Source organism: Cygnus olor, chromosome 2 (assembly GCF_009769625.2).
Source record: "Cygnus olor isolate bCygOlo1 chromosome 2, bCygOlo1.pri.v2, whole genome shotgun sequence".
NCBI lineage: Eukaryota > Metazoa > Chordata > Aves > Anseriformes > Anatidae > Cygnus > Cygnus olor.
This window is the reverse complement of record NC_049170.1, coordinates 109,886,406-109,958,494: the sequence shown is the minus strand read 5'-3', so window position 1 is coordinate 109,958,494 and position 72,089 is coordinate 109,886,406.

The window sequence follows — 72,089 nt, the reverse complement described above, 5'->3', positions numbered from 1 at the left end:
TTTATTTTATTTTTTATTTTGTACTAAAAAAAAGATTCCTTCAATCAAATCTTTGTTTGTGAGAAATCAAATGACACTTACGGACTTCAGGGGAGCTACACTGCTTTACAAAACCAGATGCTATGATACTTAATATAATATTATAGACTCTTTTACTAAAAAAAATAGTAAATGAAGAAAAAGAAAAGTGTAGAAACATTGTATTGGAAGGAATGGAAGATGATTCTATATTCTGTGTGTTGGTTTGCCAAGCATCACTGCAGTTTTTCTGATCTGTGTGCAGCCTCTTTCTAAAAATCCTTTGGATAACGAGAATTTGCAGCCTGTATAGATTTCACATCCCAGTAGCTCACAGGAGATCCCCTCATGACTGGAAAGTTTTCTACTTGTTCTTTGCCTCTTATTAAACAATTTTCTCTTGTTCTGTGTGCTCAGGGCACAGAACAATTAAGCACTCTCCTTTATAAGACAATCTTTTATTTCCTGGCAAGCTGTTATCATTGTGATGGTTTCACACTGGTGGGCAGCTGAACTCCTCCACAACAGCTCTCTCACTTCCCCTCCTCAAAGGAAAAGGGGAAGAAAATACGATGAAAAGGGACTCAAGAGTTGAGATAAGGACAGAGCAATCATTCACCAATTGCCATCATGGGCAAAACTGACTCAGTGTGGGGAGATGAATATAACTTTTTGCCTATCACTAGCAGACTTTAACAGAGAGAAACTAAAAGCAAACTAAAAACACCTTTCCCCCATCCACCCTCTTCTACATCCTCCCCCTGAGCAGTACAGGAGAACAGGGAATGGGGACTGTGGTCAGTCCCTGATGCTTCATTTCCACCGCTCCTTCATGGTCACTCTCTGCCCCTGCTCCATGTGGGGTCCCTCCCATGGGATGCCGTCCTTCCCAAACTGAGCCTGCGGGGGCTGCCCACAGGCAGCAGCTCTTCAAGAACTGCTCCCACATGGCTCCGTACCACAGGGTCCATCCCCCAGGAGCAAACTGCTCCAGCACGGGTCCCCCACGGGTGGCAGCTCCCCCCAGACCCCCTGCTTCTGCGTGGGCTCCTCTCCACGGGCTGCAGCTCCGGCCCGGGGCCTGCTCCTGCGGGGGCTCTCCATGGGCCACAGCCTCCTCCAGGCCACATCCACCTGCTCCACCAGGGGCTCCTCCACGGGCTGCAGCGTGGAGATCTGCTCCATGTGGGGCCCATGGGCTGCAGGGGGACAGCCTGCTCCACCAGGGGCCTCTCCACAGGCCACAGGGGAACTGCTGCTGCGTGCCTGGAGCACCTCCTGCCCTCCTTCTGCACTGACCTTGGGGTCTGCAGGGCTGCTTCTCACTCCTCACTCCCAGATGCTGTTGTGCAGCAGTTTTTTCCCTTTCTTAAATCCCAGAGGCCCAACCAGCATCGCTCACTGGCTTGGCTCTGGCCAGCAGCAGGTCCCTTTTGGAGCTGACTGGAGCTGGCTCTGATCTGACATGGGGCAGCTGCTGGGCTCTGCTCACAGAGGCCACCCCTGCAGACCTGCTGCTATCAACCGTTGCTGCGTAAACCAATACAAGATGCATGCATTGAAGCACAGGGTTTTTAACTGCATTAAACTGGGATTAGAGCAGTGCAGGAAGGCCACCCCTGCAGCCACACTGCTACCAAAACCTTGCCACATAAACCCAATACAATCATGTTCTCTTCTTCATACCTCTTTTCTTATTCTTTCCCATTTGTTTTCACTACCTGGGCTAAACCAATGCATTTCTTTTAATTTAAGACATTTACACACTTTCCTATTAAATTATGAAGCACTGTCTGCACTCTGAGTACTTTTTGTAATTGCTATGCATTTTGCACTGTGGTGATTTTATCTTGACTATAAATCTTTGCTGTGCTTAGCAGTGTATTACCTGAAACAAATGACAAATCCCCTTCCTAAAGTGGAGTTTTATCACATCACCCTCTAGTCCAGTTGCTGTGTTAAGGCAAGGAGATTGGCTTGATTTGACAAAATCTTTATTAGGTGAATCAGGGAAAAAAAACAAACAAACAAAAAAAGTATTTTCTAGGTCTTTCTAAACTAATAGTTGTATGATCTTTTCATGGCTTATTTGATTATTCTCTATCTCATTACTTAGACTAACTGCTTTGAATGTGCCTGGCTCTTCCTTTTGTACATACACACATAAATATTTATTTTTGCTTTTTGAGAAATTAAGCATAATTTGAAATATCACATTAAAAAAAAATCAAAGTTAAAACTTTTCCCACAAATATCTGACACAGAAGTAAGAAGAATCTTTGGGATTCTAATCTTCACCCTTTAGCATCTTAAATAGGTTAATAATCTAATTATTAGATACATTTGGATTCATACTGGCTTCTAGTTCTAACACGCATGTTAAATTCAACAACTGTTCTGAATCTTTTTTGAGATTTCTTATAGCTGAAAATTGTTTAAATACATTTTGAATTGAATCCTCAAGTTTTTCAGTTGTTTCAAATATGTGTTTTGATTTAAAGTATTTTAACTTTTACAATTTTCCCACTTATTTTGACTACTATATTGAAATTTATTGACATCATCTAATCAGTGTTTGGAATAGACAGTTTATAGTTATCTGTAAACAATTGCAAAAGGAAAAAAAAGAAAAATTACAAATTTTCATTAAAAAAAAAAACAAAAACAAGCAGAAAAGTAGACATTTGAAGTGGAGCTGGTAAGTAAAGATCTCCTCTGCCAAAAAAATTAAAATGATATTCTTGGTTTGCACCACCTATTTTCTTCAGTAACATGAGCATTCCATCTAAATGTGGCTAGCAAACCTTACTTGAGTGCTTTCTACTCTTTAGCTTAGACATAGAAAGGAAAAATGAATTCCAGTGAATGGTTTATTTTAATATACAACCACATAATCTTTCCCATAGAAATCTCTGTCTTGTTCAGTGACATTCTGGTTATTTTCTCCAGAATGACTCAGACTGATTTAATGAATGAGATTCTTGCTGGTAAAGCGCCTAATCCATTTATCCAAAGAGATGGAGAATGTAGTGAATGACTGCTAGGAAGAGAAATGCAACCCTGTATCTAACACTATTGAATAGCACGCCAGCAAAAACTGAGTTGTCTCCTGGCCTCTTCAATAAAGTCAAATTTTTCACAATAATTTCATCCTTTCTAGATGCCTCATTTGGGATGCCTGGGGTCTGAGAAATGGAGATGTTGAAGAAGATTGGAAGAGAGAGATGGAAACCTACTCAAAATCTCTGCCCTCATCCAATGTAACTTTAGGCACATCAGGTTTTCTCTCTCAATTTTTATTTTAATTCCTATTTGGAGTCAAAGCAGATTTGTCACTGTAAAATTTCCTGTAAAGTCAAAAGTTCTGGGACAGTCTTATTTGGACATAGTGTTTTTTTCAGGGAGTCAAATATGTTATCTTCCATATTCGTTTGCCTTTGAATGTATTTTAAACAGATGTCTGTACACAATGCTCTAATTAAATAAATTGCTGTCTCTTCACAGTTTTAAATTTTATCACGTGTGATTTTAGACCAAAGAATAAATAACTTCTGATGATCCTATATAAACGTACATATATATACGATTTCCATCAACAGGTCTTTCCTTGAGAAATGCTCACAGACTGAATTGAAGCTGTAAACCAACATTTCAGCTAGATGTCTTTTACACTTCTTTGAGGCCTGTAGCTTAAGGAGTAGGTCATAACATTATGAAAATGTAAAGAGCTTAACTTGATACGACAAAATAGGTACTGGATTCTTTTTTTTTTTTTTCCCCCCAACAATTCTGAAGTAAAATGTCTTCTAATAGAATGTGTAATTCATTAAAAATCCCCATGCCATTTAAAATCAGTATGCTCTTGGTTTCTAGGGGCAAAATAATTTTTCTTACTATTTTTTTTTTCTAAAACACAATACTTTTCAGACACTCTAAAAATTTCTTATGGGATTTTCTCAGTGGAGGTATAATTCTAGTCTGCTCTCTTCAAGGGATGTATAGAGGGGAAAAGTAAATTTAAAGATATCAAAGTTTCTGCCCAAATGACTGAAAGAACCTTGGTGTTCAACATCATAGCAGGCAGCTGCCTGCCTGTGTCTTGGTAGGTTTTCATTTTTCAGAAGGAATTGGACAAAATTATCAACTATGCTATGGTTTCAGATTTCTTTGCCACCTAACTGTTGCGCCTTCAGTTTTGCTCTAATATGGAGTCTTCTGCCTTTTTCATCTGACTGTGTTCCCTGGAAGAGGGTAATTCATACATTCACTTAAAGGAAATAACCCATGCTAGGGAAAATGCTCCCCCTCAGCCTCATTTTGGGAAAAAAAAAAACAGTGGGAAGCCAGGACATTACCATAAATATATCAACTTATTTACGTATGTCTGTCAAAGAGGCACTGAGAGTAGGAAATATTCACAAATAAAAGGAATTACCATTCATGGTGACCATCACCAATGTTTTAGACATAAGATAGACTGATAACAGAAATTCATATTCCCAGGCTGTCTGTCTCTAGCCCTGAAGTTCACTCAGGAAAGGCAGTAAGCTTTGTGTGTGGAGCAGCTGATTCCTGGGGGCACACAGCTCCTCCTCAGTGACAGTAGCTTTCTGAAATGCACGTGTTGATTACTTTATATTTAATGAGAAAGGCATGTACTTGGAAGGGAAAATCTTACTTTTGAAATACTAAGTGACAGTTTCCTTTCTTTTTAAAGGAGAAAGATCTACTTTCATGGTGAAATATTTTTCTTTATGTATACAAAAATTGATTCTGTCTACTTGGAATGCAACAAAAAATAAAAACTAAATATATCTGTGATTAGTGCATAATTTTTCATATTATATTGCACTCTGCCATGTCACATTTTAATACTCTATGAACATTTCCTTATTTTTTCAACCCTATTCAGATGTACTGCCAAAGAGAGCAGAAAGACTCGGAAAATGAAATGAATGAATGTATAAAAAACAAGAGTATGTTCCATGAGCTAGTGTAAACACAGATAGATCCTTTCAGAGCAGCATGTCTTTTCACTCCTATAAAAAGTTATCACACTAAAGCACTGATGGATGATAATTCAGATTTAGACCAGTACATAATCACTGGTTTTCTTCTCCTTTCCCTGAAGCTCAGATGGCACGTGAATGGGTGGCCTAATGTTTGTGAAGGTTTGTAGAATACTCAGAAAAGAACCCATAACCTTCATATCCCAGCTGGGATTTAAACACAAAAGAGAGGAGCAAGGTCATAAGAACTAGTGCTATTTACAATATTATCACCTGATATCCAGCAGAGAGAAAAACACAGCTGAACATAAAACTGTATTTATCTGTGTCTCTCATGCAGTGAGCTTTGCTTACTAAGAGAATAAGAAGATTTCAGGACACATGAATTGTCAGAAGATAATTTGTGTTTTCTTTGAAAGTTTCTGAAGTCTTCACTTTCTGTGTGTATCTCAGCAATCCACCTTGTTAATTTTAAGTCATATTGCTTATTTCCTTGGAAAATAAAAATGAATTTGGACCTTGAATACTGCTGTCAGTTCTATACCCTCCACTGCATTTACAGTTGTCTTCTCTCTGTTCCTCTTGTATCTTTCCCACATACTTTATTTGGCCTCCTCATTCTTCCAATTTCACCATCACAAAATATTGACTGAGAACAATTGTTCAAGTGCTTAATGTTCATACAACTTTTTTTTTAGTTTTGTTTGTGTGTTTTGTTAGAGAATGAACAGACTCATAAGACCGTCTCTAGGCCAGGGAACAATAAGTGAATATTTTCTTTAATTTCTTAAATAAATAAAAATTAATTTCAGAAGTGTTTATTTCACAATCTACCATTTTTCTGTTTGTTGAAGTTGAACAACAGGATCTCTTCAAACAAACAAACAAACATAAAGAATCTTTTTTTTTTTTTTGCAAGTGTTTCTTTTTCTTTTCATCTCTTTTTGCCTCTGTAATTTTCTTCAAATTGTCCATAGGTTTAATTCATGAACTCAGAAAAGTAGCAAGAGTAGTATTGGTTTTCAGACTCACTGAGGAAGACTGCAACACATATAAGTGGATTGTTGGGGCAGAGGAAGAAGAAAATATATTTGTTTAAAATTTCAATAGATTATGTTCATCTGGTTCTTATTTTGACTAGAAGAATATAATAATCCTTGTCAAAGAGACATTTTTGAAACTAGTAGGAACTGAGCCTTTTTCTCTTCTCTGGGCAGACATGAAATCAAATACCTGAAACAAACTTTGAGTAATTGCAATGGTTTGCCTTATACAAAATTTTCTTTGCACACAGAGAACAGAACTCAGTACTAATAAACTCACTTCAGAGTTTTTAACAGACATAATCAAATGCAGTTTTGGACAAAATGCACTTTCTCATAGTTGTATTGACTTTTTACCATCCATACTGAACTTCAGCCTTTCCATTGACTTGCTTTATGGGAGGTATTAATTATGCTAACAAGCTGCTGTTCCCATAATGTTGAAATGAAGTCAGCATTTGTGAAACAGGAGGAAATGTGTCAATGTTTGTGCCACCATCATTTTTATTTTTTATTTTTTTGTAAATGCCAGGAAAAAGGATTACATCTGGGTGGCTGCTCTCTGCTCATTTAATTTAAGATGACACAGACACCTACTGCATAACATCATCCTTTCATCATTCTAATCCAACATTAGGAATGTAGAAAGGATCAGTGAGAAAAAGGAGAGCATTGTTAATCCATCACATAAATCCATGGATACTTAGTCTTCAAAAGCTGTGCAAAGTTGTGCCTCAGAAAACATTGGGGATAGCTGGGAGAAGTCTAGAAGTTCGGCAGCAAGAATGGTAAAAGTTGTGGGATGGTACTCAGGAAAAGTCAATAAAAAAAACTTTTCCAGTCTGGAAAAAAGGCAAATGAGAAGAAATGTTGTGCATATTTGTAAAACCTGTAGCACAGAGGATGAGATGAGGAACAAAACTGTTCACCGCCTCTCTCGGTAAAGGAACCTGAGACAATCACATTTAGAATCATAGAAAGTCTTGGGTTGAAAGCAACCTTAAAGACCATCTAGTTCCAACCCCCTTGCCATGGGCTGGAACACCTCCCACTAGACCAGGTTGCCCAGAGCCCCATCCAAGCTGAACACTTCCAGAGATGGGGCATCCACAACTTTTCTGGGCAAGTGATACATTTGAGACAAACAGAAGGATGTGACTTGTGGCACAGATCATAGGGAAGCTTGGGACTCTGTGGTGTGATACAGTTGTAAATTGTGTGCAGCTTCAAAAATTGGCCAAAGAAACTGGTGGAAGAAAAGCCCTTTTGGGCTAATACATAGAAATAACCACCTCTGGCTGGCTGACCAACAAGTCACTGAAGGCTTGGAGAGCAAGCTGCCAACAAACTCCATTGCATTTTCTCTCTGCGTATGCCATTCCTTCAACAATTTTAATTTTAATCCAGAGTGATACCAATAATTCCATGAATATCAACATTATTTTGTATTTTCACTGAAGTATTTAAAGCAATAACTAACCTGTTTCCCTCAGCATACAGGATTTTTTTCAAGGGTTATGCAGGGGATGATGGCTGGGACTAGATACATCCATATTTCAAACTGAGAACCCACATTTGGTGTCACACAATATTTGCTTTATAATAAGTTAGTTTACCTCAGTGACTGTAAACAAGATGATATTAAATAACAAGATGATATTAGAAGACACAATGTAAGCCTCATATATTGTTTTGACTGTCTTTTAACATTTATTTCTTAGCAAATTTTACTCAAGACCAGGAAAGAAATAGAATTTATTTTTATTTTTAATTCAGTCATTGAAAAAAATACAAATGCTTCTGAAAGACCTCTAGTTGTTTTTGTTTGTTTGTTTGTTTGTTTGTTTTTAATTCTATGGACTCCAGAGCAGTAAAATAAAATTTTAAAGAGTTTCGCCCTCTTGATTCCTTCTTACAAAAATAGAATTGTTTGTGAAAATAACAGTACGTCTAAAGAAGTTTTCAGGTACCCATAACTTTAGTTATGGGTACCTGAAAAGAAGAATTTACAGTAAAAGGTCATTAAAAAGATAAAATCTGGGGATGATAGTCCAGAAATAGGCTGTAATTGCTGCTAGGGAAGTTGACTTATGGATATTCTCTGATGAGGGCTCTGGTTATTTCTAGCTCAATTTCTGGTTTCAGTCCCAAATGGGCAGGTCTGAAACAAATGTGTCAGTTAGAGGCTTAGACAAAAATGCAGATTTGTCCTTATGCAAACATCTGCACTAGATTTGTAAGTAGAAAAAAAAATACAAGCTATGTCGGACCTCTCCTTGCATTTGGAGAAGACAGAGGTTTCTAAAGGTGCTATGGCTGAGACCTTAGCTGTGGTCCATTGCTTCAGAACTTGTACTGAGCTGTTCAATGAAAAAAGTCGTTCAGTCTCCCAGTCTCCTTATGAATATGAGATTAGGTTTTATATTGTCTTAGTTATAGTATGAAAAACGTAGTATGTCTCAGCATGCATAGTATGAAAACCATGACGTTTTAGCATGTTTCATGGGATCTAAGTTTTGAATCATACATTTTACACAAATTGAAAACTTTCTTTTATTTTCCTTTTAGTCACACTGGTTTTAATAGATCAGTCAAACATATGTGTTGTCTATTTTTGGAAATGGGCAGCTGGATTATCTAGGGGTGTCAATTGCTTAATATTTAAGAAATTATAAACAGCGATTAATCTGCACATACTAAAATACCAAGCATTAAATTTAATGTGGTCTAAATTTTTGTTGTCTAGTTGCAATAGTAAAGAATAGATTCATCATACTTCAACAAAATAGAAGGTAGTTTGGGGAACTTCTGTATGATAGGTTACTGCTCACTTTCATATAGGTAAACAAATGAATAAAAGAAAAAAAATCATCCTACTATGCATAATTCTGTATACATATTTGTGTGTATGCATATTCACATATATGGAAGAACTCCCCTGTTATCATGAGTCTGAAATGGTCTGAATGTGAAGAAATGATCATAACCATAATGAATCAAGAGAGAAGGAATTTTGGAAGAAAAGTCTACCCACCCCTCATGACAAGCAAACGTCTGGGATAGCTGAGGAACCTTACTGCTGATTTGTGCAGCCAGTTCTGGTGCCTGGATCTGATAGGGGAGCTGTCTGTAGCCCTAATGGGTCACTTACACATCACTCATCCTTCACCTCCCCTGGAAGCACTCATTTAGGACTAGCTGTCCACATGAATACCTTGGTTGGTCTACAACTATGCAATCCTGTAAAGATTTAATACCAGTCCTGAGGCTTGCTATCAATGTTTAGTACAACTGCTGTTGGCTGTCATAGATGACCTTTAGATTTAATAACTTTATTAGTAGTACTAGAAGTAGTAGTAGTGTAGTCCCAAAGTAGTAGTAGTAGTACCAGTACTGTGCTTTTTTTTCTGTATTTTATCATGTACTGTGGTGGGGGTGTTTTGGTCAATAATTTTCTTGTAACATCTAGAGGCTGCTTGCTAACAGATTGTAGATTCTTCATGCATTGTGGCAGAACAGTCCCTCAGGTCAGTGCTCAGGTATGGAAGAAAGAATAGGAAATAAGGTCAACCAGCTGCCAGAAGCAGAGGCCAACGCTGCTATTTCCGCAGTACAGGAGGCAGCCTAGAGGCTGGGAGCTATTCCAGGAGGAGGAATTTATTTCTATTTCTACATGCCATGGGTTCATGTGGCTCAGAGATCAAGTTCTGCCTACTCTCTGCCCAAGTGTAGAGCTTGGTGTTATTGCTGTAGTCTTACGCACCTCAGACCCCCTTGTTTCTTATGGCACATGGTAGGCTCCTGTTACGGAGGGATGCACACACTTGCAGGCCCGCCTCTCCTTACAGTGTTTTACAGCTTTCCTAACTTCCACTGAACAAAATATCTGTTCAGCTGTAAAAATTGTATGGATCCTTACATGAAGTATTATTTTTAAATGGAAATACCATGGTATTTATATACTTACTGTCAGTAAAATAATAAATGCAGGCATACACATTTGCTTTCAACTCTAAAAGATATTTGTGAGATGTGTTGATTTTTGTCGATAGACAAGTGAGAAGAAACTTTTTTTTCTCTTTAGATTATCTTATCTTCCTGAATCCCGTGGTCATGTGAGTTATTGTTAAGATAGGTCATGGCAGCAACTGTCTTTATATTAGCTTTTTAAAAAGTACTGTTACCTTGGTAACTGCCATATCACCTCCTTGAAATAACATGCACAATATAGAATATGATCTTTTGCACTGTAAAATATTCTAGGGAAAATGTTCAGTGTTAAGCACATTTATTTTTTTCCAAATTTTAATGAGGTTTGAATGATATTTTTAATAATTTTTCTACCTGCTTTCCCATTTAAAATACTTTTATGGAGAAAACAAATGAGTGCACCAATGTATACTTCCATCCCTACTGACCCCTTCAGTTAGTGACAGAACTTACTGTACATGTCATTTTCCATACAGGTATTACAAAAGTCATATCAATTATTTGCTTCAGTCATTGCATTCCACTCAAATAGCTCAGACAATAGAGTGATTAAGCTAAGGCAGACAGAAAGGTTTTCCCTCAGCTCATATTCATCTGAATTATTTTAGTCAAAAAAATCATGGACTTTAAGACCAGAAGCAACCATTGCAATTATTTAGTTTGGAGTCTTGCATAGTACAAATGACAGAATCTCACTGAGCAATCTCTCAGAAAGATGTGAATGGCTTGCTGAATTTTTAGGAACATATCCTCACTAACCATCTTTGTGCAGCAAATGCAAGCAAACATCCATACTGGGATCAGCTTTTACTGTTGCCAGGTTGAATCCTATATTTTACATGTTCTACCTTATCCTGGACTTTCTCAGGACTGACCTTTGGAACAACTGGTTGTGTTGTGGTTATGTGTTTCAGCTTCATTATGTTTCATCTTTAGCACATCAGCTTTCTGGCTTCTGAGTTTCAGAAAGAGGTTGGTAATGACTCAGACAAGAAAAAAAAAAAGGCAAAAGTTTGCATTCCATTTTTTTAAAATGCACTAAATGCACTAAATAAAAGTGAAATGTCAAGAAAAGCATTTTGTTCCATTTTTTATGACCATCCCATTGCTGTTCCTGGAGTTCCTAGTAGTGCAACACCTTTCTTCTCCATCTTACACTCTCTGTTCTTTGCCCAATTCTGTTTGCTCTTAAATCTTGTCATTGATATCAGTTATTTAGCTGCCAGATACACCTTTCAAAATCTCTGCAGACTGTACAAGCCATCTAGGAATTGACTTACTAAGCGTATGCTGGTGAATTTTAAACTTAGCAAGATTCATCAAGACAGCAAAGAAATATTTCTTTAGTAGTATGTCTTTTTCTCTCAATTTAGTCAGACAGCTGCAATAATATTTGCTGAGCCTTCATAAAATAATGAGTAGTTTAAGGCAAATGATTGTGGTCAGATTTCAAGGGAGAGATTGCTGGCGTATCAAATAGAAAAAAGTATTTCAGTGAAAACTTCTATCCTGATTTTTCTTTGAAAAGTGGAAATCTGCAATTTTTTTCTGTGAACTCTTTTGGAATGTGTTTTTCCTATCTGTGAGAAGTTTCTTTCTTTCCTCTCATTTCTACTGATGAATTTGGAAAAGAAATGGGATTTGGATTAACAAATTTGCATCTTTAGTATTATTTGCATGCTTCACACAAGCAAATTGGTTTCGAATCTTGTCTCTCTGACAAGTAACATAAGTCTGCTGAATTCAGTGAAGCTGCACAGTTGGAGATCCAAGGTAAATGAGAAGAAATCCAGCTGTTTCTATGAAATTTGAGAACACTGTGGGGTTTTTGTACATTTAAAAACATTGCTGCTATGGATTTTAATAGTTTTTATATATTAGACCAGAGAATTAAAGAAAAGTGCCTGTTTGTTGGTTTGAAACTGGGTTTTCTAAACCTGACTAAACCAATTAAGGGTGATCTTAATGCCAGTAAGAAATAGACATCTTTCAGAATTATTTTACTTCATCTATAGTTCTGTCTTTTTTTTTTTTTTTTTAAAAAAAAAAAGGCACTATATGAAAGAAGGCAAAGATGGGACTCAGCTAATTCTTGCTTGGACAAAGTGACTTTTCCACTTTTTTTCAAGCAATAAAACAAGAGCAAGAAAATGCATTGTCCTATGTGTGGGAGGAGACAAACAAATAACCAGTAAATTAAAATATTAAAAGAAGTCAAATCACATTGCTTCTCCTCTCCCCAGTGTTGGAGAAGGTATTGCATGCCTGACATTACAAACTCTCTCAGATTCCCAGAATGTAGGACTAGCTTTGTACTAATTAGTTAATAATACATTCAGAGATTGTCCAGGTTTGTAAAGTTTTTTTCTCAGGAGTCTCTTTTTGGGAGTAGAACCCTACACTGATCCAACTGAAATTCCCCTATTCCCCTATTTTCAAACTCCATAAGAATGAACAGATCTCCAAAAGACTGCTATAATCCCAATGGAAGAGTATACTCATATAGATTTTATTCTCCCAGCCCTCCAAACGTAGAAATTTTAAATTTGATAAATATATAGTAAAGAATATAATATATACTCTTCCCCCTCCACCCCCTTCCATTTTGAAGAAATTGTTTTAATTTAAAAAATTGTTTCTTATTCTTCTGGGGGGAAAGCGTTCTGAAATGGCACTTGCATTTTCAAAATGACGATATATTTTAAATAAAAACTTTTTCTGGAGTTGCCTTTTTAAAACTCATTATCCCATTTGTCTGCTCCATGTGTCTCCACCAGTAAAGGTATAGAAAACATGGCAACAGTCTGCTCATTAGATTTGCTCTGAATCCTCATTTCATGTCATATAATAGGTTCTTGCAAGTATCTCTCAAAAAAAAAAAAAAAAAATAGAATCATGAATAATGTCTGTCTGCAATATACTACTTCTCTCTTTACATATAGATAAAAACAACTTAATATTACTGAGGAAGGGCAGTCGTTATTGCAGTGAAATTTGCCGTCCGTCATACATTTTGCAGTAATCACCAGAGACTGGGGAGATGAATTGTGTTTAACCATGCCATAGATGTCCATAATTTGTGGCACAATGCTGGGAACTTCAGTATGAAATTTAGCCAAGTTGGTAGGCTGCAAGTTTGGTGAAAGTGCAAGGATTTTCTCCAGTAAGCACACATTGCACCATGCCACTTAGATCTATGATTTGTTGATCACGTCACTTACATCCATGATCCTCGCTGACTGTCCCTTCAGTCTGACCAAATGGTAGCTGAATGCCACTTATCTAACTAGAAACTGACAGCACGTGTTTATGCTTATGATAGTTACAAAGCTAAAGAAACCAGCATGACACAGGTGAGCTGGGTGCTTAGAGTGAACCAACACCTGGATTTGATATTTGTCATCTCTCTGCTTCTACCTTAGATTTAGCTAATTTTGCAATCTGTTGTGCCATTTTCTGGAGCGTAGCAAGGAAGTTAATAACAGAGCTGTCAAATTTATTTAGGTGTAAATACTGTAATAAAGGGTAAACATTTTAAATAAGATAAAGTAAATAAATAAATAAATAAATGCATTCATGGAAGACACACAAGAGATACAGTAGCATAAAGAATTACATATAGCGCAAACTGTCAAACCATATTTCCTAACAACCTTATTATTTCATAATAACCTTAACAGCTGCAGTCCTTTTTAATCTACTGTTTAAACAGACTTTATTATAAGTCGAAAAAGATTATTTTTCTCATTAACATTAAAAATCAATAAAATAAGACATTTAGATGTTTCCTGCTCATTTCTTGTATAAGCATCAGAAAGAACAATTTTCACTCAAATCCAGGAAGAGATTAAGGAGCCTAAAATGTCTGTCCTTGCTTCTTTGCCACAGCCACTACTTTTTTTTTTTTTTTTTTTTTTTTTTTTTTTTTGCATCTATTACATCCATTTGGTTTTGGATTAAACCTAATCATTTTTACTTTTTTGAGCTTTCCTAGTTTTGCCAACCCAGAACTCCCAAGGAAGGAGGTGATACAAAGTTTTGCCCAAGTGGAAGCTTTTGAAACTGATCCATCTGAGAAAGACTAATAGGCAGGGAAGATGGATTTGGGTGACACTTGAAAGGGAGAAAAGGGAATTGAAATAACAGAGGAAGGTGAGAAGTCCTTAGACAGATTTTAGGAGATTCCAGATCCCTACCAAAAAATAAATAAATAAATAAATAAAAGTGGAGGAGACAGGTGCTGCTGGCAATGATAACACAGAACTGCAGTGTCAGGATGTTGCTGCTCTTAGGGAGCTTTTGTGAGGTTCCCATGCTGGGGCTTACCCTTGCTGCTGAGGGTGTGATTTTCCAAGTGTTTGGTAGCTGAATAATCTGAATTTCTGTGTCTTGGAAAAGAAGATTGAAAACAGAGCCCAGGAAGATGAGGGCCAGTGTCCTGTGGAAAGGTACGGTGCTGCAGCCCTTTCTCATCCCCCTGGGTTCCCCAGCGAGTGTGTCCTATGGCTCAGCTGTTGTGCTGCTCAGGAAGATTTAAAAACTATGATCCCTGGCATCGAAATAATGAAAATGTGTATGCGTGTGTGTGTGTGTGTGCACGCGTGCGTGCGTGTGTGTGTGTAAGGATGGGCTTGGAATATTTGTTTTAGTTCCAGAGGTTCAAAGAGAAAACCTTATTAATGAATAAGCTCATGGGGTCCAGATCCTTTATAATGTCTCCATTTATGAAGATGGCTCTGATTCAAGCATGGATAAAAAATAAATAATAATAATTAAAAAAAAAGTGTTGAGTTGTTGTATTTGGATATGTAGGAAATGTTAGTGTAGCATAGGCTTCCTGAAACAATCTTGCTTCCTTCATTCAGCACTCCACACAGACCAATTTACATTTCTCCTTAGATAGCAAGAGATTTGAACAATACTCAGATACTTGAAAGAAGCATAAGACATCATTATTAGATCCTCCAGTACAGTAGCCAAACATCTCAAATGTAGATGATGTTTTGTTAAATAGATCTGGACATTTTGGAAATGCAGAATACCAAGGGTGTATAGAAAGCCATTATCAAAACAAATCTATATCAACAAGATGCGTATCAGAGATAATCAGAGGTGGCTCTGTTTGAGCTGAAGGTTCTTCTACCATGGTATTACAGAACAAGTGGAGCTAAATGACACTGAAATCAAGACAAATGGCTGAAACTTGTTTCCTTTTAAAACAATTGCAAAACTTCTCTTGAATGCAGTGGTAAAAGATCAGTTACAAAAGAAAATAAGATGATTTGTCCAGCCAGGGGAGAATATATAGACTTGGATACTGCATTCACAGCAACACCAGCCTCAGCTGACTAATAAAGAAAATATTTGGAACAGGGAATAATAGAAATAGGAGTCTGGATAAGGCCTGAAACCAGAAACCCCATAGTGGACAGAAATATCATATAAAGAATGGTGATGGATAAGAGTGTGGGCTTGTTTGTTTTTTGTTTTTGTTTTTCAGAAACACTTACTCTGTGAAAGGCTCTGAAATGAAAAAGAGAAAGAAAAGATCATTCAATGCAAAACTGGAGGATCAAGACAAAAGGAGGAAAATTAACTTTAAATTGAGACTTCAGGGCCTGGAAGGCTTTTCTATCTCTCTTTAAACTAATCTTACAGAAAAACACTGTAGACAGTATTACAGCTATTATATTCCCACCACCAGTCTGAAAACCACACTAACAGCAAGCCATCAAATATCCTTATCGCAAAAGAAAGGATAAACACTTCCTGCTTATTGCACTGCTGTTCCAAAGGGCTATAAAGACACACACTATTAGATAAAATTACATTTACTGCTATTCCTCAATCTGTACAAGTCCAAAGCCACATGCAGTATCTCCTGCTATGAAGTGAAGGGACAAGAGAAATGCAATGTGAGTCTTTCTGAAATCCCATTGAGAAAATTACTAAAAAAGTTCACTCTTTGCAAAATTTTGCATGCCTTCTTTGTCATAGCAAGGAATTTCTTCTTGTCTGACACCATTTTGCCAACCAGCACTGATTTGTAAGGCCACATCTTTTTCTAAGTTATTACAGGAACTCTGTTATAGGCTCAGGAATGTTTTTCTCTTAGAAAGAGAGTGAATCTATTGAAACCTTAGAAAGCTCCATTACAATCAGATAAATCATGGGAATGTCAAATGATGTAACCAAGTATAACACAGGACGTTACTGACAACTCCTGAACATGCCCTTTGGGACATATACTTGGAAACAGAATGTTTTCCCCTTACCTAAGTGGAAGTATAACAGCTCTTCTGTTTCCAGAAGGGTGGAACAAGCTACAATTAGGAATCACTTAATAAGTACTAACACCGGTCTTAGCTTTTAGAGTATTTTTGAAGGAAAAAAAGAACTCCGAAGGCCAGATTCTGTCCTGACTCCTCACATTCAATAATACCTTACTTACCAACTTTTCAAAGCACAACTATTAGCTCATTATTAAAAAAATAAAACTAGCTTTGTCTGTTCCTGACTAACCTGAAATGTGTATATTAAAAAAAAAAAAAGCATTATTATAATGATAATTTTTCTCCTTTGTATTTTCTTTATGTGTTTATTTTTTATTTTATTTTATTTTATTTTATTTTATTTTATTTTATTTTATTTTTATTTTTGTTTTGTTTTGTTTTGTTTAGGGAGCTGTAAGATTTCATGGTCAGTTTTTAATACAATTCTTAAGAGGTATGCAAACATTATATTTCACTTTTACATAGCAAATTAAGACATGGAGAGTGAAAATAACTATTCAGAATCCTAACAGGCAGCTACTGGCAGCACTGGAATAAAGATTTTAGTAATCCTGCCTCCTCAAGAATCACTAAAAAATCATATTTCTGTACAGCCAATATTCAGTTAAACTGTTATTTTCTGGGTGGCTATGATATATATATATAGAGAGAAAGTAAATGACAAATAAGTGATTTCTCTTTTTTAGTCTGGGAGACTGCAAACTTAGTCTACAACAGACAGCTAAAGGAGTGATGCTATTATACTCATTGCATAATTTGGGAAAAACCTGTAGACTTAGTTTCGGAGTGTTTTTTGTCTGGTTTATGCTGTTGATGTGATATACCCAGCTCCTGATGAGATCTTGTGGCAGGCATTTGAAATTCCCAAGACCATTTCCCATCTACCTAGAGGAATCCCATTTTGGAGTCATGAATATAGCTCGTCTCTGAAGAGGAGCCTTGGTGTGGTTGCTTAGGAACAAGACAAAGGGATTCAAGAGAGAAAGAAGGTGTAATGGTAATGAATGAAAATATAATCTGTGGCAACATCTGACTCATATGGGTAACTGGAAGAAGCTTGGTGCCTGTATAGTTGATAAAATTATATTTTCATTTCTGTCAATTCATTCTTGTCAGAGGAGTCTTAACTTCCTTAATTGTCATTTAGCTGTAAATTGCATCTCTAGTCACAAAATCTGGTCAGAGTATGTATATATTATCCAAGGGGACCAGAAATTGAGAAATACTTTCTGAGAAAAACTGTTTTAACAAGCTAATGAAAATTAAAGCTTTATTTGTAACTTTGTTTATAGAGCAGCATTTGGGCAGCATGTGTCTTGGGATCTCCGATGACAGTCAGGTACAGTAGATTAACACTGATGATGATCTCAAAATCACATAAATAAGCTTCTGTCATAAGTGCTGCACTGAGCTACCAATGGCTGGAGGATGCTTATGATTCAGCTCTCCATTACCTCCTCAGTGAATTCGCATGCAGCAGCTGGGTGGCAAATGTTGGCATATGGTGAGACAATAGCATAATCTGAAGGTACCTCAGACCTTTAGAACCGCATACAAATAGGCTGGCAACACGATGCGGTGTTGATGTAGGGCAGATGTAACCTGCAACAAAAGGTGGGTGCTGGTGGGCTGCTGAGCTGGCCATCTGCCTGCAGCCTCTGGCTATGATGCCAGCATGTCCACCCACCTCTAAACACAGTACTCTGTGCATCACGCTTACGTTGGAGATGTGCTTCTGATGGTGAACTTCTACAAGGCCAAAATGTGAAAAAAAGCGTGGAGCTAAAACTCCCACTATTTTGAGAACAAAGGTTTGTTTCCCTGTTATGTGACACTGACCATATACTCATGCTATATTGGTAACAAAGAACAGGTTGTTTACATGGTGGTAAATAATTTTTTAAATTCATTATTATGGATGATTACATTATACGTTCATTTATATATATTATTATTCCTTTTTAAGGTTGTTAAATGCATTCAGAAGGCAAGAAATGTGCATGCAACCTCAATCCAGAGATGATGACAAAGCTTATAACGGCTAGTTTAAAACAATGATTGCTTCATCATGTTGTCACAGATTATGTGGGAAAATGTTATATTTTCATGAATTAAAAATAAGGAAAGTTGATAATAATAAAACCAATACCCCTACTCACACAGGAGTGTATGATCACAGAATCACAGAATCGTCTAGGTTGGAAGAGACCTCCAAGATCACCTAGACCAACCTCTAACCTAACACTAACAAGTCCTCCACTAAACCATATCACTAAGCTCTAAATCTAAACATCTTTTAAAGACCTCCAGGGATGGTGACTCAACCACTTCCCTGGGCAGCCTATTCCAATGCCTAACAACCCCTTCAGTAGAGAAGTTCTTCCTAATATCCAACCTAAACCTCCCCTGGAGCAACTTTAGCCCATTCCCCCTTGTCCTGTCACCAGGCATGTGGGAGAATAGACCAACTCCCACCTCACTACAGCCTCCTTTAAGGTACCTGTAGAGTGTGGTAAGGTCACTCCTGAGCCTCCTCTTCTCCAGACTGAACAACCCCAGCTCTCTCAGCCGCTCTTCGTAAGACTTGTTCTCCAGACCCCTCACCAGCTTCGTTGCCCTTCTCTGGACTCGCTCGAGCACCTCCATGTCCTTCTTGTAGCAAGGGGCCCAAAACTGAACACAGTACTCGAGGTACGGCCTCACCAGAGCCGAGTACAGGGGAACAATCACTTCCCTAGCCTTGCTGGCCACGCTGTTTCTTATGCAAGCCAGGATGCTCTTGGCCTTCTTGGCCACCTGAGCACACTGCTGGCTCATATTCAGCCGACTATCAACCAATACTCCCAGGTCCTTCTCTGCCAGGCAGCTTTCTAACCACTCATCTCCCAGCCTGTAGCGCTGCTTGGGGTTGTTGCGCCCCAGGTGCAGGACCCGGCACTTGGCCTTGTTGAACCTCATACAGTTGGCCTCAGCCCATCGGTCCAGCCTATCCAGATCCTTCTGCAGAGCCTTCCTACCCTTGAGCAGATTGACACATGCACCTAACTTGGTGTCGTCTGCAAACTCACTGAGGGTGCACTCGATCCCCTCATCCAGATCATCGATAAAGATATTAAAGAGAACTGGTCCTAGTACTGAGCCCTGTGGGACTCCACTAGTGACTGGCCTCCAACTGGATTTGACTCCATTCACCACGACTCTTTGGGCCCGGCTACCCAGCCAGTTTCTAACCCAACGAACCGTACGCCAGTCCAAGACAAGAGCAGCCAGTTTCTCGAGGAGAATGCTGTGGGAAACGGTGTCAAAAGCCTTACTGAAGTCAAGGTAGACCACATCCACAGCCTTTCCCTCATCCACCAAGCGCGTCACTTGGTCATAGAAGGAGATCAGGTTTGTCAAGCAGGACCTGCCTTTCATAAACCCATGCTGACTGGGCCTGATCACCTGATTGCCCTGCAAGTGCGGCATGATGACACTCAAGATAACCTGCTCCATGAGCTTCCCTGGCACTGAGGTGAAACTAACAGGCCTATAGTTTCCTGGGTCTACCTTCCGGCCCTTCTTGTAGATGGGCATCACATTTGCTAGCCGCCAGTCGACTGGGACCTCCCCCAATAGCCAGGACTGCTGATAAATGATGGAAAGTGGCTTGACCAGCTCTTCCGCCAGTTCTCTCAGCACCCTTGGGTGGATCTCATCCGGCCCCATCGACTTGCGTACATCTAAGTACTGTAGCAGGTCACCAACCATTTCCTTGTGGATTGTGAGGGCCACATCCTGCTCCCCATGATGTTACACACAGAGTCAAATTGAGTCTTGAGCCTAAAGACACAAGCATCCAAATACGTAGCAAAATAAGTTCAGAAAATTGTGGCAGTTTCAGTAGGATGCCAGTCATGAGGGCTCAGAAAGCCTCAGGTTAGAGTTGAAAACCTATTCAGGGCAGAGTGGATGTGAGTTTCAAATTAAAATAGTAGTAAATAGAGATATTGTGTTGTCTCCTTAACTCAGCCTTTCCCTTTTCCAGAGGTTGTTTTTCATGCAAACAGCTTTGTTTTAGCAAATCTACAGAAGCAGCCAAGAAAGCAGAATCAATTTGGTGAGGTGTTCTTTGCTGGTAATTCTCTTTAATTGTCTCTTGTGCCTTAATTGTGCCATTCCTTCCTATGCTTCAAGTTTGAATGTGATTTTCACAATAATTTGCTGTTTGCTATTTTGGCATTGGGGTGCAACCATTGGGTTTATTTCTGATTTGTCATTTGCAATTTTGACAAAAATGCCTATTGTTAATGCCTGGCCATTTGATATGAGAGGAAAGAAGGAAGGAACAGTTCTTCGTTGAACAATCATCAAATGTGAAGGGCTTGCGGGCAGAGTCAAGTGGGGAAAAAAGACAATATGGTGTGGAGGAAAAAAGAGGACTGGGATGAGGGCATAGGATCTTGGTCATGCTGCTGTGAGGGACTGGTGTGGATGTAAGGGCTTTTGCTGTGGGAGGGGTGGCAGGAGGGCAGCAGAGCTCCACTAGGCAGGGAAGGGCTGATCTGCCCAGTCCAGGGCAGCTGAACTGATCCCTGGAGGTCAGCAGACCAGTCAGTCTTTGAAAATTCTTTAATAGGTAAATCCTATGTCAATTCTTCCATTACTTTATTTGGTGGTACCTACTGTGAGACAGATGATCTTAAAGCTATTTTCACAGTCCAGCTCACCTTTTTTTAAGAACATGGGGCAATGTTAATTTGTTTGGTTGTTTGGTTGTTTTTTTTTCCAATCTACTGTAATGTCTGCTGAGCCCTAGGACCTGCTAAAATCATATTCTAGTGGTCCAGAGGCAGCTCTGGTAACATTTATAGAAACAAACTGCATTGACATAATTTCAAAATGTCTAAATTATATTTAACATCTTCCCTAGTTACTGTTGGAAGGGAGACCACTCCATAATTTGTATCATCTGGCTTTTTCATGAAATACTCAAAACAAATAATTATAGGAGAATTTGAGTTTACCACACTATTATGGATGGCAGTTAATTTCCATTTAGTATTGGGAAAATTTCCTTGAAAAGACTCCTTGAATGTGTATTACACATATGTCTCTTGCTTTTTCAAAATGAAGTTGTTATTTATTCACTCAAATGTATATATCTCCACAAATCTAAACTTATCCATATAATAATTTTTTATTCACTCAAATATATTTCACATACAGAAAGTGATAGAGAAGGTTGCATATTAATATCTTTTTTAACTCTTGGTCTGTATTTGCAGGTTTTGGCCCATTCTCATCAGCCAGGTTTGCTGTCATTTCTGGGCTTGCAGACAAAGCTATTGTCTTTTGTATTTTCTGTCTTCAACTCCCTTCTGAGTTCCTTTCTGTTTTCATCTGCTGACAGTCGCTTCATCTCACCTCCTTTTCTGAGGCTCCCATATTCATTGACATGTAGCATTGCCTTTGATCTTAGGGTCTCCTGTCAGCTTGAATAAAGATAGGCAAAAAAGAACCATGAATTTATGCTCCCTCCCTGTGTTCTCTTATGGAGTCCTGACTCTATTCTATTTCCTTTCTCTTAACTTCATCCTCTCATTTAATTCTGAGAAGCAAACAGGTAATTTCAAACACATAAAGTGAGAAGCACAGAAAAGTCATAAAATGATAGTATCTTTCATTCAAAAAGCCAGGTAATTGTAGAAAAGATCTGTGCATTACTGAAAAGTACCTTTAAGCATTTAAGTGTTCTCGTATGCCATTGTTGCTAATCATGCAGATAAACCTATTCATCTACACAAGGACACTTAATGACACCCAAGTTTCGTGTCTTAGTATAAAATACAACAATTTCAGTTAGCAATTCATGAATATGGAGACAAATCCATAAACACGAATTCTGAGATTTGCTGAGGTTAGAATTTTGCACAGGGTTGAAGGGTGCCATGTACAATCCCATTGATTTAATTGAGGCACTAAGCAGCTGTTAAAGCCTCAAGTTACATCCTCTGAGAAGACCCAGGTCCTAAGAAATAAAATCATCAGGTAAAAGATACACTTTTTTTTTTTTTCCTTTTTAGTGTGTGATTTCTTAAATCAATTTATTTTGTAAGAAATAAGTATTGATGCATGGATTTTCTCTGAGAACTTTGAAATCTGTATCATCCCAGGAGATAAAAGTTTATAGCATTATTTGTCACATTATGTGTTTACTATACACAGTTTAAGATTAAAGGCATATTTATTGTAAGAACCGAAGCAATGAATTAGATGTTGCATGTTTCATCTATACTTGTCACGATTCTATAGAGCTTGTTAGCAGTCTAGGATATACAATGATTTAATGCTGGGTTCACATTCAGCTTTCTATTTCAGGCTTAGGATTTACAATTATCTTGCCACTGTATTTCAAAAGAGCAGAAGCTTGAATGCTTACAAAAAAAAAAAATCCACTTAATGACTTAATAAGTAAGTCTGTAAGAAGCAGTGATGGTTTCATAAAGCAAAAGCATTTTCCTTCATTGTTGTCCTGCTCAGATGACTTCCTTATAAAACAAGCATCATGTTCATTACCTGAACAAATAACTGAATCACGAGATAAAAATTTGGTCCATTAATTGTATACCTATGATACACAAAGTTTATGTAATTGCAAGTAAAATATTCTGACCTATTTTGGTGAGTAGTTCCACCACCTATGCACTGTAGGGAAAATAGAAGCTAAGGGCTATTAATTTTTTGCACTTGCAAGTTGGTTTACTTGTTCTATTCTCATACATTTTATAGCACAGATGGGAACGTGCAAATCATTCTTCTGCTGTAAATTAAAACTATACATTTCTATGACTGTAGATTCATAACACAGCCACTGGTAGCTGGCATTATCATTTTAGCAATTATGATCCATAAAAATAAATTATCCCAACACTGAGCAGCAAAACTCCTCCAAACATGCAAATTATCACTGGATATGAGTGATTCCTGCAGTGATTGTCTTTGAATAATTGCAAAAATTTTTAAATAACTTTTCTAGCAGGTCATAATACTGACATCTAATAAAGTTTACTTTGGGCATGTGAATTTCATTACTGATCAATATGTGAACATATTAATAATGATTGAAAGGAAGAAACAAAAACAAAAACAAAAACAAAACATCAAAAACAAACAAACAAAAAAAACACCACCAACAACAAAAAACAAACAAACAAACAAACAAAAACCTTTTACCATGCATTCATGGAGAGCAGGTTTTAAATTTCCGCCAGAACAACAACTGTCCTGAAACCTTTGTGTAAGTGGTGAAGTGATGTGAGCTCATGAAGGAAGGAAGAAGCAAAAGGCATGGCTAGAAAATTCACTCAGGATGTGTTATTAGAACCTGGAAATTATGCTAGTTGTACAAAGGGCTGTCCAGCATGGTGCCATTTGTACCAGACATGTACAACTGAGATTGATAGCAGTCTGTCAGGCTCCAGCTTCCACAGTTCAACCCTGACCCTAGTTTTCAGAAATACAAATGACCACAGGAAGAAAGAGAGAGGGAAAGAACCATGTCTGGGGTGGAAAAGAAGGATGTGGAGCTAATAGCAGGAATAGCAATAGGAAACTGTAGCTAAAAATATCTATGTACAGTCTTTTTGATTCCAAAGCAGACAGCAATCCCACTGCCTTTGTGTGGGACTTGGTGAAAAACAGTGGCTTGCCTGGGCTGGACACAAAATTACTTATGTGGGACCAATGCAAGGAGTGTGAGAGGAAGAAAAGACACTGAAAAAGGACCTGTGGCCTTTGTACTAATGTCTGTGCTGTAATTTACAAGTATGTTTGAACCTCAAGAAATCACCCTTCATTGTACTCAGGTTTTCACCTGTATTCATACATCGTATAATTTGCCACAATATATACTGGTGCCATATGTGAGGGGAAGATGAAAGGATGATTTATTAAGCACAGGATAACTCTGATGTAATCAGCTGTTATAGAGTGGTTCTATCTGCCGTTTTTTACTAGGAGATAATGATAGGTTTTTTTCTTCAATGGATCTTCTTTCAATTAATTTTACATGAAGAAAGCTTCAGGCACTTTCTTTCTCACACATCTTATATCCTCCATGACACACTGTAGGGGAAAGAGGAGAACATTATGTAAGCTCTGGTGCCATTTTTTAATATTGCAAAAGCTATCCCAGTTCCCCTTTGACACTCAAAATTAGGACAACAATGATGACAGCATTGGTAGTAAACGTCAAAACACAGACAAGGGTTGCAGTGGAAAGGCTGGCTTTCGGTTACAGTTGCCAATCAATTCCTCTATTTTTTAACACAACTTACTCTATGAGAGCCTCTTCATCTGCCCCAGTGTTTGTGCTTTTTGCATGGTAAATATGAAAACCCACACACAAATATGAAAGAGGCTGGAATTTCTTTCTGTTTGTAAAGATGCCATCAAAAATATCAAATTAATTTTGTCCTTAAAGTATATCGTCTGTATTTGCTCCATACCATTAAGATAAGGTATTAATGAAACTATCTGAAAAACAAACAAACAAACAGACAAAAAACCTCTTTAAATGTAATTATAGTCCAAATACCTTATATCATTTATCATAGAAGATAAAATTGTCAGATGTCAACACATATCAATAGGTTTAGATATTCACAATATGTTCAAGCAATGAAATGCACTTTCTTAATATTAAATACCTAAAAATGAAAAAAAAAAAAAAGGAGAAACACTTGGAATACTTAAATTTGAAATACACCTTTAACTTGAACATATTTCTCAGTTTTCTTAAACAGTGTTTAGATGAAATATCTAGTGCAAAGTCTCATTAAATTGTTTTACTGTTGGAGCAATACAGCCAAACCCTGGCTCAGGTTTTTGAAGAGGTATGAAATGTAAATGTGATCTTTTTATCCCCCATGATGTGGCTGTGTGAAATGCACTGGGAAGTGTATGCTCCTTCAATGACTACTGGAAGTGTTTGTGCACATAGTCTCATCCCTCAGGGTCTGATTTGCAAACACATACATGTATATGTGAGGAAGAGAAAGATGGGATACTTTCACCTTGGAGGACTTCTGGACTCCTAGGAATGGTATGTGTACTGGCCACCATCCCACTCTTTGTTGGAGCAGAACCTGAGCAGAATCAACCTACCCTTCCCTGTTCTAAGTTTGCCCAAGGAAAGGATGAGAGAAGTGAGTCTGTCCAACGCCCTCACTGGCTAAACCCCAGGTCTGTTAGCCTGTGCCAGATAAGGCAGCAACATCCTTCAGCCCTCTGCAAGATCCTCATACAGCTCTGCTGGCACAGGACATCTTCGCCTCCAAGGAACTGACGTTGCTGCAGTGATGAGCATCAGTGGTGATGCAGACCACAGGTTGCAGTGGTTGAGTTGGTTGCTATGAAGAACTATGGTTTTTACAGGCTAAGTCTTCCTGAGTGAACAGGAACACCACCAACAAAAAAAGACTTAAGAACACAGTGGGAAAGAAAACAAGTAGAGAAATCTTCTGCACTCTTGGAAAACACTGGGAAAATACATTCTTTAATCTTCTTCATAATCTTAGATTTACTTTTAATTCTAGTGCAGAAGACCAGGATGATTTTTCAAGTTAAATCTCTTTGGGTTGCATGGTTCTGAATCAGCATTATATTGAGTTACACCACTGTCAGACTGGTTACTCTACCTGTACAGTAGCAATACAGTATGACTGCAGAAAATACTACAGAAATATATGTTCAACTGGAGTCAAGGTTGGTGTCCCCATACCAAAACACTGATGGAAGTAATAAACAGGATTGAATTGCAAATGACCACATTAGCTGTCTAAATTAATATTGAGCTATAGATAGTCTATTTCCAGGCAGGACTCTCCAAACTCAAGTTTCATTAATTTTTTTTTTTTTTTTTTTTAAGGAAAACTCAGGCAGATTGTACTGGGCAATTAGCCTGGAGACTGAGGGAAAGGAAGAATGATGAGAATTAATCTAATGGTTACAGTAGGGCCAGATGGGTGAGAGTCAGCTCCCTTTAATTTATACATATGTGGAATTAAGGTTACTTCTGGGTTGCAGTGGGTAAAGGGAATAATTGGGTAGGGCTGCAGGAAAAAGCAGAAGAGTATGGTATTTTCTCTGTGTTGCACTTTTTACTCTGATTATATTTGTAAAACATATTTGCAGGTAATCTCTCCCTGTTCTGGATGTGATAAAAAGAGCAGTCATCATGTCTCAAAGTGGAGGTCTTGGTCTCAAAGGGACTTTTCTGTGTTATGGGAATATACTTAATTTTCAAATCTGTTTTATCTTTAACATACTTTTTAAGATCTTAAACTGATGGCTTTTTTTTTCTTTTTTTTTTTAAATTATGGATACAATTAAGTGTATTGGGACATGGGGGGAATCTTTTAGCAAGTCTACATAGAAACTTCAAAAGTAGATGACTGAGTATACGTAAAATAAACATAAAGATGTAAACAGGACATATAGTTACTGTGTAAAATACAAATATGGTGTTTGGATTCAAACATCTGGAGTACATGGACAAACTTTAATTTGAACCACTTTGGGGATGTGCTTCAATTAACAAAAAAAAATAAAAATCTGTTCAGTATTGAGTTTAGAGAAAATACATTTGATTCATCCAGCTCTGCTAACAATTCAGTTCCTGTCAAATATGAAATATGAATATTGGCCCTGGGTCAGATATGACTAACTCATATTTATAATATTATGTAACTGGAGATATATTTAATATTCTGAATATATTCAGCTGCTTGAGTAAAAATTGCAACAAGTCAGGATCAGTAAAAGGAAAATTCCTGAACTGTCCTTGACTGTGATAGCAAACATCAGCAAGCTTTACTTTCTGCTACTTATGATCAGACATTACAGAAGCACATAAATTACTTTCTTGAAGGTTTAATCCTCTTGGATCTTGGATTAAATAATTTAATACAGAGCAATTATTTTAAAATTTTAATTGGGAAGGGATAGATTTCTATTATTGTCCTAATTAAAACCTTTTAACGAAAAATAAAATTATTGTTCTCACACAAATTAATCTTGAAATAGCAATCTGTGGCCTGATTGTAAAATGTCTGTTCTAATTGTGGATTATCTGGCAATGAAGAAGCTAAATTGGAATCAGTTTTTAAATAAATGCATAATGTTTCTTTGATCAATTTTCAGCAGTGGTATAATTTAGACTAGATTCTGATTTTGTTTCCAAGAGCTCAAAATCACTTCAGAATGGGACATTCTGAAATACAATGTCAAAAAACAAACAAACAAATAAGGAAACCTCTTTTATGTCACTGATTCTGTGATTCACATAAATATAGAGGTGCTTTTATGAGTGTGAGAAAGACCAGAATCTTGAGTGGCCTACATCAATTTAACTCTGTGTGAAACAATGCATTCAGTCTGTTTAACAATAGCAAAAATGTCAGGCGGGGTTAGTTCGGACTAGGAGCTTACGTTTCCTTCCCCAAGAAAGAAGAATGTCAATTCTTCCTTAAGCAAGTGCTTAACTCTTAACTTATAACTCTGGAAGAGTTTCATACACTGTAAAAACTCTAAATATGATTAGGGTAGATGGGAAATATTACAGACAGTTGCTGTGAGGACCATCCTTTGAGAAAGTGAGGAAGCAGGAAAAAAATGTACAAAAATGAATGATTTTATTCTAATTTAATGAAAACTATTAGTACACAAAGAACAGAAGATCATTCAGGGTTTTACTTTCATGAAATATGTTCACCTGGAGATAGTAGACTATTGAAACTTAAAAATTTTCCTGAGGACACATTACTTTTGCTGCTTTATTCCAAAAAGTTATTGATTCCAGATTTTGAGTATAACAATAGGGAGTACTTGGATGTTTAAAGAGATGTGTTTTTGTTTGTTTGTTTGTTTTTTCTTTAAACCAGCTCTTAGTTTTGAAGCTCATGTTCAAGTGAGGCTAAAATTTGAGATTTTAACTTCTAAAATTCTCTATTATCTTTCAGAGATAGTACTGGAACTCTGAAGAATTGGAACCGTAGATCAGCTTTAGAATTATCACTGACATAAAGCTATATTTTATTTATGCCTCTGTAATAAAAAAAATAATACAGTTTGAAATATGCCAATGAGACAAAAAAGAATGGGTGAAATGAGAAATCATCCCTCATTGGATGTCAAATATTCAATTCCAGTCTCCTTAACTCATATATTTAGTATGCTGTGAAAGCCTTAAATAGTAATTAATAACATACAGTTATTTCTGGATTTGACAAGAGGTTTGAAAGTTTGAACCTTAAATGTTGAGGACCTGATTCTCTACTCTACTGCTTAGCATTCAACTTATTAGAGTTGCAAGATGCTAATTAGACATGATAGCCTTTTCATATACATGGAAAGGATACACGAGACAAGGGATATTGGAAGATTTCCATGTTCTGTTTTTGCTGCTTAAAGCTGACCTTGGAAAGTTAGACAATCATTTCTGAGGGTGTTTAGGAAGTAAATTCTCCTCTTTTAATTCTTTTTGGAGTTATAATTTTGGCCCTGCTTCATGTGCATTGTTGTAATGTTACATCATTTTCACTACATCCTTATTCTGAAGTGAAGCTGGAAAATTTCCCTGAGATATTACTTTTAAAAGTGAAATGGATTCTTATTAATTCTCCTTGTTATTGATAAAAGTGGGCTTTTTCTTTGGCCTTCACTTTTTGATAATAAAAGACAAGATCTTGAAGATGTCTTCTGTCCCTGTACAATATTTAAATGTCTCTAAAATTATTAAAACTATGACTGCCATTGATTCTTTGGTTTAAATTGGCTGCTTTCACTTCTCTGGGGTTCTCATTATTTGAATGTTGCATTATCCTTTATTTTCTTAATTTGCCATTTGTGGCAGGCTGAGCATTTGAGTCTAATTTGGAGGATTCAGAAGTTCTCTTTGCAGAGGATTTTTTCAGACCTGCACAGCATCATACTAGCACAGTCCATCTGTGTAGAACAATGATCCCATGGCAAAACTGAATCATTTCTAAACTAAAAGTGTATTTCTTAGGAATTCATAGCTTTACTTTTCCTTCCCTAATGTTTCCGGCATACTTATTGCAGAAATAAAAGGATATGAGATAACTGAGCGAACAGAACAAAAGGAGAAAACACTTCCCAGCTGCAAGAAAATATAAGGGAATATCCTCAGGGCAACCCTGTTGAAGTGCCTCTGGATTTTTACTGGTGTGACCAAAATCAGAACTGCATCCTATTCAATGCATGCTCCTCACTTGCCAACCCACAGCCCTTTGTGTATTTGAAACAGTCTCAAGCTACAGATGAATTCTTTAGAACAATTGGAGACCAGTTCAGATGATTTCATAAGCATGAGCAGCCCACAGGTATGATGGGAGGAAACCAGTTCTTTATCTAATTTTCTAAAGAGAGAAAAGCCTTCATACCTGTGTTACATCTGCTACATACATCTCATACATCTGTTGTATTAGACAGGGAAGCAAGGACTCTTTGACGTACAGGACAATTAGAGCCATTTTATGTAAAAATCGGTATTGTCCATCATTGTGCTGTTGGCATTCCGATGAGGTAGCTTGAAAAAATTAAGCATCCCACCTGAAGGTAAAGGTGGGATAAAGAACACACTATCTTGCTGTTTGGGTACAGGTAGTGCTGCTAGAACATATTTGGCCCAACAGGCATACAATTTGTGAAAAAAATCTGAGATGAAGGTGAAAAGGAGAGGGAGGTGAGACCAGAGCGCAAGCAAAAACTATGTTCACTTGGTGTTACTGCCTCAGTAAAGCACATCCAGTGAGACTTCATATTGTACGGTATTAAGTTAGCCATAGTAAATTTATCTGCAATAAAGCCCTTTTAGATTTTAACATAACTGTGCTGTTTTCCATGTCTTTCTGCAAGTAAACTGACCTTGGAGGAGGCGATTCCAGTTCTGGTTGCCTTCTTGCATTCATGAGCATGAACATGTCTACTGACTTAGGACCTGTCGTCTGCAGCAGTGAACACTCAAATTGATCTACTTGTGAATCAAAAGGGTTGATTCACAAGTAGAATGGTTGGTGACAGTAGGTACATAGACACTGAAGCTGGCTTTGTGTGTCCCATATCAGAGGAGCTATATTTGAGGAGCATTATGTCTGAGGCAGTAAGCACTGAAAGACAGGGTTTGCAATACGCAGCACTGTTCTGCTTGGAGGCAGGTGTTCTGGTTCAAGATTTGACATATTATGTCCCTGTAGCACTGTAACGTAATGTAATTCTAAAATTATATTAGCTTCCTGATGGAGGAAAATGAAGCATAAAGATCATGTAATTTTCCCAAGGTAAGCCAGTGCCAGAGCTAGGAACAGAATAATAATAGGCAACAGTATTGTTGGAACTGTAGGAATATCACAATTTGAATTGCCCACTGTATTGCAGGATGACAAAACCATTAGATGCCAACACTGTGCACTGTAACACACAACAATGTTAGCCCCACACCTGTCATCCTGTTGTCCTAAAGCTCCCAGGGCTGAGCAGTGCCCTGCCCAAGCAGCAGTAAGGAAGGACGTCTGAAACTGTAGCTCTCCGTGCAATTGGTGGTGTTTCCCCCTCACCTGCTCTGCTAAGCAGAACCCAGGCATTGGCATTTGTAGGTGCTAATAGATCACACAAGTAGATGAGAGAAGGAGCTGAACTGGGCAGTGGATGGTAACATTGCAGGAGATCCCAGCCCTGTTTTGCATTCTGTTTTCACCCAAAAGCCAGTCCCTCAGGGGTTGATCCCAGTGCTCAACAAGATCAGAGCATCTGTGGAGCAGGAGATGAATAACAGACTGAGCTAATACAACTTTGCCCATTGCCAGTCCTCTTCTGCCCACTGATCCCTTGTAAAGGGGACTGCGAGCCCTCAGCTGGTACCTCTGTACTTCCTGAGGGGAACTGGTCTGGTGAAAGGTTCAGTCGTCGTTTCTCATTTGAACCAAGCTCAGGCAGGCCAGCTCTGTCACCCTTGTGGGCACTGTCTTTTGATAAAGTAATGAAAAAGAGTAAGAAAGCTATGATCTGTACAGGACTAAGGTGCCTGCTAGAGATATGTTTCCCTTAACATGCAAGCTTTGACCCGCTAGTCTTCTAGTCAATAGGACAGGACTGAAAAAAATACTCAGAGAGTAGGAAAGGGGGGAAAAAAAGGTGGGGATTTTTAAGAGCATTTGGGGGATTTCCTGTCTCAGTTTCAGTCTCGGATTAACTCTTCATATATCCTTGAGATTGTTTGAGCCAGAATGCCCAGTATCCCCAGCACACCTCAATGCCTCTTCCACTTCCCACCTTCCTCAGTGATGGTAATAAAAGTGCTATGCTGTTACTACAAGGCTTCATGTACTGAAAAGATCCTTGAAGTTGTGGTTGCCAGACGACCATGTTCAGTCAGATCAAGGGAAATGTGTTTCTAAATGAAAAGCATTTCTGAAGAAATTCTCTGTCCCTCATTTTTTGCTGTCTTTCTGTATGAAAAGCAGAAAAAAATACTGTTTGAGACATCAGTAAAACACTTTTTCTCCTTGGACAGTAATTACAGCAAGAAGTAAAATAAAGAACCTGTGTATCTGATGCCATCTTATACTATTCTTGTGTCATGGTACAAGCCTGGTTTAGAAAACAAAACATGATTGTCAACTGACCATTGCAGTTTTGATGGTCATTGCTTCAGATATGTGTTAACTGGCATCCTGTAATCTTCCCCAGATGAAAGGTCAGGGGATAGCACCCTATACACATGGCTAAGCAGTTGGCTTTCATTATTCCCCCACACGAAGCTAGGTACCAAACTCAGACGGTGATTTAACAATACATTTTGAAAAGAGAACTCTTTGTCATGTGTAATAACGAATGTGTCTGCTGCCTGCACAAAGTCAGAGGTTTTAAAGTACTTTACCAGAAAGGAAGGAATAATCATTCCCTAGCCCTGAGGTCTACAATGCTAGATGTTGCCTCGTTGTCTGTTAGAAATACCGTTATAAAACTTCATGTTCTCTTTAGCAATTGAAGAGTTTAATTACCATTGTAGTATTGTCTCTTTTTCTTACATCATCTTAAAATTACATTAATTTTAAATGAATATTCTAGCTAAACTAAGGCCTCATTCCATCATCTTTTCTTGTGCTGAATAATCTCGTAAGCTATAACTGATTTCATGTAAATCAAAAGCCCAATTCTTGTAATAAAGATGCAAAAGGGGGAAAAGATAAAGAAATCTGTTGTTTGGAACTTAATCCTGTCAGTCCAGGCTTTACAATGAAAAATTCCTTAAAGTGATTTGCTTTTGCTGGATGTGCCCTACATGTCATGGTAAGTCACTTTCAAACAGGAAGGAAGACTCTGGCTTGCAAAATTTGGGATAGAAATGTGATGACATACCCATGGACTTGTGGTAGAAGATCTGATTTTCCTATGTAAAAATGTAATCACCAAAGTGAGAGAATAGTCTGAGGCCATCCTTCACCATGTCCAGGGAATTTCAGTTACAGACAGATTTGCCAAACCTGCATCCAAAAAAAATATCAAAATAATGTTGCCCAAATGATCTTATAAAGCAAAGATTTTGAAATGAGGGGTAAATGGAGAAACTGTTGAACAAGTAATTACTGGCATCTGGAACAAGAGACTATAAGACTGAAGTGATGAAAAAGAATTCAAGGACAGAACAATCTCATGAAAATAAAAGGAGCTCTGTAATTTAAAATACATTTATCTATTTGTAGGACACAACTTTGCAGATTAATCTGCATTCCCCAACTATTCCTGCAGGTGAGATTTTCAGCAGTGCAGAGCAATTGAAAGAACAAAATTGAAGCTGTGTATATTATGCATCCTTTTGTGATTGTATAACATTAACAGTGATTAGTTTCATCATAGACATTCAGCATATTATCGGTCCTGATCAAAATTACAGTGCACAGTTATTTTGATTTTTACATATGTTGCTTCAGCATCTAGAATACATTAGCCTCAATTTTTATTTAGCTTTGTGTTCAACAATGGCACAATAACAATGAATGCAGTCGGTTCCTCACTAATTACCAAATATTTATATTACTCAATTAATCTAACCGTTTACCTTTTGTTTAGCACCAGCTGTTGCTGTTTTCTCAGAGCTTGTCTTTAAGCTAAATGCACAAGCCATGAGCAGGAGTACTGCAGGAAACATTTGAGAGACAAGCTTGTTGAGAAGCTGCTGATTCCAAAACATGCTGTAAGTGAATTTGCATAGACGAATTAAATGACCCATATCAACTTCTAGTGCTAACAAATACTATCGTGGAAGTGACAAGAAGCATATTTCTACCCCTTAACCATTAATGAAGCTACACGAGTAAATTAGGTTATGCCACTCTATCTTCATAAATTGCTGATTCAATATATCACACTTGAGAAACAGCTGAGTAATTACAGGATGATGCTTGAAGCAATAGAGGCTTCATTTGCATATTAACAGACACTTGTTGTAATAATTTCTGTCATGGACTGGTAAATCCTAGACATGATTAATTCTGTGAGTGCTGCAGTTTGACTTCTTCTTGCACAGGAAGAACCAACACACTGCAAACATGATGCGTGTGTGCTCCTCTGCAGCACTGAGGCAACCTGTTCTAATTAACACCAGAATCTTGCCCAGGTACAGTCTCCTTGGAGATATTTTTCCTCAGTATCTTATGCAAAAGGTCTTATACAGCAGTCTCAAAAGGGTGGAAGAAAGGGAAAAGCAAAACCATGACATATTCTAAACACCAACTGAAGCAGAGTTCCTTCCTTTCAAATGTCTAAATAGATCTGGAGAGAGGATGAAACAGCTTTCCATACAGGGTTTTGGCTGGTTTTATTTTATTTGCAAACTTCTTCACCTGGAAGGCATAACAGGATATATCATGTAAAATTTCTAATGAGCTTTTTACCTGAGGGTCTCTTTGTTCACATTGGTGGTGGCAGAGAACTTGGTGGCATTTATATCACTCTGCTAGGTTAATCTGTGACTGTAACACAGGCATTTAGTTCACATTAGTGAAAGTCAGTTTGCTCTCTAACAATTACCTGTTCTTCCTGCGTACTTTGAATTGCTTAGGAGGAAAATTCAATAGTTCCCTAACCAATGTAGCATTGTACTCTTTTGTGCCAATAAATAGTTACTTAGGGGACTGTAAGATACAAGAGATAGAAATGTGTATCAATTTAAAGTGGAGGATGACTTGCCTCACAAGCCAAAATGATGAAATGTTACCCAACTTCACCATAAAAGTGTTGCAGCTGAACCGAAATATATGTTTCCGAGAAGTGTTTGCAAAGCCACATTCTCTTTCAGTTCCGGTGTATGAATGGTCTCCTGCATTGGTCAAAACCAACCTAATAGGATTATCTGTGCAACATGACCTGGTGGGAAAAGCTGCTTACAGGATAATGTTAGCCTATCAATTTTCTTACACCAACTTTTTGATGGTCAGAAAATTTCCATGTGATATTCACCTTTCATTCTGGGACTTTGTAGGTTTGTTTATTTATTTATTCCTCCTCCTTTCCATCTTACAATGCCACGAGTTTTGGGAGTGTCCTCTCTAAGGGCACTAAGCCTCTCTATGGCTCTGTTGTGAGTGGGAAGGGTGGGAAATCCAGAAACCCCCAGGATGACATCTCTTCCCCTCCTTTCATACAAAGGGAGCCTACCGACATTAGTCACTACAGTGAATTTTCTAAAGACCTATTATGTGAATCCACACCAGAACCATACTTTGCTTCCTGGTCGTAAAACTCTTTGGGGTAAGGCAGAGCAAAGGAATCCCATTTTCATTGGGTCACCTGCTCTCCTTTCTGTTAATCAACAGGGTATGTACTTGGCAAGTCCAGCCTGGGAAATCAAGGTGAGTCAGAGCATCTGCAAGAGGTCCTCAGCCTCCTCCTCTCATCAGCAGGGAGAGTTTGATGCCACTGAAGTGCAATGTACAAACTGGTTAAGGGCTGCCTTGAGCTAGGCAATAGGAATGGAATTAACAAGGGCACGTCTAATCTCCCTCACTTCTCTGAAGCATGCATCATAGTCACAGGTAAGAGGCCTCTGCCCCTCTGAGATAAAAACTATCGCACTGCTTGTACTGAATTTCGTTGTGAAGAGCAATCCCTGTCTAAAGAGTGTCTGGAGACTCCTTCTTGAATAAGTCTCTTGTGTTGTTTCTGTGTTGTTCAGTGCTTCCTTGTTCTGATGGAAAGACATTGCTTCACTAGTTAAAAATAAGGCTTTAGAATCAGAGATCCTCTTAACGAAGGTAAAATGTTTTGTCCTATCAATCCCTAAGCAATAAGGTGCTCTGTGGTACCGTCAGAGAAAGCTCTGTTCAGCGGCTCCATCCAGAAAAATGCAAGCATTTCCATTTGTTTAGAGAACTCTGTCCATAGTGTAGGGCTTTTCTGTCTTCCAAGTGGTAATAATGCAATATATTCCGCAAAACAGAAGGGTGTGAATCATTTTGGGACCTAATTACTGAAAAAAAGGGGCAATTCCCTTTAAAACCAAAGAATCTTACTAGGACACCAAACACAAACATATCAAAAATTAACTGTGCCTGATTTGGGGGGTTGGGGGTGTATTTTACATCTTGGCTTTGATAAGCAAAACCAAGTCAAGGTCTAAATGACTCAGGACCTCTGTGTTTTATGGAACGTTATCACAGTTACGTTCATCAGAGGCAGATGGGTTGAGAATGTCTTGAAGAGAGGGAAAACAAAACAAAACAAAAAACAGAAGAGCAGAAGAATTAAAGAGCATTGCATTTTGAGACACCCTTCACATTTCTCCAAGGGTCTGACTCTGCTCACAGGGATGTTCTTCTGAAAATACCAGAGATATTAGCAGCAGGAGGATCAGAAGTCAAGCTTTTTCCACTATGGATAGTAACAAAGATGTTCTTTTCCTAATGGCTAAAGTGACTCCTGTGATTCTCAATATTTATATTTCATTTTAATCTATTTGTTGGCTTATGGACTCAGAGTCACAAATCACAGAGTCCCTGAGCATTGAGATTCATATTTAGTTTTTGGAATTAGCTGAAAGATGGATAAAGCTCATTTGGTGAGACAGCTTCATTTTCACTCAAATCATTCATTTTACATTAGAAGAGTCTAGACAAATGATAGGAACCTTTTTGTTTTGTTTTTTCTTTTTTTCTTTTTTTTTTCTCTTCACTAAGACATAAGTACAAATACAAAAGTAGGCACTTAATAGCACTGGGAAGATTTCTGATGGCTCTTAAAGGATGAGTAAAGCCTGATGAGTAAAATACAGTGAACCAGAAATATTGTATAAATACCAAGAATCCATTATTAATCGAACTGTTACGGACTACTGTTGTTACTGGATTACCACTCCTAACAGAACTGACTCTACAGATGATGTCAAGAGGAAAAAACATGTATTCTGTTAATCTTCCTACATTTGAGAGATCCAGGTTCCCAAACCCATGGATACACAAAGATAATCAGGTATAAAGACAATTCCCTTCTGGAAATAAGCAGAAGTTAATAGTCTTGTTAGTCTAACTTACATTTGTGTTTGTTTTACAAAGTATCTATTTTATTCATGATTTTTAATATAAGCAATGAAGCTCCGTTTCGGGAACTTGGTTCTATGAAAAAAAAAAAAAGAGGGGGGATCCTAAACATGAACAGGGTTCTTTTTTGTTCCTCTCATTGCCAAGACTTCAAAAATACAGTGAAGAGGGGAGACTAGCCTTTGAAATTTTTCAAGGTCCATTTTCTTTGCTTCTTATTTTTTTTGCTATTGTCCAGGATAATTAGGTAGAAATGAACCTATCGAAGAAGTAAACAAAGCAGCAGATTAATTGTTTGAAACAATTGCATGGAGCTGAAGTCATGATAAATGTATGAACCATACAGCATAACTTCTTGTAATACTATAAATTGGTTTTGATGTATACAACTTTTTAATTGGTCAAATTATATTTTACTCAACAGATAACTATTTATTACACAGCAATAAATTGGTATTTCAGTGCAGGTACACTCATATTTTTCAGGATTTTGAACTGGATTTTGCTGTTACATGGATTTCATAACAGAGTTTAACACTATGTTTCTTTTATCAAAGATGTATCCTGTGAGATACATATTTGAACCTTTGTCAGGGTTGAGATTAACTAAAAACTTCTGTAAAAAAATAACTCCCTCAAAATACAAACAAGGAAAATGTTTACTTCATACATTCCTAAGCTAAAAAAAATAATAAAGTCATGTTGCTGCCATCTGCATCAATTCTTTTTTATAGCAGGAACTTTATACAAAAAAAAAAAAAATCCAAAGACAAACGTATATGCATGTATAAGAAACAAACCTAAGCAAGAAAAGGGGGGAGGATAATATAGCAGGATAGGTGTAAAACAGATCAGTTACAATTTTTTAGCTTTTGGTCAGAGCAGTTTCTGTGTCATCATAATGAACAAAATGTGCGATTCCCGTGTATCAGACGAGAGCACGTCTCTGCCCATTAACATTTCTGCTGTGAGCTGCCAGCAGCCTTGCAGGGTGCTGGAGGGGTGTACAGCAGCATGGACCAGCTGCCACCAGTTGTCCTCCAAGCCTGTGTTGAGCAGCTGGGGCTTTGGTGCAACTGTGTGCAAATCTGAGCAAAAATGTAAGGATACCATAAGAAAATCAGTAGGAAAGTTCCTCACAGGCTCTTTACTGCTATGTTATCTTTCACAGTTTGATCTTGTTTAGGTTAGGCAGAAAGGACAGCAGTACTGCTCTTCTGGGATTATTTATTCTGGGAATGCAAAGCAAATTGTTCTGGACTACAGCAACTTTAGTCATTGTAGAGTTACCATCACCTGATTCCCATTGCCTCCACATTCTATCATTTAGCAATATTCTTGAGTTTCCATGCAGGTGCTGGAGCAGAGGACATTAGTGATTCTCACAGATATTAATTTCCTTTTTGAACCTAAATTTCATTTGTGTATCTACTGGGACTGAAACCTTCAGTTCTTCTGTCTTTATTCTCATCCTAGTTCTGATTAACTTAAAGAATGTCAAGTCAATGGCAAATTGTGCCATCTTGCAGTCCTCTTACTTTCTCCCAACATTCACAAAAGTGCAGTCAGCACCATTAATCACAGGATTTTGGACACTCCCACCTTACTGACTACTGCTGCACCACTATCAGCCTAACAGATGGGCTCTCACCATGTCAGAGAGGTCCATTTGCCAGATACTTCCTGGGGGGAAGTCCTCTTTACAGCAGTATTTCATCTCTACTTCTGTCTCTGAAAAAAAAAAAAAAAAAGGACACTATCAAGTCCTCCAGAAGACTGATTTCATTTTTATCAGTTTAACAGCATCAGAAGTATTTTGATGAAGACATTTAAGACGGAATATCACCCTGAGATCTTTGGATCAGTTCCTATTTTAGACTCCCAGCTTTTGGCAAGCAGACTCTAGAGTTCGGACGGAGACATTAGTATGATTAAAATCTATACCCACATACATTTACCTGAATTTATCTTCTTACATTTTATGTCTGGTAATGCATAAATTAATTGCCAAGCATGTAGCTCTTAAATTTTTAATAAGATATTAAACTAGATAAATTATCATTTAAAGCCATCATTAAACAACAAATGAACATTTTAATAAGTGCTGCCAGTAATTTATGTTAGTGTGAATTGGTCCAGAGTCTTTATTGAGCAGATAACTCCAGCTATTAACAATAACAAACTACTTCATACAGCCTGAATTTTTTTGATGGTAGAGGCCTAATGCTAGAAATTTTATGTTTCATTCTGCATACATTAAAAGTTTGAAATAATTTAAACAAAACAAGATTATGTGCTTAACAATGTAGATGGGAAGTTTTGTGATGTTTGTTGTTGTTGTTGTTTGTTTGTTTTCTTGGTTTTTAAAATGTATATCAAATTTAACAAGAAAAGTCATGAAGACAAGCACTTCAGAAGTGTGAAGTGGTGAGAGGGAAGCATTCACTTTTTTTTTTTTTAACTGGACTTCAAAATATTAGCTCTTAAGTGCAATACCTAACTCACTAAACAAATTATTTCATATGATGTTGTGAAAATTAAAATCATCTAAGTTTATAGGTATGTTCTGGTTGTTTTGTGGTATTCCAGCCGTAAGTCTACCTTAATGTTTAGAAATTGCTAATGAATATGGCCCAGTTACTCTCCTTACAATGGAACTGTTTTACTACATAGTTCATTTAAAGATATGTCACAAAAATTAAGTAACTTGAACATGATTTAGCAGAAATCAGTTCCCTACCTCCCCCAATTTGTGTGCAGAAAACTTAAAGAGAAAAATGGGTCTTCACAGCAGAGAAACCAGCCGGTCTTAGTAGGTATCTTTTCTGAGTTGGAGCTCACTCTGTGAGATTAGATGATAAAAAGTTCTGGAGACCTTTAAACAACAGACTGAAAGTGCGTCTAGTTGTAAGCAGTAGTAATAAAGCTTGTGCTGTTAAAGATGACCACAATACTGCAAATTTAATCTTGGTAGTGAAGAACATTGCTTCCTACCTTACAAGGCAGAAATTAAAGGTTTTCATGAAATCTCTCTCCAAGCAAAAGGAAATATAGTGATCCTGTAAGTCCCAAGGGTTCTCTACCAATCTCTATTTGAATGGAGAAGAACAAAAGACAAATACATGATATTTCTTAAAACTGAAGTGATAAATGTGAAAATGAATTTTGAGTGGCTTGAAAATGATGGAAAGAAAGCCTTGATTTGAGAAGAGTTAGAGGCCTTGGGGAGGCATATAAACAGGTTGAAATTTCCTGGCCCATGCAAGTCAGTCTTTCAAGCAAGAAGGATTTTAAAGAGTTTCAGGTGTAAATATAATAAAGTTTATGCAGAACTAATGATCTCCTGAAGAAATTAGCTCTGTATGGAGTAAGGTACACACAACAGCAAATCATATAACTTTACTCCACTGGGAAATCAAAAACCGTAATTGTATAATGTGAATAGTTTATCAGCATACCAAAATGCTTTCATGCTGATATCAGGTAGAATATATGCAATGTTAAGCTTTTTATTTTATCCTTGGATTCATTTACTTCCAATGCTGGTGAATTTTTTCGCAACTTTTTCTCCCCCTTCTTTATACCAGTGAGATGTCAGGGTACTGGAAACTGGTTGTAGTTCTCAAATTTTGTGAGCTTATAGGTGCTTTATGTAACGGAACTCAGTTTGCTCATGTTTTAGGCACTATCAATATATAAATGTAATACATTAATAACAATCTGGTGCTGTTTCTTTCCCTCACATACACTAGTATATTTCTGTTCATTCTGCTTGGCACCACTCATAAATTTTAATAGAAGATGTGATGGCAAGAAGTAGAGATTTATATGAAATAACTAAGTGCTTTCAGTCCATTTTCAGTGAACAGTGTGTCTGGCATAATCCTTGTTATATATACACTAAATTTTGACAGATTTAAAAGGGAAGAAGAAGAGCAAGGGGGTCATTATGCCCATTCCTGAGGGTGGTGTTCTTTTTTAAAACTTAGGCACACTTTTGAGGGACAAGAAGAAAATGTGTGTTTTTCAGTGCTCTTCCTTGAGAAGACAGTGGCCTGCCAAGTAGAAGCAGCTGGTGAACGTAGTATGGAGAGGGCAAGAAAAACCACACAGCAACAACATAACGAACCAAATTAACCTTTGCTAGCTTATTGAAAAAACTTTTTTTTTTTTTTATTGAAAAAGTTGGAGGTAACTCTAGAGTTATTCACAATGGACCCAGTTCTGCATTTTATTGGTGAGCTAGGAATAAAATAGATTAGAATAGTTTCAGTTGGAAGGGACCTATAAAGATCATCAAGTCCAACTGTCAGACTATTTTGGGACTGATCCAAAGTTAAAACATATAATTAAGAGCATTATTCAAATGCCTCTTAAACATAGATACAGGGCATCAACCACCTCTCTAGGAAGCCTGTTCCAGTGTCTAACTACACTCTCGGTAAAGAGGTTTTTCTTAGTGACTGGTCTGAACCTTCCCTGCTGTAATTTTGATCCATTCCCACACATCTTGTCACTAGATGCCAGGGAGGGAAGATGAGCACCTCCATCTCCACTTCCCCTCCTCAGGAAGTTGTAGCATTTAGGTCACCCCTCAACCTGCTTTACTCCAATCCTAACTAACATAGTGTCCTAAGCCAATCCTCAGAGGACAAATTGAATACATGACCCATGTAAAAACCTGTAATTTGGTTTACAAGCCTGACTATATTTTCAGTCAGTGGAGAATGAGAGCTCCAGTGCTGTAAAAAGCCTAGATTAATTTTTTTCTGCCCAGCCAGATTCTTTACTGCTTGAATCATTCCTTTTTTTTTTTTTTTTTTTTTTTTTTTTCCCTGAGGAATAAATAAAAAGTTTCTGTCTCACCTTTTAGGGTTCCAGAAGTCTTCTTTTAAACTATTTATGTGTTCTTTTTACTCTGCAGTCTGCCAAGCAACAGACCAGACACATATAAATTTTAAAGAATATTTCACAAATATCTCACAACATTTTAAAACTATATTGTAAAAACTTGACATTTTTAACTCTTGACTTTAACCATTGTTCTTCATGATGGTGGCAAATATCCTAATTAAGAAGTTCATTCCAAGAACAGATAAGAGAATTGCTTGCTAGTATTTGCACATTTGCTTCCAAAGGGTTTTCAAAGAAAAGGGTGGAGTATTAGAATATGATAAGCATATCCCACCTTTACTCACTCTACAAGATATTCTGGCTTCCTGCATGATAACTTATCTTTGCAGAAAAGGACAGTATGGTAGTCATGGTAGATGTTACTGGTATGACATTCAGTACTTTGGAAATTTAGTGTTACCATTTGTATGCAAAAATTCATTACTTATTTTGTCTATCTTCAAATAACAACATCATAATAATAAATATTTAAAGTAACTTTTGAAAAGAAGGTATAAGATGATCTCTCAAGGTCCCTTCCAATCCCTAACATTCTGTGATTCTTTGGGATGATAACAGCCTGTTGTTATAGACAAGACCCGTTAATCCCTTAGTCCCTTTCAGCTAAATGACCAGACCCAGAGGGTGTTGAAGTGATGCAAAGTCTAGTTGGAGCCAGTAAGTAATGGACCACAGGAGTATGATCCTGGAAAGTAGCTTTGCAGAAAGGGGCCTGGGGGTCCTGGTGGACACCAAGTTGAACATGAGTCAACAGTGTGCCTTTGCTGCTAAGAAGGCTAATTCTTGGCTGCTTTAGGCAAAGTATTGACAGCAGGTTGAGGGAGATGATCTTTCCCCTCTGCTTAGCATTGGTGAGGCCACACCTGGAGTGCTGGGTCCAGTTCTGTGTCCCCCAGTACACGAGTGACCTGGATACACTAGAAAGAATCCAGAGGAGGGCCACAAAGATGATGAAGGGGCTGGAGCGCCGGTTCTCTGAGAAACATTTGAGGGAGCTAGAACTTCAGCCTGGAGACGAGGAGACTCAGGAGGGAGTTTATCAATGTGCATAAATATCAGAAGGGAAGGTGCAAAGAGGATGGACCCAGGATTTTTTCAGTGGTGCCCAGTGCCAGGACAAGAGGCAATAGGCACAAACTGGACCACAAGGGATTCCTTCTGAATGTCGGTAAAAAACTTCTGTACAGTGCAGGTGACAGAGCACTGGCACAGGTTGCCCGGAAAGGCTGTGGAATCTCCCTCCTTGTAAATCTTCAAAAGCAACCTGGACATGATCCTGGGCATCCTTCTTTCACTGCTTAAGCAAGGATGACCTCCCAAGGTCCCTTCCAATGGCAACCATTCTGTGATTCTAGGATGGCACTGGATCAAGTACTTATTCCTGAGCCCATTTCATGTTTGCGGAGGCCACCCCTCTAGAATTAGAAAGCGGAACACTTTTCCCATCTGTCCCCAGCATTACATGTCCCATCTCTGAGATATTTCTGGTGCAATGTGGCAAATTTGAGGAATCTGAATCCATTCATAGTCAATTTACCATTATAAGCTTCTGCAGAACAGGGAAGTCCAAGACTGCAGGGAAAATTGCATCTTTTTCTTGATGCCCATTTATCCTGATTTGCAAAAAAAATTTGCAGTGTTGTTCCCTGAGACTGAGGAATTATCAGCATGCTTGATTCTCAGTCTGTGCAAAAAGTTCTTAAACACAAGTTATGGCAGATGTCTTTACTGTTTTTCTGTAACAGCTTTTGCAAGCCTAAGGAAGCTGAACAAGACAGACTTACATTTAGCAGGAATTTGTCAATGTGGGTATGCCACCTAACCTAGACTGCTGAGTGTAAGTGTGCTGAAAAATAATGGTACAGCAGTTTGCAATAATACATCTCTCTCCCTCTAACATTTTATGCAATGCCTGCACATACTTTGAACAGAGAGACATTAAAGGTGTAAATACTTTAGGGCCCACTTCAGGAACACTGCAATGTCAGAATCTCAATTTGGTTTTAAAATAAAAAATATACAGCTGTTTTATATTGCTAAAAGCTCTTATTTGTGCAAACTAGTGGAGGGCCTGAGGATGAAGAACTTCCAGTCATTGAGATGAGGAGGTTACTATCTTGCAGGTGCTTTCCATCACCCTGCTCCCAGATGCCTCCCAGGGCACCAGGAGCCAAAATGGTCCTGTCACTGGGACTGGACATGTAGGAGATGACAGCACAGATGCGTCAGCAGGTGATCTGTTTGAAACCGGCAACCCCAGCCATGTGGTGCAATGCTGTGTGCAGAGAGCCCCACACAGTGCTGCAGTACATGCTGCATGCACATCCTGTACAGTGCATCATAGGGAAAGGGCCAATGGCAGCCCCACTTCAGTAATCTGGCCTGCTCCAGGTCTGCCTATCTCGTACTGAAATATTAAAAAGGCCATGCTGTGTTTAGGTTATCAGTTCTGGAAAAATCAGATCTCAAGGCTGTGTCATAGTTTTCCCAGATACTGAGAGCTTTGACAGGATTAAAGTAGGACTTGTTTTATGGATCTGAGTGTTTTTTGGTTTTGTTTTTGCTCCTTTTTTTTTTTTTTTTTTTTTTTTTTTGTCAATACAGAACTGGAAAATTTGGAAATGTCTTTATAAATTAATCGTTTTGATTTGGCCTTTTATAGTACTATTATAAAAAATAAGGACCCATAAGTGAGTCAGTAAATCACTAATGAAATTGAATAAGTTAGTGCATGATGAATTAGTAAAATAGCTTCACCAATTAATTTATCCTTGGCTTTGCCTTTAACATCAGCCAACACAGTAAATGTCAGCTGAGTTAAAGCTTAGAATAATATTGGTCTTTAGTGCAAAATGAAGTTGCCAGCAGTGTTAAGTGATTTTTATATAAGGCAGATGTGGAAGCTACAAACAAGTAAATGGCTTCTTCACCACACTGCTGGTATGTTTGCATCATGTATTATTATTTTCTGATTGCAGAAAGAAAAAGGAAAAGAAGAGCTACTCTGAGGAAATGAGGTTCTTGAAGGGATAGCATTTGAAGAATATAACAGTAGCCTGCTAACCAAAACATGCAATTACTCAATTAAAGGACAAAATCAAAGGACTCCTTCTCCACTTGATTGCAGGTGAGGAGATGCTGTGTTATTCACAGGGTTACAAGTCTGGTCCTGTTGCTAGGATGGTAATTCCCACATACAAATCATTCATGAAAATGAGTCCTGAGCATGATAACTGATTTCTAACCTCAACTTAACTTCGTGTGAATATATTTCATTCAGCACCTTGGCACTAAGTGCAGGCCAAATCTGCCTTTTAGAGGAAAAGGTGTCACTGGATTGCAAAGGGAAAGCTTGTGTAACAGCAGGGCGCTCTCACCTGATAACACTGAAAGCTGTCACACAGCTTGTTATGGTCTTTTCATTTAAGGAAAAAATATTACCCTGATCAACCAAGGTACATTCTTTGTTTTGTACTTTGTACTGAATTTTACTACTTCCAGACTAAAATTCATAGCCAATTTGCAGTCGTATATTTTTTGTCAACAATGACTTATCCTCTCTCCTTAATGTTTGCCTACTGATATATTTATAGATGGCAATAGTATCTCCTCTCAGCTTTCATTTTATTAGGTGAAAAAAGCTAAGCACTTCTATTCTCTTGTGTAAGACAAGCTTTTTATTCCCCTTTCTATCTTCGCGGTCACTCCATGCACCTGTTCCAGCTGTAGAAAGTGTTTCTTGAATGTGAATGACGTCTGCCATGAATGAGTTTTTTCCAAAAACTTGCACAAAAACATTAATACTTCTCTATTGCTCTGGAAAATACTTTACCTCACAGTCTAGGTCTCCAATGTTTTGCTTGTTTTCTTCTTTCCAGAGCCACAGAGCACTGCTCAAAGTTATTCTATCATCCAAAATTTTGCTTAAGTTCCTTTTTTTTATTCCTCTTTTACTTCCAATAGGTGTTTGCCCAACTTACAGCAAAACTTCCCAGTTTGCAAATGCAAATATCTACACCTAAAACAGAACTTTGAAGTAGCACTAAAGGAAGTTGAGATGCTTATGGTTCATCGCTATGAATAATTTGCTCAGCTTCTTTCTAATGTTGGTCACATCCAGTCCAGTTGGGTATCTTCTCCCTCAGTGCGCTTTAATGACCTTCAAAATCAGATTCACCATCTGTCCCGCTAGGGAACTGGCCAGTGAACTCTCAAGCACAACATGCAGAAACTTTCCAGAGCTGGCAGGTTGCACCACAGGAGTTGCTGGCTGCTGCTAGTACCGTAATAGTTAATTCTGACTCAGAGAGGAGTTCCTGTCTGGGTTTCCGTGGGCTTTCCTGAAGATATTTTGGCACTTATATTACACTGCTGGTAAATCCCAGGAAGGAGGTAAATCTGAGAGTACACTGTCCCTAAGACCATCCTTCAGAAGTGATTTATATGTAACTGTTAGAGGCCTGTTTGTGATTGCCACTGAGAGTGGGTTTTGGAGGAGGTGTGAGCACTGTGAGCAGCCACTTTCCATCCTCATGTCAATGGAACAGCTCTCAAGATGCTGTTGACTGCAGTGATTAAGCCTGTAATTTACCTCACTCATTTTTACACTGGGGACATCTGAAGTTCTTGATGTTCCATACTTCATCCCTCAAATGTCAGAATCAGAAAATCCATCTCCTGATTAAGCCTCCCAAAAGTCAAAAATCAAGTCTTCCTCTGGTCCCCAAACTGATCAAAACCCCAAAAGTCTTGATACGGTTGTATATCGAACAGTAACAGGACCAAAATACTAGATACAGTGATCTTCAAAACAAAGATGATGATAATGTTCATTCTGGGAATTTAAATCTAAATATTGTCCTCAGATGTTCAATAGGTAGGAAACCATCCATGTTTCCTATCAATTCAAATAGAATTAAGAAACACCACAGGAATTTTCAGTTTCAGATAATGAACCTTTTTCTGTGAAATGCAAATGAAAAATTTCCATTATTTTTCCCCTTTATTTTTTATATCATGTCTGTATTTGGCCATTTCCTACCATCACTTGCCACGGTTTATCGTTTTGTACTATAGCACCTATGCTATGCGTTACAGTGAGCACATTATTCACAGTGAATCATTCTTTCAATTCTGATAACCCTATCTTTGCGCATAACTCCAAATTAACTCATTTGGTATGGTTCTTTGAAATATCACACATTTTTGATGTAATTTTCTTTTGCTGCTGTTCATGCAACTTAATATTAATGTCATCCTATTTTGCAAGTTTTGAAAATGCTGGGTATCATTACAAGCCTGATATAATCAAAAATCTGGTATTAGTATGGCTCTTAAAGTAGCAGTGTATTGAGAAAAGGATAGAAGGATTTTATTTTTTTTTTCCATGTGGAGCCTAGAAACAGCCAGGGTGTGTTGCAGGTGTCATTTTGCCTCCTGTGCCTATATCCAGACTCCTGCTTGTAAAAGACTTTTATGACTGTTGCATTGACATGGAGCAACTCAGTGACCACTTATTGGCACCACAGAATGAAGAACAAGAGCAAAGTTTGCAATCACTATGGAAACTGCCTCTCCTGTTGCTGTGCTGTGCTGGCACATCTGTTAGGGACAGCAGCTGTTTGGGAGGATTCCTTCCAATGAAGCTCTTCCTGAGACTTATTTCTGGCCAGGGCTACAGGGTTTGTTTCAGCAACAATCCAACAGTCTACAACAAGCACAATTTTATTTTTCACTCTGTGTGTATAAGACAATGCCAGGTTTTCTTCTCAGTGTTTGAAGAACTGCTGAGTAAAACACCTGGAGAGGTAACATGCAAATCTATCCTATGTGGTCCATAGCCTAGCCATTACAGTAAAGGAAGAAAGGGTCCAGCAAGTAGAAAGTGGAGAGCTTTGTACTTCTTCAGCCTGGCATGTGGTCTGTTAAAAGTTTATTACTACTGATAGATTTTTAGAGAAAGTTATTTGTCCAGTAGTTTCCCTTCCCTTCCCTTCCCTTCCCTTCCCTTCCCTTCCCTTCCCTTCCCTTCCCTTCCCTTCCCTTCCCTTCCCTTCCCTTCCCTTCCCTTCCCTTCCCTTCCCTTCCCTTCCCTTCCCTTCCCTTCCCTTCCCTTTTTTACTTGTTTGTTTGGATGTGGTTTTGTTTGTTTGCTTTAAAAGCTGCTTAATGCATGAAATGCAACTTTGTTTTCTTCATAGAATCATAGAGTGGTTTGGTTTGGAAGGACCTTAAAGATCACATAGTTACAACCTCCCTCCATGAACAGGGACACCTCCCACCAGACCAGGTTGCTTAAAGCCCCATCCAGCCTGGCCTTGAACACCTCCAGGGATGGGGCATCCACAGCTTCTCTGGGCAACATGTGCCAGGGCCTCACCACCCTCAGAGTGAAGAATTTCTTCCTAATGTCTAATCTAAATCTACCCTTTTTTAGTTTAAATCAATTCCTCCTTGTCCTATCACTGCACTCCCTGACAAAGAGTCCCTCCCCATCTTTCCTGTTGGCCCCCTTTAGGTATTGGAAAGTTATTGTAAAGTCTCCCTGGAGCCTTCTCTTCTCCAGGCTGAACAACCCCAACTCCCTCAGCCTGTCTTCATAGGAGAGGTGCTCCAGCCACTTGATCATCCTCATGGCCCTCATCTCGACTTGTTCTAATACACCCACGTCCTTCTTGTGTTAGTTGCCTCAGAGCTGAACACAGTGCTCCAGGTGGGGTCTCACAAGGGCAGAGTAGAGGGGGGAAAATCACCTCCCTCAACCTGCTGGCCATGCTGCTTTTGATGTAGTGAATCAGCGCTCCAACTGAGATCCACCACTGTAGTATACCTAAAACAGCATTTCAGATTACTTCCTGGCATCAACTGCAGCTGCACTGTTCTGCGTGAAGGTGGAGGCAAGGTGTCTGAGGACAGCTCAGAAAAAGATCCACCAACAAAGACATAGATACTTCTATGGCTTGCACATGAAGGTGTTTTTATGAACCAGGGACTCATGTTAAGGTAGTATTTATCTTTCAATATGCAGATCAAATTGAGGTTTGTTTTGTTTAATTTGAAATATGTTTCCTTATATAAATTTAAAAGACTTCACTGTGAAACATTAGGTCACGTTCCTCCCCCCACCCCCCATCCCCCCGCCCCCAAAAGTAGTCTTTAGTGTATTACACAGACACATTGAGAGGAAAGCACATTCTCAGGTATAATTTTCCAGTGCCATCAGTATCCTTGGGGCTGTTGAAATAGAACAGTGAAGTCTCGAATCCCTGCTTACTCTGCAGGTAGTAGCTCAATCTTTTTTTCTGTGAAGCCTTTCAAAATCTGTCCATGATCTTTGCTTCCTGTGATAATGGGCCATGGTATGTTTTGTATTGTACAAACTCTTCAATGTTTGTATTACCTTTTAAAAGAAGACTTTTTAAAAGAGGATCTTTGGGGTGAAGGGAGAGTGCATAACATTCTGGTTACAAATGCAGCAATGCTTGTGAAAGCCTGTCATACTACCAGTTTATATTTAATTGTTGCAAGTCAAACCAGGGTGACTGTCATGACTAGCACACTTAGAATTTAACGTAATTAAACAGGTGAAAGCAAGAGGAAAGAAGAGTCACACAACCAGCTTATTCATCAGAACTCCACAAAATGATCTGTAGTTCCCTTTTTAAGAGCTGGTGTTATACTACAATCTCTTCCGATTAGTATTCTATTATTATCTATCAGAAATGTCTATTTTCTTTCCTTGTGAAAGTTTGAGCCCACATTTCAGAAAAAAAAAAAAAAAAAAAAAGCAGATGACTGTTTGAATTTTCTGATCTTGATATACTTTCCTAATTGTACTCTGATATAATAATATAGCAATATCTGACTGGAAAAAAAAGCTTCTAATGATTTGCTTTTATAATTTATATTGCATTTGAATCCCTCCTGTGCTATAGTAAACAGTTACTTGTTACTTTTGTTTATATATAATTGACCTCAGAGATAAGGTATTATTAATTTTTCAGCTAACAGTTTATATAATTAATGGTGCATTTATATCAATGTACATACAAACAGTAGTGTTCTCATATTTAATGCTTGAAAGCTACTAGGGTGGTACATTTTGCAGTGGTTAGAAGAATTCAGCCATGAATTATTGCTTGACAGCTAAATCTTTTTAAATGCTTTATTACATTTATTAGTGCTGGGAATGCAAATGGAAAGCCTCTTTCTTTGGCTTTCAGAATCACTGTGAAGAAAAACTGGATGGAAAGAGATATCTTCCTGTCTGCCACAATATTACTTTTGTTGTGGAAGGCAGGGAAAAGTAAGAAAGCATGTTGTGTTTTGCTGAAGGTTTTAATTGTATATAGGTTTGTTGAACAGAGTAAGTCATTTTTGATGGTATTTTGCCATTACTATTGTGGGCTATTCAGATGACAAACTTCATGGAGGAAGACAGAATCTGTTAAATGGAGTTAGACTGAAAAGGTGTTACCAAGTTTAATAACCATGCTCTCTATCTGCAGGGGTTGCCCTAGCATAAGTGGAATCACTAGGTCACCAAGACCTTCATGTTTAAATTTTTTTTCTTGGTAATTCTGGACCTGCTTTTATTTTCCAAATACAAAGGGATACATTGAGACACTTGGCAAATACAGTGCTGGGGGTGGATAACGGACACACATGCAGGTAGTTTTGATGAGTTTATTTAGTGGTGAATGACATCAGGATCCAAACCGCTGCAGGGCATGGTCGCGCTTCACTCTCAGGAGAGAACACTGCCAAAGGTTCAAAGAGCCATGTTTACAACCATGAAATAAGCTCCCTACTGATTTCAATACCTGACATTACACAGATATACAGAATCAGTGCAAATTGTCCCATCTGTCCCTTCTTCTTGCTACCAGTAATGGCAACACAGCAAGGATCGTGCTCCCTTCTCTTAATGTACTAGCAGTCCTACTGCATGGTGGAAGTGAAGATGATGCAGGCAATAGGGGAGGACAGAATAAAAGCCATGTTTTAAACTTCTCTACTTACTACAGTACGTTGTAGCAGTCAATACTCCAATATGTAATCGTTCCTGGATGTAAATTGCCTCAGGTAGATTCAGAGGTGAGACAGAGAGTAGTTTGTCTTGCCAAAGCTGCATAAACAAGTCAGTGTCACAGGTATGAGCTTAACTCAGGAGATCCTGGACCTCTCATGTCTTGCAGACAGTCTCGTACTCTGATGTATGCTGGCAGGTACAAAAGTTTCGCTTATTATTTTATTATTCTGCAAAGAATTTGTTTTACTGTTGTGCAGTATTGCAAACAGTCAAAATATTTGGAATGGATTTCCAGCTCAGTAGGCTTTTTTTCAGAAGGTGAAATTAGCCACTGGAGTTAGGTCTCCATAAACACTCGCTGCTGGAGAACTGAAGCGTCATAAAGGGTGTTTCATCCTTTCTGAAAGCAGCATTTTCTGGAAGTGTTACTCACAGGAATGAAAATGTCCCAAAGCACAGAGGTACATTTCTTCAGAAAGAGTGGAAGTGATTTTGTTGCAGAATTTCAGAGATGCTGCAGGAATTAGGCCCACAGAAGGAACTGATTTATCAAATTTTGCATACCCTTGGGAAAACAACTTTCACCCAATTGAATTACTATGTTATACCGTCCTGTTTCTTTTATTCAGTTTACCTTTAGGACTGCTCAGAATTGCTATAATACTCATTTTCTGATTGTTTTGATTATAGTCTAAAACAGATCATTATTACAGAAATACAAAAAGAAATCTTTTTGTTTAGACTTTTCATAATTTTTCCATTTCTGAACCCATGCGAAACTATAGCAAATCTTTCCAACATATTATTACACCCTGCACCACCTTTACATCTATATCCTTCAACATGCTGTATTTCACATTTGGCATTCTGGTTTAACTCCATGAATAGACATCTTTTCCCAAAAGTAGCTTGGTTTTATGGCTTCATTTTATGACGTTTTTGTTACACACATGTTGCTTATCAGGCTATCTGCTTTTGTTATTAACATATGAACAGGAAGCTGCATTTCCCTCTCCATCTTTTTCCCTCACCATTAAACACACTGGTGTTTCCTGTTTTCTGGTTGGTAAGATTGTTCCTGATAGGTAGGTCTATGCTCTTATTTTCTCCCTGTTCTTTCCCTTCAAGTTTACTATTTCTCCACACTACATCTCTTTGAGCAGTGATGTAGAGTGGATAATGAACTGTGCTTTCTCCCTGCTGAAAGTTATATTAACTTTCCCCCTCATGGCATCTGCCAGTCAGGAAATGTTTAATGGAAGTTTCCTTTCAAAAGCATCTAGACTGTAAACTACCAGCAAAGACATTAGCTTACAGCTACTGATAACAGTGAAAACACTAAAAGGATAATGTCCCCACTTTGGTGTTAACAATTCAAGAAGTTTGTCAGAAACTTTTATTTGAAAGCTTCTTATCTTCGTAGCTTCTTTTTTGAAGGCCGAAACCATGAATTATACAGAGTTGTGTGAGATGAGAAGTTCAACTTGCATCGATCAGGAAGAAAGTGTGAGGTATACACTGAATTTGGGGCCAGAGGGAACAATTAACTCATGATATTTGATGTATCAAAATATATTCAAAACATTGTTCTGTTTCCACAAATCAAGCCCAAAGACTTTTCCTAGGTAAGCCAGAAATTTCAGTCTTCAAAAGATGTGTGTTATGGACAATGGATAGAAGAGTTCAGCTTGTGACCAGTGCCTCTGCAATGGTAAGGAAATTATCAGATCAGGTGAACCTAAATAATTCCAGTATCTTGGAAGCCATATCTTCTGGTTTATCAGAAGGCCAAGAAATATACCAAATAAACCTCAAGATCCATCACCATGAAAAGGAGACAAAGTGCTGTCCAACTGATTAGACTCAAGTTTGTGAGTAGACATACCAATGACACAAACTTCCGTCAGAGTATTGGCCTAAATGCTCTGTATCTTGATCTAGATGTTGCAAGCCACTGATGACATGCAAGAACTAGATGAGAAAACAAATAAACAAAAGCAGCAGGAAATTTCTCCTCACCCCCTGGAAGTAACTAATTGAAAACCTTAAGCTCTGATTAACAAAATCAAGTTAAAGTGTAAGCATTATGAGAGTGTTGAGATAATGGAAGGTATCCTAAAGCCAAGTCAGAAAAAAGAAGATGGATCAAGATGCTGAAATAGGATGAGTTTCTTGATTCATAACAAAGAGAATGACATTTGGATTTACTGACAGTTATAAAGCTATACAGACAGATTGTCATGAAGCCAAGAATAAAATAAACAATTTCAGCATCACTGTGATTGTTGTTGCCTTCGTAGGCTACAAGATTGATTTTCAAATTCTCTGATTATATTCATGGTTTCTCCTTTTAATCATCTCTTTATCTGTCTACTGCTTTCAAGCAGTAGATAGCATAGCTGGAAGTAATAAACTGAAAGTTGTGGTGTAATGGAAGGCTGCATTTGCCCACATAGAGATGAGAAAGTTTTTATCAGCTACTGCCAGTCTACTATGTGAGAGTAGAATGAGGATCAGATGGCTATACAATTAGGAAAAGTCAGACTAGAAGTTTGCATAGAATAAAGGAATTTAAGCACTGCAACAATTTAGCTGGTGTTATAGTAAATTCTCCATCAGCAGAAATATTGCAGTCAAGATTGAATGTCTTTCTCAATACTGTACTCTAGTTCGGAATGTACTATGGAGGTTGTCAACCTAGAGCAGTTAGCAGTGGACCTTTTTTGGCTTTATAATCTGTGAGGCAAAAGCTACAGGACCCTGTACTACTGTATGCAGATGACAGCCCTGTAGCACAGAAGCAGAATCAACTTCTCTGCCTGTGGCTAATGAAGGAGGCTGAAGCGTTCTGTTGATGAAGTGCCATTCCCCTCTTCTTCTGCTTTTTGTAGACACATTTGCAGCATTAGTATCTGTGGGTCTGTCAAATTCTGTAAAAGTGGGTCATACTTGTGATGTGAGTTATCAGTGGGTCATACCCTGTGCAAGTGAGACAAAGACCTCTCTTTTTTTTATGAAGGTGTCCTGACTGATTTATCATCACTGTGAACACTGCAGATGAAGAATCAAATGAGAGGATATTAAGAAATTAAAAGGAAACTAGAAGACAGACTAATGTTTCACAGAAAGTTTGTTGTAATGAATACAAATGAAAGCTATTAGCTTTAGAGCAAATTATATTCCAGCTGCAATCTGTATACTGTGTTTGTTTTCACATCACTGCAGCCAGAGCAGTCAGCTGATCTAACTGGCAGATAGGATGATTTTGAAATGTTTTTATTTCAATAAGAATCTAATCCATGCAGGGGGGGACAAAGAGATGACTTGTTAAAAAATGCAGTGGTGAGACGTTCATTTCCCATGGACAACAAGGGCTTGTAAAGCTTGAGAAGTTACATACTTCAGAGAGGCCCAGAAATTTGGACTTTTTTTTTTTTTTTTAATCTTGAAGACATACAGTAGGCATACTTCCCTCTCTAACAGCTCTCTTCTATTTCCAAAACAAAAAATATTATTCTTTTTCCTGTGCGATTGTTCCACATACTCCTTTCTCCCTCAAGAACAAAGCAAATGAGACTCCCTTTCTCGCTCGTGTTAGATCTTTTTTTTTTTTTTTTTTGGCCAACCTTTACCCTATGGCATCCTCCTTTTGCTTCTCGTTGCTTGGCACACACCTTCTTCTCTGTTCTGCACAGAATAAAACTCCTTAGGCAACCACTTTCTTACAAATAGCCTTCCTTGAAACTCAGTTACAAGCAGTGTTGCAGTCCTTCTTTCCTTCTCTGTGCCTTTTAAGCATTGACTCTGCTGACACACCAGTTGACCCCAGGGCTACAAGCTGGATCATACCAAATAGCCTCCTTGCAAGGGAACAGGCAATCAAGAGAGGGTCTTTCACTGCTGAGGACTTGTCTTGCAGGCAAGACAAGCATTTGTGTCCTTCACTCAGGAGAATCCTTTACTGATTTCTGATTTGTTTGGCAAAATCAATATCCTTTGTTTGTTTGTTTGTTCTGTATTATTATTATTTTTATTCTTGTTGTTGTTGTTATTTTGATCCAAGGCCTGGTTATGCCCCCACTTAGCAGATTTTCTTTAGAGTATCATAATAGGACTTCTAAAGCTTATTTCTTCTTCATCCCTCATAGGACACAGAGACAGAAAAGGGGTCTGTGAAATGATCAAAAGACAGTAAAAATCATTCTATTTTGAAATTAATACTTATACAAAAGTTGCTTTACTCTCTTCTGTCAATGTAAAGGGGACTACAATTTTCATTTACTTCCCTTTTCACCGCCAAAATGGAGCTGTGGAGGCCTGGTGTAACTAAGAGTTGAGCTTTCCAAGTACGTTAATTCAGTAAGTTGAGAAGATTTGCAATTGTAGGAAAGGAGACAGAGATGTGTGGGGGTTATTGTTACAAAGTTGAATATTACATATTTTGACTTATTCAAATTTAATGAACCCCAGAAATCACTTTGAGTGTTTACTTTTTCCTCGTTTGATTCTAATTAACCTTTCCCATGATTCAGATGTCTAACAAATGTGGAGGGCTGCAGGGCTAAGTGCTTTTTTCCCATGATTGACTTTAATTAAGCTTGCTCTAGGCTTGAAACCCTTGTAAACTTAGAGAACTTTATTTTAATTGCCTTCTGCCAGATTTACTTATGCTAGACAAATATTATAAATCAAATAGTAACGCTGTTAGAAGAACTACACACTGACTTACAAAGTAGTAATCTGGAATGGTGAAACACATTACACTCTAAATCTGAATAGAAAGTACTATGGTAGAAGAAAGATGACGGATTTCATGAAGGCAACTTCTGGAACATTAACAGCTTTTCCTTTTCTGCACAGCAGGTACATTAAGAAACCAAGACTCATGCTACTGTTATTCATCTCCAGTTTCAGTGGTAATAAGTCTTATTCATTGAAACTCAAAATTATTAAGTGGATACTTCAAGAACTTACTTCACGCTTTGGACTGCTCACCAGCTCTCTGTTGCAGCTGTTGGTACGAGTCAGTTCAATCTTAATTAGGTGACTTTGTCACCTAAATCACGTCTTTTCTGCTCCCTGAATCTGTCCTAGGAGAACCAGACAAAGAGTTAGGCACCAATACTTGTACAAATAAATACCAATATTATTATTCAAAACAATGCAAACAGAAATGCACTCCAGAAGATATTTGGAGAAATAAATGAAAGATCACCCATAATTTTTAAATCAATATGAAAATTTTATCCAAATAACTGTTTTGGTTGTTTGTTTTAGTGCTTCTATTGAATTATAGAGTTTTAATATAAAATTCCATCTGGCTTACAGGCAGGGAACATCCCCACTACGAAAATAAGTGACAAATCTTATTTTCATTCCATTGCTACAAAATGAACTGTGACTCTCAGAGAGGCATGCTGAGTTGCACACTTTTGCTCCTTTACCATCATACCATAAGTTCTGAAGGACTGACTGAGCTATATTTACCGATTCAGGTTTCTCCTATGAAATCTCTTTAGTCCTGACAGGACTGGTGTGGCTGTCATGCTAGGATGCCACCTTGAGAAAACCTCTTGCATTTGTTGTGGCTGAAAGTGCTTACCCTTAGTAGAAAAAGGTCATAGGAGCTTTTGCTGGAAAGAAGCCTAACAAAACTGCCTCTGTGCTTAATTACACTGTAGAAGTGGTCTTGAAATAAGAGCTAACCTTTTGCTTCAGTAACCAAAATCCTGAAATAGTTGACAACAGGGATTAACCACAGTGTCTCAATCTTGATGGCTCCATTTCCCTCCATTTTTTTCTCCCTTTTCTAACACAGTACAGAATACTCTAAATTATAATCAAGATTATTACAAACACAGTTTAGATCAAGTTAATTCCAAAAACAGACTCTTTGCTTGTGCTTCCACAAACAGTGCAAATAAATGCCTAAATATTTAATCAGCGAAAGCATTATAGCATACTTAAATGTGCATATGCATCAATGTATTTATATATGCAACTATTTAAGAAAATCATTTCCTCTGAAAACAGATCCTGCACAAGGCAGCAGACTGACAGCTCTGTGAGCTCTATTTATCCAGCTAATGTGTACAGCTGAAGCCATTGCAACAAAAGGATTTCCATGGGGACCACCTTTGGCTTAGAAAGAATAATTACGTTCCTGTACCCTGTTGATACTTAGCTTCCAAGAGTGCTAATAAAAACACTGTACCAAGGTGGCAGCTTTCAGACCCCAGCCCAGGACTACAGGATACCCCAAGCCAACCTAAGAACTGGTGCCAGAGACTGCACAAAGCTGGAAGAGAACCGTTAGCCTTCCTGGAGCCTGCAATGATGGTGGTTTAATTCCTGAGTTTGACATGTTTAGGAGTCCTGTTGGAGGACTCCAGAGTGTTTTCAAGGTAAGTTAGGCTATGTAGTGGGAAATGCACAATGTGGAAATCCAGTTGGTACACAAAAATGGTTATTTTAGAAGTACTCTGAGACCTCTGTATAGAAGAGCATTATAAAAAAAAAAGGAGATATAAACTATTTGATGTACTGTGGCTTTTTTATGCTTGTGTGTCTTTGCTTAATCAGAGTCACAGTTATTCATAGGAAAAAAATCTACAGCCATTTCCTGGTTTTAATTAATTCTATTTTACACCCTGACACTTTTACTTGCTCTTGATCAGCTTCTAAGTGATCTGTTTGACATGTCTATCTTTAATTCAGAGTAATTGCCAAATCGGTCTGCAATTTATCAGAAATGTGAAGAATAACTCTAGCCAGAAAGGGCTATTTTTCTTTGAGAGTGAAAGCAAGCTATTATAAAGGGCCTGGGAGATTTAAGAAAAATGGTAATGTCATCTGAAATTTCTGAGTGGGAGACCCCCTTCAGATTTCTAGCAAGAATATTAAGTCATTTCTGCATTCCATAAACATTACAATGATCTAACTTGAATGAAAAATAGTGCCCACATTCTATTGCCTTATTTAGACTAAGTTGAAAGCGCTGCAATCTTTTACAATCCATTGTACGAGCTCAAATAGTGGAGATGTTTTCAATGCCTGTTTTTAATGTGTGAGAGTATTGACAATTGGAATCAGTCTTCAACAGCACTTGTAATTACAAGCTAAACTGTAAAGTTTCTGCCAGAAAAATGTCCTTGATATATATTTTTAGAACTCTGCATAGCAATTACAATAACCGAAAAAAAGAGCTTCTTTTTTTTCAGCTTGTTCACTGCATACAAAATCCCAGGTATAGACAGTCACATTTGCTCCCTATTGAGTCATTGTTATTTGGGGAAAGTTCTTTTGCCAGCTGCCAGCAGTGGGAACAAGGACCTTACACAGAAAGGTCCTTTTCTAAAACTGATTAGACTATCACCTATGCACATTTATGTTTCTTCCTCTGGCTCTGAGAAATTAAACCACAGCTACAGCTGGACCAAACGTTTTTAATGAATTTTAAGTTTAACAAAAAAAAAAAAAGGCAGATCTAGGACAATTTTGCAACTCAGTGAATTTGGGAAAACTGGCATGATGTTTTGATCCAGAAGAAGGAATGGAGAAAAAAATTTCTAAAAGCCATTTTTTCTAAAATGAACACCATGTAGTGTTGTGATTTTCACAGAAAATAAATGTTTCAATTTGAAATTCACTAATTTGTTTAATGTTATATAAAAAATAACCCATGAGATCAAAACAAAACCTCAGTGGCATGAAAATGAAATACTTTCTATTTCTCTAAAATATGTTTTCTTTCAAATTTTGGTTGTGAGACTGAGCAGAAAATTGATTATTCACACAGAAGCTCTCTTGTGGGCAGGATTTGGTTATTCTCAGGTCATGAGCATTGCTCAAACCATGCAACAATAAATTCTGCCCACTGAGAGCACAGAAGGTATGAAGCTATGTGTATTGATATTTTTAAAGACAGAGCAGAGCAAACCGTGTAGCGACTATGACCAATGGCACAGCTGCAATGTATTTATTTTGCAACTGGTAGAAAATAAGAATATGGACAGAGATTCCCTGTGGCACTCACAGTTTGACTAACTGATAAATAGAGGTGATGGGGACAGGTGGCATTCCCTCCACTCCAGCGAAGAAAACACTTCTGCCTCTAATCTGAAGCTATCCTTTCCCATTTTCTATAATGTCAGCACAATCCCATTTTCATCCTTACTGCAAGTTAGCTATACCCCTGCTATACCTTCTGCCAACTCCCCATTGCTCATCAGAGCACAACACATTTCAGCCTACATCATGTGCTCTGAGACTGTTGCAAAACTACTCAGGGCAGCTTGAGTGAAAGCAGCTCTGCATGGTCACCCACTCAACACAGCCCCAGCTGGTGGTTAAATGCTTTGGGGTGATTGTTAAATGTCTCCTCAATGGGAGTGCTTACTTCCAAAATGTCCTGCTTTCAATCTTGGATCCACTGTCTGAATAATCCAGGGAGCTCAGCAGGTTTTATCCCTGTGGGATTTCTAGATCTGGCATTTACACAAGATCATGGCAGCATCAGGGCCTCTTTGTGGTAGCATGCCATTAATAGGACATGTCTATTTAATTTTTTTTCATATATATATGGTATGTATACACGCACACACACACACATATATGTTTAGCAATTTGTTAGTTGTTCTCATAGTCTAAATACTGACACAACAAGACCACTGTCCTCCTGCCAGAGAACTGGTACTTGAAAAAACCACACTAGCTAAAGAAATGAATATGGTGGAGAGGTGCACAAAAGCGTTACTGTCGATAAAAGAGATGGGAATGGTTCCCCCATGTTCTGGGACCACATGATTGCCTTTCATCTATGTTACTTACTCACAGCTAGATTATTTAATTCTTTCCAGTGAAAAACAAACAAACAAACAAAAACAACAAAGATACAAAAAGAAAAACAGACACACACAAAACAGAAAGTAAAAAGCATACTTAAAATAATGAAGAAATATACAAAAAATCCTACTGAAGGGGAACACAATGGGCACGTTGTTTTCAGTTAGGTGTAGTAGTACTTTGTGAATTTCTTCCTGAAAGCAGTGATTATCTGGCTAAACACAAAAAGATGATTTTATTTTATTTTTTAAAGCTAATTCCTTCTCCCCATATTTGTGGGTTAAAAGAATACTTGTTTAATTGCTATGATTTGTCCCACATCAAACTTACCTTCATAAAATATCTTGCCATATTGCTGCAGCTGGCTTGATAATATCTGCTACTGTGATTGTAATCGCCAAGCAAAGAGACCTGCCAAATTATTCAAAAGTGTATTGCAGTACCAGCTCCTCTTATTATTCCTTGTTCTCCTTGCTCCCGTTCCTTTCATGTTGTTCTGGTATGCAGGGATGTAATGAAGAAGTTACATAACTAATTAAAGCAGCCATATTTTTAATAAAGACTTTAGGATTGACTTTTTTTGAGAACTGACAAAATAAATTCTCAAGTGTATCTCAATATGTTTTTTTTAATGTTAGATTTATTTGTTTTGGCTTTCAGGAGTGCTGTTTTCATAAGGAATTTCCCAAAGAGGTACTTTCTTGGCTTGCTGGCATACAATGTACACAACCCATGACTATTTAAATATGTTGTCAGTTCAGAAACAAAGGTATAACTAACATAAAAATTAAAATATCTCTAAAACTATAAGACTGCCTTTGCAGGATTTTAATACGTTTCATTCACATCATTATTAAGATGTAAGTATAGTTTCATTTTTATCACAAAGTCTACAAATGAGGCAGTTGTTAGCAAAATGTGAGGTGCTAAAGGAAGACTCACTGAAATCATTGAAAATTCACGCTGGTTGCATTAATCATGGGGAAATATTAAGGACCACATGGACACTCTTATTGTGATTAGTTGTTTTAATTAAGAAATTCCCCATTTGAAATTAGCATCCAAAGATTATAATGCATACAGAGAAAAAGAGTAACAAAGCTATGAAAAATATTTGTGATATCAATCAGAGGTTTTGTAAGTCTGGGACAGGAAGAGCAAGAAGGAAAGATTTGAAAATTTCCATCTTTTTATCACAGACCCTGAACAAGCAAACACTCAATTTCTTATGATTTTATTTTTCAGATTGGATGGCTGGTGGTTTCTTTTCCTACTTTTATACTTTTAGGTTTTCCTTCCTTTCTTAACAATTTTTTTTCTCTGTTTCCTTTGTCAGAAGAGGTTTGGAGGGGACAAATAAAGAGGAGAGACAGAAAAGGAGTTACATTTTAGTACCTGATTTCAAAACCAAAGAGAAAGATCAATGTATTTTTCTTCCCCATGGAAATGTTTGTGAAAAGAGAATTTGAAAAGAAACGAGAAGAGACGAGAAGAGACGAGAAAAAGGAAAAAGGAAAAAGGAAAAAGGAAAAAGGAAAAAGGAAAAAGGGAAGGGAAGGGAAGGGAAGGGAAGGGAAAGGAAAGGAAAGGAAGGAAAGGAAGGAAAGGAAACGGAAGGAAAGAACGGAAAGGAGCGTAACGGAAAGGAAAGGAAAGGAAAGGAAAGGAAAGGAAAGGAAAGGAAAGGAAAGGACAGGAAAGGCAAGGAAAGGAAAGGAAGGAAAGGAAGGAAAGGAAAGGAAAGGAAAGGAAAGGAAAGAAAGGAAGGGAACGGAAAGGGAAAGGAAGGAAGGAACGAAGGAAGGAACCAAGAAAGAAAGATTACCACAATCATTACCTACATGCACACCAAAAAACATAATTATTAATATATGTGGAAACATTGATAGTTGAAGAAAAATCTCTCTCTCAGATATAAATCTCTATAAAGTATCAAAGCCAAATTCAGAGACATACAGAGACATTTTGGAGCTACCATGTTCACTTTCTCTTTATATGTGAAAATGTTCATCTGCCTTGGAAGCATGGTCTCAAATAGCTACTTTGCTATAAAATGTACATTTTGTATTGCATATTTTCAGGTTTGGCAGGACTGAATCTGGGATCAATTTTTTCCTCTGTCTTTTAAGTTCATAATACTGCTCTGCATCCATACCTCTGCTCTGTCCTGTTTGTCTGAAGCATTGAATCTCTTGCTCAGAAATGACCGTCATGGGGAAAAGATGGGATGAGACTAAACCTTGTAGGGATCTGCCTCATAACCTTGGGGCTTCGATAGTCACTGGTGGTGTATTTTTTCGTCTATGAATGGTGGTGACTGTACAGAGCAAAGATTTCCATATTTTGATCATGGAATTGCCTTTCCTGTGATCTGTGGTTTTCTAAATTTGGAAATACCAACTAACCAAGTGATAAGCAATGGGGGGTGCTGCAATCTCTGTGTACACGTTTATGTGGGTAGCTCCCACACACAGACATAGTAGAACACCAAAGTTTCAGGTTCCTTTTTTTCTGAAATAGCTGTAGGGTGAATGAGAAGAATCAAATGGTTTGAAAGAACAAAAGTTCAGGGAAATAGGTACAGCAATAAGCCCAGTGATTTATGAGCAATGTGAAGAATTTACCACACTTGCATCAGTTCACATGATAAATTTGCTTTGGTCACTGCCTTCGGACCTCACCATAAGAATTAATTTGCAATCCTGATATATCTGAGTGGTAAGTTATTATATTTATTATTCATGATGAATAGCAAATCATTGTAGTAACATTCCCAATTATTTCATTTAATATTTGAGGTTGATACAAAATAAAAAGTCATCAAGGTAAAGTTGTGCAAAATTTGACATATACTATTTTCTTCTATTCACTATTTCTGACACTGTCTTTCACCCTTCCCTCATCTGAACTTTTGCAACACTTCAAATATACAGCAACTTGATTTCCCACACAAAATAACATTTTCAATTCTTATTAAGTCTGTTATTTTTTTTTTTTTCTACCTGGCTGCAACTGCAATTTCTTCATGGTCAACGTTACTTTGTTCTTTGTTGTTCCCATGTTTCCTTGGTTTTCTGCCATTCTTTGCACAGTGAAAAGTGTGTTGATTAGCACCAAGACAGGAAAAATTTTCAGGGAAATGACTCAAAAAGACCATTCAAATTTCTCTGAAATGTTTTGGGAAGTCTGTAACAGTAACACATATGTCGCCTCCTGCCATACATATAAATTGCTTTGCCTCATTTCCTAGTTGCAATCTGAGTTGTATTTCTAAGGAGTGGATTTTAATTTCTAGTTATTATTTTAAAGGCCAGCCAGCCTAGACAACCAGCATACCAATGACATAAGTTAATCATTTAGCTACCAGAAGATAACAGTGTTAACTCACATGAAATACAGTGGCAGCATCTCATTCACAATTGTTTTCTTCAGGAAAACGATATTAAATTTTCATATGAGTCTAACTATGATAATCACGAAGTTGAGTGGAATGTGAACTTATAAGCATGTAAGATACTCCCTGATAATTATACATGTATTCTGTGATAATTTCACACACTTCTGGTAAATGGAAGGCACTTAGCACATTCACTGAGAATGAATGAAAGCAGCTTTCATTTACCAGTACTTATTGGAGAACCATGGCAGTAACTTCACAACTCAGCTTTCCCAGTGATAACTTGCTATTCTACCAGTATTCTAATAAGACTGGAAGAAATATCTCAATAATCCTTACTCCCTGAGAGGACAAGATCATGTTGAGACCTTCTTGTTGTGGATGTCTGGATGAAAGTGAATAAAACCTCCTACATTCCACAACTCTTGCAAAATTAATTATGACTAACTTATTTTCATGTTCTTTCTCCTTCAAGAGTAGGTCTGAAAAAGTGGAATTACACATCTTCATGTATTAATAGCATACTGCCTTTTTGATCAATACAACTATTTTTGGTCAAGATTTTCAGAATGGACTAAACAACATTGTTTTTAGAAAGTTGCAAATTCTGACTTCAAAAAGTAGATGCAATATATGTGAATTAGCAAATGCCCAGAATTAGACACAGAACGTTGCTGGCCACCTCTGAAGATCTTGTTTATTCTTCTGAAGCCACCTCAAAAACCTATGCAAAAACCTAGCAAACAGGAGATTTGATTTTTGTAAAACAGAACATCACACAGTTGTCATTTGTCTGTCCATTGTCCACTGCTCTAATAGCAAAACTCACTCCTCGTATAGATCAGGCAGCAATATTGACATTGCTCCCTACTAAAATAACATCTTTTAAATCTAGCTGAGGTTTCACAGGAGTCCTGTGAGCTTCCTGACATTTACATTCCCAGCCAGCCTTAGCAATATTAAGGCCACTTCTCTTCTGCAGTAATAATGATTACTTTGTTTGCAATTCAGATGAATTAATGCTCAACAACTGAGATGCCCAAAGGAAGGGGATAAAGATCATGACAGAAAGCTTTCTAAAACACACATAAACCCTTGCAGATGTTATGACATTAAGATATCGATGGAAATGAAGTTGGCAGGGGAGCTGAGACTACACTGAGAGGAAATCACAGTCTTAAGAAAGTGAAAAAGAAATCTAGAACATTTCATGACAACCCAGATCTGTGCAAAAGGCACCAAGGAATAGTTACAAATGAAGACTACTAAGTGAGCACAAACTGGAAGACAAGAGCTTTGCCTTTGATACTGTGTTTTCAGGTATGACTGGAAAGGCTTTGCTTCATGTTTTTCCCCATAGCAGCATATTGTTGTTCCTCAAAAAACTGAGACAAAATTCCTTTCCTCATCTGGACTAAAACAGATGTTCAAGCACATGCAACAACACATGCAATGAATGCCACAATAAGCAGTGCTCCTCATATTTCCTACCAAAGACCACTCTACTGATTCACACTGAAGTTCTCCCAGGGGTCTCTGGGAAGAGCTTTCTGTGATCACTTCTAAATTAATCTAAAGTAATCACTTTAACATACTGTGCACTTCCTCACTAGCACTGGTACCAGGAAAGAGAATTATCTACAATAGAAATAGTGCTCTGGAGGAGCAGAGAGGGAAATACAGGGTTTCATGAAAATATGAATCTCTTGTGAAAGTAGGTGCTTATAAAGTGTGGAAGGACACTATCAAATTACTGAGATTTACCATTGTTCCTGTTATAAAAATGTAATACAGAAGGGACTTCTGTCTATACAAAAATACCTGATCTATTGCTTATAATTAAAGAAATATAAAACCTTGAGACAGCCACAGCAATTCAAACTCCTAATAAGCTTTGATTCACAGTTTCTGTAGAGCTTGTGCAAATACAGATTAATTTTAAAAATGTTATTCTCCACAGTGGTCAGATGTTCTATTGCTAAAGTTGAGACAATCGAGGATAGCAGATTGCTCGCTGAGTGCTAGAGAACGGTTGTGAGTGAAGATACACATGATGGCAATACGTTAAGAACTCCAAATAACTCTCCCTAACTCAGTGCCAGAGCCCTTTGTTAGACAAAGCTGCATTGCATCTGGAGAAAGAGAGAAGGAACCAGTCAGTCTCTCCTGAGACACAGCTGAGTCACATGAGGTGTTTGCAGGTCAAGGTTGACTTGATGTCATCTTGATAGCTTTTGTAGCTGTAGTCATTCAATGCAACAAAGGATTCAACTAAAAATCAGGATCCTGAATGTCAGGTTGTCTTTGACATCCTCAAACCATAGCAGTGCACAGAGGACAACCCTAGAGCCACAGGACTTCCACAGTCTACTGGAAACCTTCAGTCCAAGGGCCCAAAAGCCACTTTATTGTAGTGGCAAATCTTACATTCTTCCTGCATATTTCATATGATACAGTCCCAGTGGTACTCTTTTCTGGATAACAGTAGATATGGTAGCTTATTGCAAAAACTTTTAGAAAAATTAAAGCTTCAATTGCTTCTCCTAGTTTATGCTTTTCCATGTTTTTAGTTTTGGGAACTGGAAACAATTGAGTCAGCTCTCACTTCCATTTTCAGTCTTGATTACATGCTCTGAAGTGGGTACTGTGGCTTACAAGATGTTCTGAAAAAGCAGAGGAAGTGCTTAATTTGCTAATGATTACTTGAAATATTTATGTGTTGGGGTTACAGGGAAAAAAAAAATCATGAAAATATTCCTATTTGTCTTGGCATGGCTGAAATTCTATCTTTATAAATCCTAGACATCATGCAAAGTTAACCTGTTATCATCCAGGCAATCACTGAAAAAAAGAAGAAAACAAAAAAAAAAGAAGAAAAAAAAAGTACTGCTGGTTCCAATTCTTCAATGTCCTGAATTATTAGTGGGAGCTGGGAAAGAATGAAAAACTGAATCACAGAAAGTGATGAATATTTCTATTAGAAGTGTTAAGCAATCGGAATAAATCATTATGAAAAGTGAGCAACATGAAACACAGGCAACAAATAACTGGAGGCCACTTTTTTGTTACTGGTCAGTACAAAAGTCTGTAACCATGGCAACTAGGACTCCAAATTTACAGCATCATTATCAACAAATATTGAAGGGTAGCTTACAGCACTTTTCTCATTCAAGAGATATTACCTGCTTTCCCTGCTGTGCCCTATAGATATGTGCTTTGACCCCAGGCTTCTTCCTTCACAGGAAAAATCTACGATAGTGACAGTTAAGTCCTGTACATATCCATTCCTCTTCCACATGAAGCAGATTGTCACTCACCATGCATTGTTTTGCTGGCTATTCGGTATTATATTTCCTCTCAAATATTCATGGTAAATAATAAAACTTTACTCAGACTAAGGTGAAATCTTTTCCCAGTTCTGAGACCAAGCTGAGTTTTGTTTGCAACACTTTATATGTATCTTATATTCTGGTCATAAACAGAAATGTACCAGGAAAAGACCACTTAAGAACAACTAGAAATTTGATGTCATTTTTCAGCTGAAAATCTTTGAAACTATTTCTGGGTAATCTCTGCTGAAAAGCAAATATGGATTCACAAAATTAATTTAGTTACACATGAAAAGTCAATATGCATATCTTTTCCTCTCAGGATTAAATCATAAGAAACAGACAAATTGTTGTAGATACAAAATACATAGAGGCAGGATTCAGCAAAGGTCCAGTTTGGCCTGGACCTAAAAGCTAATCCATGATGTATTTTTCTCCTTAACTAATTATTTCTCATGATTACAGAAGTCCCTCAAGCATTTCCCTACCTTTTAAATATATGGGCTGTCTGTAAGTTAAAAGATTTTCTGCTCTAAAATGTTCTACAACCACGTATATTTGTTTTCATTGAGAGCTTAATTAAATAACTTCATTGCAGCTAGGTATGTACTTAATGTTAAGTGTTTTCTTAAGTTAACTTATTAAATCTGCACTTCAACCTTTTCTAATTATTTAGAATACCAATGTTTTCTGCGTAGATCAACTTATTGCTACAGTATTATCAAACCTAAACAAAGGCAACCTTTTCCTATTTCCATTTTTATTCTGTGGTGCAAAGAAACTCATTTGCTTGCAGCTAAAGCCTGATTTATTCCTGCTATTTGTCATGCTGCAGTTTGGGTACAAGTAACTTTCAGTTTTTATCAGCGCATTCCGTCTCTCATTATTTAGTCCTCATTCAACAGTCATGTAAGTTTTACAAGGTGGTCCAGTTATCCCACAGGGAACAGGAAAATAGCTCTGACTTACCAGAGATGCACTGTCATCTAGAAGTTCAATAAACAGTGTGATAATAAAAGGTCAAATGATGTACCAAAATGTTTATGTACACCTACTTTCTGTCATTGTAAAAATGCATTTGAACAAACCTGCTGGAATAAACTAAAGAAAAAATTAATGCCTTATTTTTTTTCTTCATTTGACCATAGACTCCTTGTGCCACCTGTACCTGTTTCTTAAATTAAAACATTACAGGTGCTTTGCCTGTGAATGTACATTCTCTAAAGTATATGGTTTTCTTTTACATTTAAGATCAGTTCTGAACTCTGTATTTTTTCTGTTTTTTTTTTTTTTTTTCTTTGTTTTGTATTTTTTCTTCTTGGCCTATAATTCTATTTATATCAAAAGCTGTTACCTGTTTTCATCAAACAGCTCTCCAAATGAACAAAACTATGAATAGAAGCTACATCCCTGAAGTCTCAGATAGTGGACTGGGAGTAGTAATTTCTTTTTACGATAACATGTATCTTGCAGTCAGCTGATGGGCTCAGTGAAAAAATACACCACCTGATATATATTTGCCACAGGTATTTTATTTTTATTTATAATGATGAAAAGAGAGAAATAAAGATTTTTTGTTTATTTTTTTTACAGGCTAACAAGTGTTCAATAACTTTGACATTCTAAAATTATGTTTGGTAAATTATAGGAGATATAAAAGGTTATCATTGTTCTTGTTTTTCTGGCATAGTGTATCATTCACCATATTTTAACAGATATTAATTTCATGAACACTATTTTGATTTTTGACTTGTATGCCAACCAGAGTTAATGAGCCCATTCCAACCACTTGCTTTTGTGCTCTAGAAGTTTCCTCAGCACTGTTTTATGGTCATGTGTGGCATGATGAATAAGAATTTCTAGAAGCATCGAATCATTTAGGTTGGAAAAGATCTCCTAGATCATCAAGTCCAACCTTTAACCTAACACTGCCAAGTCTACTACTAAACCATATCCCTAAGCACCACATCTACATGTCTTATCAGCTAAAGTTAAACAAAAAAGCAAACTAATAGATAAATTGCTTGGAGTTTGGAGGTGCTTGCTTGAGCAGCTCTCAAGCCCATTCCCAAAGTGAAATATATTAATGTAAAATATACTAAATATTTCTTCAGTCCTTAAATGATGATATGGAAACAACAACATAAAAGAAAGAACTGTGGTTTTAATTTTAAAAGAGATGAGGTTGGTGTGGATTTAATTTCAAAATTTACTTTGAGGGTCCAGGCCATGCAGGTTTCTGCAATTGACTTGAGAAACCCTTATCCTGAACTAAAAAGTGCAAAATAGGTGGAGGAAAGGAATGAAACCAACTTATTGTCAAAATCATGTAATTGCCAGCTGAGGGGAATAACCAGTGTCTTCCATTTCCTGGGAGATACTTGAAATTAGTAACCAGACCTTTTCTGTGTCAATTACTTGAAAAGGAGAAATTCTTTGCTCTAACACTGGCAAGATATATTTGATATTTTGAGGATATCCACCTCTGCTGTTGTCGTTTTGTTTTATTTTGTTTTGTTTTCCTGATTTTACTTGTAGGATATCTGCTGAATGGCCTAGGAGACATCCATTCTGGGAGACACACTTATGACTTTGTCTCAGTCAATGCCTACATCCCAGCATACTCTGTGTCTGCTTTTTGCTCTGTTCTTAAGGGATTCTGTCTGAAAACACAATTTGGTATAAACAAAATAGCTTTTGGTGGAACCTGTATAGTTCTGACTAAGGGTAAGCAGATGAATTCCAGCTTGTGAAGAACTGAAAACAATCAGCAGACTTGTATCTTACTCCAGCTCTGTTTGCTCTAAGGGATCATTTGGTCTCCAGATAAGTGAAAATAAAGAAGCAGTAAATAGTTTGTCTTGTTTCTGGCCTTCTAAATCTCTCAACAGGGTACCAATATCATTTATTTATGATACCTTTTTGGTAGCCTGAATACACTTATTAAAAGAGAAAAATGTAAAAGATGGCATAGAGATTGAGCAGGAATTTTGTTTCCAGGACTTTGACAGAAGGTGTAATACACCAATACATTGACTTATTGAAGACTTTCCTTCTTACAACAAGATGTCATGGGGCATTTTGATGATGATGCAGGGCAGTATCTACAGGGGCCTCTAGCAATTCCCCTGTTGGACCCCACTTCTTGACTTCTCCACTCAGGGTATGTCGCTAAGCCCAGGCCAAACCTTCTGATCGCTGGTGGCTTGTCCTCCCTCTGACAGATGTGGGGCCATACAAGATGGAGGCTTCCTGGGACACAAGTTTTCCTTTCAGACGTGGAAAGCTGTCTTCTCTGCCATTAACTGAGCTACTTCTAAGCACCAAGGACATTCTTCTGACCATGGTCTTCAAGTGCCTGTGCTGTTCCTGTTCACATGTATCTGCATCCCTGGATAAAGGGAGGAACACATCTGATGGGGACCATAAAACTTCCCTCTGCAGCTCACACCCACTAGAGGTTTGGCTGCAGATCAGCCTCATGACTTGGGGCATGCTCATGCTTTGCCATTGCAGTGTCTTTTCCCTCCAATATTAAAGATAAACCTTAAAGGCTAAGTAACTGCAAAAATATTTTGAAGCCTCTTGTCCTTCTCTCTTGTCATTCTCATGGCATCCCATCCTATGTGCACGTTACATTGATAGGTTACGAATGGATGCAATTACAACACATATCAAGAAGCACATACAATTTGTATGTACCAGGCCACTGAGTTTCATCTCCATATTTGACACACAAGTTATCAGCATTGTCTTTCATGTATTCAGTGAATTATTTGGAGTTTTTCAAGAAAAACACAAGCCTGATCTTCGTTTCTTTTTTCTATAGTTGTTTTTGCCTCAGACTTGTTAAGCTAGCAGTGCCCCTGACTGGATTCTTGAAAAACAAAAATCAAGCACTTCTGAGTGATTTCCAGGAAGTACAACTAAGACCAAAGTAGCTGTAGGAATTGCTTGAGGCAAGATGGAGAAATAAAGTCCTGTTGGGAGCTTGCAATAATGTGGTGAAGCTGTTTTTAAAGGGCAATGACAGTGGTATGTGTGCAAAAGAACTACTGTGTTTGATACTGTGTGCAGAGACCCCAGTTCCACCTGTTATTCAAGAACGAGCATAACACAAAGTACATACTGTTTGTTGAATCAAAACCCTGCACTGTTAAATTAAAAATTTCATTTTTCCTTCCAAATGCTGCTGCTTTGATCACTATTTTTAACCCCAGCTCAGAAAAAGAGAAATTCCCTCTACTTGTATGCTGGAGGCTGACACCCTTTCAGATGTATTTTATCTGACTGTTTCTGAATGGGAGCAGGCTGCAGTATTGTGCTAAGACATCTTTCTCTCCCAGCTCCCTATCTTATATGACTGAATCAATCAGTACAACACAACATGATGGAGAAAGGGCAGGTTGAACAGATGATTCAGAGGTGAGATGAGGACACGTGTATGTGTCAACTGGGAGGTGCTTGAGTTAATTTTTGTGAAGTCTTCATAAGTAATAAACTTTTGTCTTGTTTTCAAACTCGGCTTGTTTTCCAGAGCATGAAAGAATCACTGGCAAATTTGCCTGCAGCTACTTTAATATTTAGCAATGACAGTTCACTGGATTGATTCCACTCATTTGCTAGTTCTTCTGAAATACATCAGTTTTAGTTCAGTTGAACACGTATATCTGCTGATTTGGTTGATTAAAAAATATTTAGTATATCCTGTACCAAAGCAGTATGGAAAACACAGATTTGACTCATCAGAGTTCTTAGTAGTAAACAGCTCAGAATAATTACTAACAACAGGTTTTAATCTATGTGGTCATGAAATATTCATGGTCATACCTAAGAATAAATGTCAGTAGAGTGACAGCTTCCTATGATATATAGGACAGTACCTGTGAAATGGTTGAGCAACTATTTAAGATACTTAAGTAATATTGCTGCCTGCAGTAACATATTAAACAGCTCTGTGTGTGGTTTCCTTTTCCTGTAGCAAAAATCTTCTTGACTGTCTCTGAGATTACAATTAATGGTGTTTGCTGCATCTTATAATTGAGTCTAACATTCTGGAAAACCAAGGGTAATGCTTATTTGTGAGTAGTGTTTTGCCATTCAAGTCCTGTGAAGAACTTATTTGATATTCAACATGTTACACTTGCATGGAAACTTAGTACATCACAAATCTCCAAATCTCTTCCTTCCCTTAAAGACATCAGTTGACATCATATCCTTTAACCAAACATAGTAAGGTTAGAAGTTACATTACAAAAAATATGAAAAAGGCTGTGTAGGAGTTAGAAATGGATTAATTCTGGACAATGCTTTTCCTTGAATTTTATATGTAATATTCAATTGCATGTTTGCATCCGGATGTAAATAGTGCACTCAGTAGGCAGCGAGGTTTCATGTGGAGAGCATGGAGGTCTGCAGGGGGCTGCTTAACAATAGTGGGCCAGTTCTCAGCTGGAATAAGCTGCTGTAACTCCTACTGAACTTCTCATCTACTGCGTATGTCCCAGAGATTATACAGCTTTAGGCATTTGCACAGGTCATTGTCAGGGAGAAAGTGTGAATGTAAACTGACCTTTGGATTGAATCAGCACAGCCATTTGTATATGAACGGTAAATTTTATTAT